The following is a 72,089-nucleotide window of genomic DNA, read 5'->3' as shown; positions in this document are numbered from 1 at the left end:
TACTCACATGTTTTGGCAGTCAAAACTACTTTTTCCAGTTTTATTGAGATACAATTGACATAAACACTGTATAAGTTTAAGGTGTACAACATGACTTGATATTTGTATATATTGTGAAATAATTATCACAATAAATTCAGTTAAGATTCAAGTCAAAATTATTTATTAATATATATCTTAGACTGTAAAACACAGTATGATATAGGTGAACAAAAATGCTAAATTTAGTCCATTATTCATATTTTGTCCATATACTTCCATATAAGGTACTCGGAAATGTCTAGCTATTCATATATAATACTGATAAAATATTCAAATGATAAACATAATTTTTCACTTTTATTTAAATCTTTGACATCCCTGATAGTATCTTTGTCTCAAATCTTCACTTTCACTCTGCAGCTATTTTTGTGCAAAAGTAAAATCATATGTATCCAACAGAGGTAAATTTGAATGTCCAGAGATGTGAGTAGGGAATGATTTAGTGATGGGGCTGGGGCACCAGACAGACCTGAGTTCAACCTTCATTTCACTTTTTCTTACTATTTGAAATTGAGAAACTCACTAAAACTCTACAAGCCACAGGTTGTTCTTCTCTAAAATAGTGATATAAATATAAATATTAAATGAAGGTAGAATTAAAGGCACTGTCTATAAAGTACCTACTATCAGAACTATCACATATTAGGTATTCAATACGTGATGCTAGTGTTTTCCATCTTGAAGTTATCTTCTCCTGTCAATTTCCATTCAACATCCTACAATGAATCACAAGATGCTCACAGATTAGGTTCATCTTAAACTAAGCCACATCTAGCAAGCTAGGAGCCTTAACCCATAAGAGTTAAATTTCCATTTTCAAACATAGCAGCCTGGGCAATCTCCTTCAACTCATGAACCTTTATTTATTGAAGTCCCACTCATAAGGTAATAGGTGTAGGAGTGCCCATAAACATAGAAACTCTTTAATGGATACCAAATGGCTGATAGAAAAAGGGACTTAATTTCCCCTTGAGCCAATAACGTCATCTCACATTTACTCTGAAACAAAATGGACTCGATTTCTGAATAGCATTTTGTGATGATAACATTTAGCAATTTTTAAAATGCCTAAAATGTACCTTTTCCTCCCCTAAATGCATACACTAAACTTTTTATACATTTTTATTGCAGAATTTAAGCTCATTATATTAGCTGCACGCTTAGTACTATAATACCATTTTGTCACTTGGATTAACTGATACAGTCCTTACACATAGCAATATCCAGTGTTTCATTCTGTGCCTGTAATTTTTTCCAGAGTTCTAGGCAGCAAGCTTTCACATGAACTTAATTTTAATTGTTCAATGTAATATTCTACTACTATACTCTAATTTATTGAAAGGACATTCTGACCTTTAAAATGTTTCGTATTTAAGCAAAATAGAACCAGTAAGGCCTGAGCTTCTAAATCTGGCATATATCTAAGATTTGAGATTCCAAAAGCTTTAACAGTGAAGAACAAGTTGTGAATACATACTCTCCACTGGTTGACTCCATCAAGGGATATCTGGTTTGAATGAGAACAATTAGATTGGTGATAAAAAAAAATAGCAAAGCTAACATGTACCCTCTTGGGTGTAATATTTTTAAGTAAAATATTAAATTTCACACACTATTCGCCCAAAAGTATATATAATCCTCTTAATTGATTGGTTGATTTTTTCTTTTGAATTTCAAGTTCAAAAAGTTGAGTTCATATATTTCTTAGGTCAAGTAACGTTTTCCTGTTGGGTCCATGTAAGACCCCACTTCTGTTTCACTTTGTCTTTCATTCCTATTTTTCACTCACATCCCCTTCCTCACCTGAGTCATCCACTGTAACATGTTGAGTATATCATTTCTTGTAAAGTATGTAACTCTATTTTGTATGTGGCTGTGGTTTTAATTACATAAAATATATGCTAGCGGGTATATATATTGCATGATATATTGCAAATATGTTAGTTTTGAGCAGAGGAGGGACAGTGTCAAGCTGGCTGCTGTGAGGATAAAGGATAGACTCCAGGGCACCAAGAGTGAAATCAGGGAAGCTATTGCTGGAGAAGGAGACGTATTGCCCTAAGTCAGGTAAGAGATGATGGTGGCTTCAACAAGGTTGGCAATAATAGAGATGCTAAGTCTCAGCGTCAATTTCAATGGAAAAACCAACGGATAACAGATCTACTGACAGATTTGACGTAGAGTGTGAGGAAAAAGAGAGATCAAAGATGACTCCTCATTTTGAGGCTAGGCTAAATCAGGAGAAAGACTGTAAATGAGCAGCTTCATTTTGACAGGAGGAGAAAGAAATTAAAGTTATTTTGTATATGTTAATTTTTAAATACTTATTTGATATCCAGGTGGAGCTAACGTAGACATTTAGATCATTTGGATACACACATTGAGTTTGATAGAAACAACAGGGCAGCAATATGGATGGTATTTTTCAGCCATGGGCTTGAATGAGATCACCTCAGGGAGAGAAAATAGGAGATTCAAGTACAGAGCCATGGAGTGTTCTAAAAACTTAGAGACAAGGAAGAGGACTATGAGCAAAGATACCAAGAAGGAACAGCCTGTGTGTTAGAAGTCCCAAGTTATGAACACCAAAAGACTGATTTTTGTTTACAGTTCTTCATATACTAATTAATTGCCCTCCCACTAGAGACTTTAGTTAATTTATACACATCTACAACACATTGTTTATACTAAATTATTTTAAATGATCATGCAGACAATAAAGACACGATTGTAAACTTCCAAGCACCCAGACCTAATGCTGGACCCTCCAATATTCTACCCTTTTCCACTCCTCTTTTTTTATTCCATGACTACAGTGAGCTCCCAGCACACTAAACTAGGTAGAATTTTGCAAGGATAGGTTCAAGAAGTGCCCTGGATCTGTTGTCCTCAGCAAATATAAGGTGTTCACAGAGATATGCTCTATCCTACATTGCCACAAAGCTGTGCACCTTAGAGCAAATTGCCTGCCATTCACTTGTTTGTAATCCCTACTGAAGTCAGTGGCAATAGTGGTTTAAAGTGATAAGGATGGAATCTTATTAGAAAATAGGAGATTCCACAGAAAAAAAAAACTGCAGAAGTCTCTCCTATCTTATAACTGACTTTGTTTCAATGAATCCATTTTAATTTATAAGCAAATGAAAGTAAAAAGTTGGTTACCATTTAATTAACATTCATTCAGTTTAAGAACATTCTAAGAATATTTTATTCTGAATTAAATTTTATTTATTTTTAGAATAAAGGAGTTATTTTTGTGTGTGTGTGTGAAGATCGGCCCTGAGCTAACATCTGCCAATCCTCCTCTTTTTTTGCTGAGGAAGACTGGCCCTGTGCTAACATCCAAGCCCATCTTCCTCCACTTTATGTGGGACGCTGCCACAGCATGGCTTGACAAGTGGTGCATTGGTGCATGCCTGGGATCCGAACTGATGAACCCCAGGCTGCTGCAGCAGAGCGCGTGCACTTAACCGCTTGCGCCACCGGGCCAGCCCTAAAGGAGTTATTTTAATAATAATAACTCCTTTATTTAAAGGAGTTAAATTTAAAATTCCTCCAAATTATACCATATACAAATTTATCCTAGCACAGGTAATTTCTAATATCCAGTTTGAATAATTTCTAAAATATTTTTTGTAGAACTTAATTGTTTTTAAAAGTATTAACACTGATATTTGATGCCTTTAGTTTTTTCCACAAATTTTTTTTCTAGCCCAGCGACTGTACTAGATGTCAAGGTTTTCTCTTCTTTTGGCTAAAACTATGCCTATTTCCCTAATCTTCTGTCATGGTTTCCAATGAATAAGAACCATAAATACTTGTGTTAGTCTTTCACGATATTTCCCAAAATCACGCAGCTCTTCTCCTTCTGGACACGTAGAAAGATTGCACTTCTTTGTCTCTTTGAGACAGAATGAGGTCATATGACTAGGTCTGGCCAGTGTATTGTAAGCAAAGGTGACATGTGTCCCTCTCAGGTCAGATCATATAATTATGTATGTGAAACCATCTAACGCTATCTTTTCATCTGCCATGATGACTGGACAGATTCAAGATGGTGGCTACTCCGTCTGCCTGGGTCTCTGAGTGACTACTAAGAGCAGAGCCCTTCCTCTGACCTATGATGAACATGTAGCTTGAGGAAGAAATCTTCCTTGTTTCAGCTCCTCATGATTGGGCTGTTTATTACTTCAGTATAATCTAGCCTATCCCGATTGAGACAACGCTCCAACAAGAGGACTTTTGATTCCTTCCAAGGGCCTCTGCCGCAAATCCTAATCTAGTAAGCTAGGCTTCACATAATAAGTCTCATAATCACCTCTTTGCCCATCTCCTTTGAAATTAAGACTAGGACCAGGTCCTAGCAGTCTTCTATTATATTATTTTTCTAAGTGTAATCCTTTCCTAGCATTGATCCTTGGACTGAAGTCACTTCCTAAAAAGACAATGCAACTCAGTCCTATTTTAATTACTCTGCCAGAAGACAATTTTTAAAAAGTATGTATAAGAAAAAAATAAACCTGATGCCACAAGCCTTCCTTGCATCTGTTAATTTTAGGACCTTTTAAGAATGGCTCCTCCACCAACTCTAGCAGATTCTAGCTGTCAATCACATGACCCCCAACTTTCTACATTACAGGAATACATGTGTGACCCAGGCTGGCAAGTCAGAGTACATTACTGTGTAAGGAACAGGACATGCCCAGGGAAAAGCACAACACCTAAACAAGACTGACTAGAGTTCTTCTGGGGGATTGACATGGATTCTGATCCAAGGAGGGTTGTGCTCTTTTATCTAGGATCACTACACCTAGTGAGGATGATGTATACACTGACTGGCCAGTGACCATCCTATTGCCACGTAGATAGGGCCTGCTGGAAAAGGAAAACAGCATGGAAAGAACAGAGCGGAGACAAAGAGCAAGCTTCATGGGTGACAGAGAGGTCTGGTGACATCAGTTGACTTTCACTGTGTCACAGCTAATCTTTGGAGTTCCCAGCTTTTTTGTTGTTTGTTTTGTTTTGTTTTGCTGGATCTAGTTTCAGCTGACTTACAGCAAAAGTGTCTTTTTCCCAGACTCCTCTTCCCCCATATACTAGGGCTCTCTCCCACATCTCCTTTAGATTTCTGAGTAAAAATAGGCACCAACTCAGAGAGGTCTTACCTGGCCACCCCTGATGTGCCTTCTTCTCTTTGGCACTTCCTCTATAAGTCTGTGCTTGTTGATTGTCCTGTTGATTGTCCTGACCTCCTAGAAAGTAAGTTCTTTGAGAGTGTAATTCACTGCTACATCTCCCATGTCTAGTGTAAGTGTTGGTGTATATTTCACAAATGTATGAATGGATCAATAAATGTATTATTTTTCCTCACTATGGCTACATTGTTTGTCTTACCTAATTCTACTTTTTCCCTAGATCCACAAGGCCCTTATCTATATATTTAATATGAAAACACTTTTATAACCAGACTTAAATAGATACTGATCTTCATTTTCTAATTTTTTCTGCCTAAATACAGTTTCTTGGTAGTAGACACACCATGCTGTCTGACTACATTTCTAAGAAGCTACATTAAATTTCAAAATCACTTGAGTATTATTTAGTAAATTACTCCTTCAGTAAATTTTTATAGGTCCAGTACTTAAATTATTTAAGAGACTAATTTGCCAAAGTGTACCATTGTGGCAATAAAAAAAAAAAAAAAACTTCTTCTAAAAGTGCCTAAACCCCTAAAAGAGAGTAGCTAAGACAAGGAGTAGATACATTTCCTTTTGTTCCCTAATTTTTACTTCATTATCACTACTCAGCATCACAAACTCTTCTCCCCAAACTACTTCCCCTATATATATTCATTTGCATTCATATATGAAATGATGTATTGTCTCAAGAATCATATTAGTATAAATTAAATCAAATTTATTATGCAGTATTGAGGTCATACATCTATTTTTCCTCTTTCCCAAATCCCTACAAAAAGGAAATTGTTTTAAAAGACAGATTCACAAGGTAGGAGAGAATATGTGAGGGGACAAGCAGCAACAAATTTTTGGAAATTAAAAAGCAGATGTACTTAAGAAAGTAACATTTTAAACTGCAATGAGGAAATTTAAGAAGCAACCCAATTTACCACGCAGAATCACCAAAGTATCTGGAAATGACAGCCTCCAGCCCTTCTGGAAGTTGAGGGGAAAAGAAGTGGTTAATAAGGAGGATTAACTGAAAGTCTGCTTAAGAAACAGTCAAATCTCCAGGTACTTGCCTTCTCAGTGGCAAAAACGAGTTTTACTCTTTGCAATAGTAAAAGAGAGAATTCCTGCATAACTAGAGAATACACAGCATCTTTCAGGCCAGGGGCACTGTTGTTAATCCCCCTATTTCAGAATGTATCCAAGATATGGGGATTCTGACCTGCTTGTTTCTCTCATATCCTAGAATGCTGACATCTAGACCTTCGCCCTCTAAGAGGGAAATAGGTAGCTTCTGCTTTGAGGACGATGCACAGTATGGACAATGGGCCCTGCCAGAGCATCCTATGCTGTAGTGAAGCTCACAGTGGAGAAACCCAACCATACTCTCAGAGTTTCCGATAAGTTCCTCACTGTTACTTATGAGCAGCCACCAAAGATAATCAGACACTTCAGGAAAGCATCTACTAAAAGATCAAGGCCAAGTCAAACAGCAGAAAAAAAGCAATTTATAGAAGACAGACTATAAACAGATAGTAAGTATATAATAAAGAGAAGAGAAAAACATAATAATAAAATTAGAACAGGATGCTATCAAAATGGAACATTAAGATAATTCAAAAGTGCTCTTGAAATTTAACCAAAAAATAGCAAAAAAAAAATTAAATCTTAATACATAAGTTAAAACGTAAAATTTAGGGCATCTCCTATAAAAAAGAGTTTAAAAAGAAGATGGAAAATAAGAGAGAAAAAATAAAATTAGACGTCCAGTCCCAAAAGTTCAGTAACCAAAAAATAGCAGTTCCAAAGTAAAAGAACAGAGGAAACTGGGAAAGGAAATAATCACTGAAGCAAATAGGAGATTTTTCAGCGAATAAGGATCTGCGTTTCCACACTGAAAGGACCCGCCTAGAACACAGCGTGATGGATGAAAATAGAGCAAATAGGGCACATGCTGCATTTTCAGAACTCTGGGCACAAAGAATAGTTCCCCTTAGCTTCCAAAGAAGGAGGGGAAAAGTCACACACAATGGATCAGGGACTAAGATGCCTTCAAATTTCACAACAGAAACATCTAGAAATGTAAGCAAATATTATTTCAAATTTAGAATTCTATATCTAACCGAGCTAGCACATATAAGATTTATCATTCATGGTTCAGTGCAGGAAGAGAATCCACCATAGTTAGTTTTAAGCAATATTGCAAGGTGTTAAATGATGAAGAAACAGACTTTAGTTGGGGCTTTCAGGAACGACAGAGATTTGCTGCCAATCCAGGCCACCAAGGGTCTACTGCCTCCTCTGGTGCCCAGAAGCCACCACACTCAGGGAGCCCCCATGATCAAAAGATAAACCTGTCCACACTGGTGCTTGTCAGCAAAGCTTGGCATCTTCCAAACTCACACCTTCAAAACTTGTGTGACTGTATCTCACTGGCACAAAATACAGCTCTTCTGGGATCCTACTGTGAGGAAGTCTCAATTCACTATATCCACCCCACAAAACCTCAAAAATATATTTCCCATGCACTGTTTCTCTGGAAGTTCCAGGGGGTATGGTTCATCAAAATATGAGTAAATCAAGAGAGAGGAAAAATATGGTACAGGAAACAGGAGATCCAGCATTGGGGAAAAGGGGATAGGGCTTCACAGGATAACGATTAACGTAGATCTGAATATCAGCCATATCCTAGGCAAGGAGGAAAAACCAAACCAGGTTGGAGCAGGTCAGAGGCCCCGCGAAAGGCTTTTTCAGGAAGATAGAATAAATAGAATTCACGGTATGTCCACAGCCTTGATTTTTAATGGGCAACAAATCTGAGGCTGAATTAGTGACAAATACATAGAAAACCAAGCAAATAATAAAACATGACAACTTCTGGGGAAAAACAAGGTGAACAGGAAAGGAAAGTTATCCAAGTACATATGTCTCAGCATTTATTATCTGTCTCAGCATATATGATATTTCTTTGGAAAGGAAAGAAGGTTAACTCCTCTTCTTCTCTAATACCTAAAGTAGAAAAAAAAAAAAAATCAAGGAGTAGGGATAAATCTGTTAGTTAAGACATAGAGGTCAATATTAAAACAATCGACTAAAATTAGGTAACTATAATTGCCTGTAAGGAAAGAAAAGAGCATCAGATTTGTTTTCTGTGTCTAATCTTATACAATATATGACTACTTAAATTATATGCATTTACATATTTGGTAAAAATAAAAACCAGAGGGGGAGTGGATTTGAGAAATAGATTGCAACTCTTCATATTCCTCCCCTCTTAAAATGAATCTGTTCCACAGAGGCATTCAAACATTTCCCAAACTAATCTCACGATAAATTCTTCTCTCAACAGTGTCTAGATCTGAAATAGCAAAAGCTTCAAGCCTGGAAACAAGATGACGTGTGATTCAACAGTAGCTTTAAAAAGGTCCACATGCCCCTGGCTCTTAAGAATTCATTAATCATTCACTAGATGGGGCTATCACACTGCAGAGTGGTGACAACCAGCTGAAATATTCCATTCAGCTAGTTGTAATTCCACGTTTGAATTAAGCTCTGTAGATTTGGTAAACTGAAATTTGCAATTAGACAACATATTACTTCAATTCTATTATTTTGTAATATATACAGAAATTTTTCACATATAATGAAAAAGCAAAGTATTATTATAGAATCTTAGGTTAAAAAAAACTTTAGTGATTATCTAGTTGAACTTTCTGATTGTATGCACAGTAGTCCCTCCTTACCCACGAGGATACATTCCAAGACCCCCAGCAGATGCTTGAAACCACAGATAGCACCAAACCCTATACATACTATGTTCCTTCCTATACCTAGATACCTATGATAAACTTTAATTTAGATTATTATTATTTTTTTTTTTTGGTGAGGAAGATTGGCCTTGAGCTAACATCTGTTGCCAATCTTCCTCTTTTTGCTTGAGGAAGATTGACCCGGACCTAACATCTGTGCCCATCTTCCTCTATTTTGTATGGGATGCCGCCACAGCATGGCCCGATGAGCTGTGCACAGGTCTGTGCCCAGGATCCAAAACTGTGAACTCTGGGCCACCGAAGCAGAGCATGCAAACTCAACCACTATGCCACCAGCTGGCCTCTAAACTTTAATTTATAAATTAGGCACAGTAAGAGATTAACAACAATAAGTAATAATAAAATAGGACAATTATAACAATATACAGTAGTAAAAGTTATGTGAATGTGGTTTCTATCTCTCAAAATATCTCATTGTACTGTATATACTCACCCTTCTTCTCATGATGATGTGAGATGGTACAATGCCTACGTGATGAGATGAAGTGAGGTGAATGACTTAGACACCGTGATGTAGCTTTATTTTCGCACCCTGTTTGACCATAGGTAACTGAAACTGCAGACAGCAAAACCTCCAATAAGGGGGCTGCTGTATAGGAAAACTATGGTCTAGAGAAAAAGCACTTGACTGCCATAAAGCTGGGTAGAGTGGCCAGGCTAAAGACCCAGATCTCCTGAAAGCCCATCAGCTTGAGGAATATAGCAATCATTTTACATAACAAATATATTTTTGACATTATGCTAGGCACTGGGCTTAAGAAAGTTATAAAGATGAATGAAATACAATTTCTATCTTAAAAGGAGTGAACAATTTAATGAGAAAGATAGATATCCAAGAAAATAAGGGAGTTATGAAGGCTGGGGGTGAGGATGAGCAGTGAAAGAAGAGAGACTGATTGTGTATTGAGTGTGTAAGCATCCAAACCAGGAATTAGTCATGGTTTCCTTGGAAATTCAGTCTTAAGAAGGGTAGGCTGATTCCACTGGGATCTGAAAGCAGGAGAGCTGAATAGATGGAGGGGCTGCCTTTAAACACTTTTATATTGAAAGATTCTATTTCAGCACTGCAATACATAAATTTCATAATGTTTAATAGCTAATAAAATTTTATTAAAACAAGATACATTTTGAGCATCAGGGCAGAGTGACCTTCCCCCATTGCACTCTCCCCCTCTAAGGTACAACAAAAAGGACATTCATATTCCAACAGAAGTTATTCACACAACACAGGGGATGTCTGAGGCACCCAGGCAGCCATACACCCAAGGACTGAGGTGCTGGAATCCCTAGAGTAAGTGGAAGGAGCTGCTTCGGCTTGGCCTGCACTCAGGCTCCAGCTGACTTGGCACCAGCAACTTCGGCCCACCGCACTCCAGCTCCAGCTTCTTTGGCCCAGCAGTGCTCCAGCTCCTCCTTGTTCAGCCCAGCGCGCTCCAGCTCCTCCTTCTTCAGCCCAGCACACTCTAGTTCCAGCTTCTTCAGCCCAGCGGTGCTCCAGCTCCTGCTTCTTCGGTCCAGCAGCACTTCAGCTGCAGCTGCTTCAACCAACCCACAGCTGAGCCCCAGTTGCTTTGGCTTAGCTGCGCTCCAGTCCCAGCTGTTCCCATGCTCCAGCTCCAGCTGTTTCCACGCTTCCCCCTCAGCAGCCTCCACTCAGCTACACCTCAGATCAACCAGGGGCTGATGAGAGTGCCCATGGATTGAGGCAGGCCAGAATACACAGCCCTTGGCCCCCACCCAGTTGCAGCAAGAGGAAACTGCGACCACATATTTTCACCATGAGTAAAAGTAAGCTAACACTGACAGGCATTATGCAAAAATATATTAAATCTCCAGACCAAAAGGAAAATGACAAGCACCCAGAAGTCAACCCAGAAAGCACAGAAATGTATAACCTTAATGTCAGAGAATTCAAAGTAGCCATCATAAAAAAAGCTTAATTAGGGGCCGGCCCGGTGGCGCAAGCGGTTAAGTGCGCGCACTCCGCTGCGGCGGCCCGGGGTTCGCTGGTTCGGATCCCGGGCGTGCACCGAAGTACTGCTTGGTAAGCCATGCTGTGGCAGCGTCCCATATAAAGTGGAGGAAGATAGGCACCGATGTTAGCCCAGGGCCGTCTTCCTCAGCAAAGAAAGAGGAGGATTGGCGGATGTTAGCTCAGGGCTGATCTCCTCACAAAAAAAAAAAAAAAAAAAAAAAAGCTTAATTAAATACAAGAAAACACAGACAGACAATTCAATGAAATAAGCAGGTTCTTCACAAAAGAGACTGAAACTATTAAAAAAAAAATCAGAAGACTTAGAGATGAAAAACATAATAGAGGAGATAAAGACAAAACTGGAAGCCTTAAGCATCAGAGCTGACAATATGGAGGAAAGAATTAGTGATATTGAAGACAGCAATACAGAAATGTTCCAGATGGAGGAGGAAAGAGACCTAAGACTAAAAAAAAATGAAGAAACTCTCCAAGAAATATCTGACTCAATTAGGAAATCCAACATAAGGGTTATAGGTATTCCAGAGGGAGAAGAGAGGGAAAAAGGAGCAGAGAACTTGTTCAAAGAAATAATAGCTGAGAACTTCCCAAACCTGGGGAAGGAGCTGGAAATACCAGTGAATGAAATCAATAGATCTCCTAAATATATCAACATAAAAAGACCCTCTCCAAGGCATATAGTAGTTAAGCTGGCAAAAGTCAATGACAAAGAAAAAGTATTAAGGTCAGCTAGACAAAAATAAATAACATACAAAGGATTTCCTATCAGGATCTCAGCCAATTTCTCGACAGAAACTTTACAGGCTAGGAGAAAGTGGAACAATATATTCAAAATTCTGAAGGACAAAAACTTTCAGCCAAGAATACTCTATCCAGCGAAAATATCCTTCAGATATGATGGAGAAATAATAACTATCCCAGGTAAACAAAAGCTAAGGGAGTTCATTGCCACAAGACCCCCACTACAAGAAGTGCTCAAGAAGGCCCTCGTGGCTGAGAAAAAAAAGAGAAAGGAGATTCAAAGTTTTGAACAAGGAGGAAAATAGGTCAACAAAACCAGAAAAATTGCAGTCTTCTATCAAAACAGATTAACAAACACTTAATTATAAAACCAAAGATCAAGGGAAGGTAAGCATCAAGCATAAATATAACCTCATCATGTTAAACACAAACTCACAACACAAGAAGGAATAAGATGTGACAACAATAACTTAGAAGGGGAGGAAGAAAGGGATCCAATCGACTTAGCCTAAAGGAATAAGAGGCCATCAAAAAATAGACTATCACATCCAGGAGATTTTTTTATGCAAACCTCACAGTAACCACTAACCAAATAATCAGAACAGAATCACACATGATAAAGAAAGAGAAAACTAAGAGAACTCCCATATAGAACTACCAAACTGAATCGGTAGTCTTAAACACACAGGACGAGAAACAAAAGAAATGCAAAAGAACCAAAAAAAGAGCAATAAAATAACAACAACAAGTCCCCATATATCTATAATTACCCTAAATGTAAATGGACTGAACTCTCCAATCAAAAGACATGGAGTGGTGGGATGGATTAAAAAACAAGATCCAACAAGATGCTGCCTCCGGGAAACACATCTCAGCTCTAAAGACAAACACAGGATCAGAGTGAAAGAATGGAAGACAATAGTCCAAGCTAACGGCAAACAAAAGAAAGCAGGTGTTGCCAAACCTATATCTGACAAAGTTGACTTCATGATAAAACAGGTAATGAGAGACAAAGAGAGGCAATATATAATGATAAAAAGGATACCCCACCAAGAAGACATATAACTTTTAAGTATATATGCACTCAATACAGGAGCACCAAAGTACATAAAGCAACTATTAACAAACCTAAAAGGAGATATTAACAACAACATAATAGTAGGGGATCTTAACACCCCACTCTCATCAATGGACAGATCATCCAGACAGAAAATCAATAAGGTAATACTGGACTTAAATGAAAAACTTGATGAGATGGATTTAACAGATATATATAGAGCACTCCATCTAAACACAGGAGATTACACATTCTTCTCAAGCGTGCATGGAATATTCTCAAGAATAGGCCATATGTTGGGAAACAAGGCATGCTTATATAAATTTAAGAAAATTGAAATTATAACAAACATCTTTTCTGACCATAATGCCATGAATCTAGAAATAAACTACAAGGAAAAAACTGGGAGAGTGACAAAGCTGTGGAGACTCAACCACATGCTACTAAACAACCAATGGATCATTGATGAAATTAAAGGAGAAATCGAATCATATCTGGCGACAAATGAAAATGAAAATACACCATACCAACTCATATGAGATGCAGAAAATGCAGTCCTGAGAGGGAAACTCATAGCAATACAGGCCCACCTCAACAAACAAGAAAAAGCCCAAATAAGCAACCTCAAACTACTCATAACAGAATTAGAAAAAAGAAGAACAAACAAAGCCTAAAGTCAGCAGAAGGAGGGCAATAATAAAAATCAGAGAAGAAATAAATGAAATTTAAATTTAAAAAAACAGTAGAAAGGATCAATGAAACAAAGAGCTGGTTCTTTGAGAAGATAAACAAAATTGACAAACCCTTAGCCAGACTCAACAAGGAAAAAAGAGAGAAGGCTCAAATAAATAAAATTGGAAATGAAAAAGAAATTACAACAGATACCACAGAAATACAAAAGATTATAAGAGAATACTATGAAAATCTATACACCAACAAATTGGACAATCTAGAAGAAATGGGTAAATTCTTAGACTCATAAAACCTCCCAAAACTGAATGAAGAAGAAATAGAGAACCTGAATAGACCAATCACAAGTAAAGAGATTGAAACAGTAATCAAAAACCTCCCAAAAAATAAAAGTCCAGGACCAGATGGCTTCTCTGGAGAATTTTATCAAACACTCAAAGAAAACTTAATACCTATCCTTCTCAAACTATTCCAAAAAATAGAGGAAGATGGAACACTTCTCAACAGATTCTATGAGACCAACATCACCCTGATACCAAAGCCAGACAAAGACAGTACTAAGAAGGAAAACTACAGACCAGTATCCCTAATGAACATAGGTGCAAAAATCTTCAACAAAGTATTGGTAAACCGAATACAGCAATACATTAAAAAGATCATACACCATGATCAAGTGGCATTTATACCAGGGCCACAGGGATGGTTCAACATCTGCAAATCAATCAATGTGATACACCACATTAACAAAACAAAGAATAAAAACCATGTGATCATCTCAATAGATGCAGAGAAGGCTTTTGACAAGATCCAACGTCCATTTATGATAAAAACTCTCAACAAAATGGGTATAGAAGGAAAGTACCTTAACATAATAAAGGCCATGTATGACAAACCACAGCCAATATCATACTCAATGGAGAAAAACTGAAAGCCATCCCTCTGAAAACAGCAACAAGACAAGGCTTCCCACTCTCACCACTCTTATTCAACACAGTACTGGAGGTTCTGGCCAAAACAATTAGGCAAGAGAAAGGAATCCAAATAGGCAATGAAGAAGTGAAACTCTCACTGCAGATGACATGATCTTATATATAGAAAACCCTAAAGAATCCACTGGAAAACTATTAGAAATAGTCAACAACTACAGCCAAGTGGCAGGGTACAAAATCAACTTACAGAAATCAGTTGCATTTCTATATACCAACAACAAACTAACAGAAAGAGAACTCAAGAAGATAACCCCATTTACAATTGCAACAAAAAGAATAAAATATCTAGGAGTAAATTTAACCAAGGAAGTGAAAGACCTACACAATGAAAACAATAAGACATTATTGAATGAAATCAATGATGACATAACGAAATGGAAAAATATTCCATGCACTTGGATTTGAAGAATAAACATAGTTAAAATGTCTGTACTATTTAAAGATATCTACAGATTTAATGCAATCCCAATCAGAATCCCAAGGACATTCTTCACAGAAATAGAACAAATAATACTAACATTCATATGGGGCAAAAAAAGACCCCAAATAGCTAAAGCAACCCTGAAAAAGAACAAGGCTGGAGGCATCACAATCCCTAACTTCAAAACATACTACAAAGCGATAGTAATTAAAACAGCATGGTACTGGTACAAAAACAGACACCCAGATCAATGGAACAGAATTGAAAGTCCAGAAATAAAACCTCATATCTACGAGCAGCTAATCTTTGACAAAGGAGCTAAGGACAAACAGCGGAGAAAGGAAGGTCTCTTCAATAAATGGTGCTGGGAAAACTGGACAGCCAATTGCAAAAGAATGAAAGTGGACCATCTTCTTTCACCATACACAAAAATTAACTCAAAATGGATCAAAGACCTGAAGGTGAGACATGAAACTACAAAACTCCTGGAGGAAAATATAGGTAGTACACTACTCGTCATCAGCCATAAAGGGATCTTTTTGAATTCCGCGTCTACTCAGACAAGGGAAACAAAAGAAAAAATAAACAAGTGGGACTTCATCAGATTAAAGAGCTTCTACAAGGCAAATGAAACCAGGATCAAAATGAATAGGGAACCCACCAGCTGAGAAAAAATATTTGCAAACCATATATCTGACAAGGGATTAATCTCCATAATGTATAAAGAACTCACACGACTGAATAACAAAAAAACAAACAACCCGATCAAAAGATGAGCAGAGGAAATGAACAGACACTTCTCCAAAGACATACAGATGGCCAATAGGCACATGAAAAGATGCTCAACATCACTAATCATCAGGGAAATGCAAATCGAAACCGCACTAAGATATCATCTTACACCCATTAGAATGGCTATAATCACCAAGACAAAAAACAACAAACGCTGGAGAGGCTGTGGAGAAAAGGGAACTCTAATCCACTGCTGGTGGGAATGCAAACTGGTGCAGCCTCTATGGAAAACAGTATGGAGACTCCTCAAAAAATTAAAAATAGAAATACCTTATGATCCAGCTATCCTACTACTGGGTATCTACCAACGAACCTGAAATCTACAATCCAAAGAGGCTTATGCACCCCTATGTTCATCGCAACATTATTCACTATGGCCAAGATATGGAAGCAACCCAAGTGTCCCTCAACTGATGATTGGATAAAGAAGATGTGGTATATATATACCAAGGAATACTACTTAACCATTAAAAAAAAGACAAAATCGTCCCATTTGCAGCAACATGGATGGACCTGGAGGGTATTATAAGTGAAATAAGCCAGACAGAGAAAGACAGACAGTGCATGATTTCACTCATATGTGGAGGATAAACCAACACACGGACAGATAGAACTGTTTGGTGGTTACCAGGGGCTGGGGGATGGGAGGTGGGCACAAGGGGTGGAGGGATGCACTTATATGGTGACTGACAAACAATAACGTACAACAAAAATTTCACCAAAAAAAAAAAAGGCCATTCTGAAGTTCCAAAGGAAAAAAAAAAACTGATCAAAAAAAATATATATATATATTTTACCCTTACCAAGATATCTTTACTAGTGAAATAGGCAAAGACTTAAAAAAAAATTGATAATGGTGGATGTTGATGAGTTTGCAGAGAAACACCTCATTCATACTCATTTACCACCGATGGGAATCCAAATCTGTCTAAACTTTGTCACTATAAAATTGTAAAATATGCATTCCATTGACATTACTTCAATTTTTGAAATTTATCCTAAATATCCATTTACATAAATGTGCAAAGTTATATTTACAAAGATATTTATTGTTGCATTATTTATAATAAAAAAAGATTTGAACCTAAATGCCTAACAATTGTGAATTGGACAAATACATGTTGTTTATATTAATCTCTCACTGGGCTGTTTGTCCATCCTTTTATTTCCTAGGAACCATTCTTTGCTCTTATCTACCTGTTAATAGCAAGAGAATTCCAGCAGCCACTTTATAAAATGACGCTACCCTCCTTCACCTAAGTTGATTGGACCAGGGATGGACTTACTTGGCCCAAACTGGAGATTTCCCTGGGAATTTAGAGTTAGAACTGAGAGTAAAAAGTCAATGTCTGTGCAGCTGAAATTATAATGTACCTATTTGAGATCTGTTATTGCATATACTGTCTGCCTTGTGAATTACATCATTAATGGTTGTGAATTACAACCATTCTGCAGGGGTGGGGGGTGGATTGTAAAGAAGATGCATGGATAGAAGCCATGAGTGTGGTATTGCTCAAGTCCTTGGATCCAGCTTGCTTTTTTTTTTTTTTTATATAATTTTATTTATTTTTTCCCCCAAAGCCCCAGCAGATAGTTGTATATCACAGCTGCACTTCCTTCTAGTTGCTGCATGTGGGACGCGGCCCCAGCACGGCCGGAGAAGCAGCGCATCGGTGCACGCCCGGGATCCGAACCCGGGCCGCCAGCAGCGGAGCGCGCGCACCTAACCGCTAAGCCACGGGGCCGGCCCAGATCCAGCTTGCTTTTAAGACCACAGTTCCATTCCCTTGTTCTTGATTACATGAGACACCATTGCTTTGTTATGAAATACTGATATTTGTGCATGTTAGCTCAAAATATGTTTTTCTAACTTGCAGTAAAAGAAGCTCTAATTTAAGAAGTGTATATCCCTGCAATGCAATACTATGCATCTATCAGAGAATATTATAAACACACATGCATTGAAATGTAAATATGTCCAAAATATGTTCTTGACAAAAGCAAATAGACGAACACTGCATGCATGCGTGATTGTTTATCTACAGAGCAAAGTCTAGAAGGAACATACCAACCTGCTAATGATGGCTAATTCTAGGGAATTGAAGAATGGCAAACATTGTGAGCCAAACAGAAATATGTAGCAAAAATAATCTGGAAATGCCTAGGAAAACATCTAATGGGTTAGCAGATTTGAATAATCAGGGCTTGCCAATGATCTAAATTTTGTTAGGCACATGCACGTGCAATAGAAGATGCCTGTGGCTTACTCGTTGCGTCAGCAGTGCTCACCCTCCTGAGTTTCCACTCCAAGTGGGCCTATTGTTTATACCAGTTTTAGTAACTCCTACCCATGGGCCAGTGTCTTGTAGCCCAGAGAGTGGATTATTACCAATGACTAGAGAAATAGGACCATCACAGGCCAAATTCCAACATGTGATTATCCAGTGCTGCTTCAAAGAATCCTCCAGTATGTTTGACAAGTCAAATATTCGAATGAGCATTACGTTTGATGATGCAATTGCCCATTATATATGAAGCATTAGTCTTTCATAAAGAATGTTACTACTGAAGATGAAAGCTTGCAAGTCGAGTTGACAACTGGCCGTGCTGATTTCTTTTGAGAGCTCTCAAATATACAGGCATCTAAATGCCACATCCAATCACATTCACCAGAAGAACTTCAGTGGGTCCATGAGAGACAACTGTTACCCTGAAGCCACTTGAAATATGAAAATCCAATCTCCTCTAACACCCATAGCCCACCTGTGAAGGACTGACTTCTACCCTTCATCACTCAGGCTCACTTTAAGTAAATAAATGCTGACATCTCCTCCTGCAGAGAATGTCATTTGCAATGTCACACTGGAGAAGACAGAGATCGAGGATCTTGTTCATAGAAAGAGTGGCAAAGAATTGAAGAGAGAGAAAGACATCTATAGATAGATCTTGTTCAGAGAAAGGGCGGCAAGGCATTGAATATTTTCATCAGATCTGATGAAGCTGTGCTTACATTGCACATTATCCAGGTTGCCTGGAAACAAATCTGAAAATATCCAAAGTGTACTTCTCCCGGATGTCATATCTCCATCCCTTAGTATTGAATTTACTATGAGAATTCTGACTTATTCTTCCCACAAAATCCCTATACTTCTAAGAGGACTATGATGTATGATATTATTATAGAAGATAGTATCTTTGTTATTAATTGAGGTTTCGTTCGCTCATGTTTCCTTGCTTCATTCTCCTAAGATTCAGACAGCAATGACAGTTTTCTATTCACATTACTTTCAAAGATAGTCAGTTCTTGGCCTATTTAATTCTCTCCTTCAGTCAAGCCTGTAGAATACTAAGAAAAATAATTTTCCTGGATATGTGGCCTCTTGTAGAAGGAGAAATATTTGTTTCAAGAGAAAGTATTAAGATGCAGAATCTGGATGAATCATCACCACTATGGGTTCAAGAATCCCAGTAACCAAGTCTTCTGGGTTTCTCATATGCTTCTAAATTGGTCAAAGTATGCAGCAAACACGAGCCCTGCAGGTAGAGCACGTAAAATAAGCTGTCATTGGTTTCCATCTTTGCATCACATGATTTAAATCTTATATAAAGACATTAAGTCATTTCAACTATTCTTAGCATAGTAGACATTTCTCTCTATGAGCAGCATTTTCCATAAAATATTCCATACTTTTAACCATTATGGAACATCTTTTTTGGGTCAGAAAAAGGGTAATGCTAAAGACTAATTCATCTACTTCTATGTTCTCCTCTCACTATACTATATGTAGTAAATACCACCATAAGATAACAATGATGAATTATCTTGTGAGATTTTGGAAATAATGCAGATTTTGAGTCAGTGAATTTGGGTTTAAAACACGTTTTAACCAAGTACTAACAAGGTGACAAGTCATTTCACCTATCTGTGACACAATGTATTCATTGGTTAATTAATAAGTAATAATAATAATAAACAGATAAGTTGGCTGAGTACTTCATGCCAGGCACTGTCCTAAGCACTTCATGTATTAACTTATTTATTCTCATTAAAACTTTGTAAGTTATAGCTATTAAAATCTCACAGATGAAGAATCAGAGGCACAGAAAGATGAGTAACTTGGATAAGGTCACAAGGCTCAGCTCGAAGTGGCAGATCCAGGATTTGAACTCAGGAAGTATGGCTGTTGGAGGAGGTCATCAAGAGAATGTGACTTCCAGTTGACTGGTGAACTGGACCCGGGCAGTGGGAAGTGCCTCATCCCCTCCTCTGTCGTTGGAATGTGCATTCCGCTTGCCTTCCCCATACTAGAAGCTGTCTCAAGGAAACAGCCTTGAGATAGTAATGTGTTGTTGAGACCATCCAGATGGTATACGTGACTGAACCCCGTTAAGGCCTCTATGTAAACTTTTAAGATTCTAGCAGGTGGGAGCAAAAATCTACTCGTCTTATGGCCACCCAAGACAAGACTCATATGTAATTTCCCTGCTTATTAAAACCACCACCTACTAATCTAAAGTGATCAGCCTCTTTCTTCAGTCTCTCCCTATCCTCTGTGTATGGAGGCCAGTTTCAGATTTCACCCAGGGAACACCCAAGGTTTCAAACCAACAATGATTCCAAAGTCTACATGCTCAACACTATTCTATACCACCTCTCTCAGAGTTCAAAATAAAGTTAACAATATTTTTTCAAAAAGTTTTTCTAGGGTATAAATGAGAGAGCATATGTAAAACACTCAAGCCAAAAGGGATTGGCAGGGTAGAAAATCAATATTATTAATTGTCCTAATAATTTGCAGTTTGATGATATACAAAAATCCTCCCATCATCAGTATTGGTTAAATTATAGTTCCATCAGTTTCATGCTTGTTAAAAAAACAAGAGAGGACTGCTTCTAGTATCTAAATTAGTGGCAGCCCTTTATAGTTCTCATGTCTGTGTTGTCTGCTCCTAATCTTGACTCCAGTGAAAGAATAGAAAAGACAATGTTCCTAGTCAACGGCCATGACACTAGGCTAAGAGACGTTAAATAATTTGCCTCCTTCCAAGAGCAAGGAAATGGCAGCGCCAAGACTTTTTCCCCAGTTCTTCTGGCCTGAAGTGTCCACTGCAACATTCTGCAAAACTTCAATAGATGGCACTGAGACACTGAAGCTCGGGTGAGATGCAGCTTCTAAATGCAGTAAAAGGCACTATCACACTACACTGTACAAATGTTAAGTAGTAAGACCTAAGTTGTATTTTACTGGAAATTTTAGTGCATCAAGAACCTCTGACTCAAATATTTAGTAACAGTTCATAAAATCGTCATTGTCATAAGAGTTACAATTTTTTATCATCTTGTTGGATTAAGGAGCAAAACATGATTGAAAATAGGGTCAGTGTAAATGACATTTCTACCACCATGATTGCTGTATTTCTGTAAGTTCATTTGTACAAAATATAATAAAGAAAGAAAGAGGATGGAGTAACTTTTTGTGTGTGTGTGTGTGAGGAAGATCTGCCCTGAGCTAACATCTGCCAATCCTCCTCTTTTTACTGAGGAAGACTGGCCCTGGGCTAACATCCATGCCCATCCTCCTCCACTTTACATGGGACGCCACCACAGCAGGGCTTGCCAAGCGGTGTGTCAGTGCGCGCCCGGGATCCCAACCGGCGAACCCCGGGCGACCGTGGTGGAGTGCGCACGCTTAACCACTTGTGCCACCAGGCCAGCCCTGAGGATGAATAACTTTAGATCAAGAACTTGGTTTAATAGTTTATTTTTACCCTTCAATGAAAAAAATCTGTTGCCATGGAAAAGTGATAAACCCATCCTTTGGAGAATAATTTTTTTCACTGGAAAAAGACATTCTACAATTGGAAAATATTAAAAGTTTTGTATTTCTCGGGTTGAATAATTCAGCTGAATTTAAATAAAACCATGATAGTAACTATGTTAAAGATACTTGAAGATAGTAAAAGAGTAGGATTGGAATTCCAGGAAAGGTGAAGAGAGGCAGTACAGCATAGCGGTCAAACATCTGGGTGCTGGTATGGAACTATCAGAGTTTAAATCTAACCTTCCTTGGTTCTTTTCTGGGTGACTTTACGAGGTTGCTTAAAAATTTCAGGTCTTAAACTTCTCGCTGATAAAGTGGCAATGAATGACAGAAGTACATTTGGGTTATTGCGAGGACATAGTGAGTTAATGCCGTAATCTCCTGTAAAACTCATAGGAGAGAACATGGAACATAAAAATTCTCAGTAAGAGTCCATTATTGTGAAGGATGACTTCATTTGAGTTTGAGAGTAGTCAACTTCAGTATATTAAAGAAGGGATGAGATCATGCAGGGAAAGTGCCTAGAGTAAGAAGATGACCTAAGAGAGATTCTTGAATCATTACATTGAAGGAATGGATGATGGGAATCAGGTCACATGAAGAGGCTACTAATGAGGAATGTTCGTCAGCAGGGGAAAATATTGAAGAAGCGACAATCATGAAAGCCAGCTGTTCTCCAGCTTTATTGGGGTATAGTGTGCATAAAATAAAATTCAGCTACTTTAAGTGTACAATATGATGAGTTTTGGCAATTATATATGGTCGTATAACTGTTGTTAAAGGACAATTTTTAAACAGTAAATTCACGACTTTCACACAGATATAAAATGAACATTTGTCAAAGATTTTCCTTAACTCAGCAATTAATGAGAGAACCAGAAAGATATTACAACCAGTTCAAAGGAGAACCCAAAGACCAGTCCATCAGGAACGTTGACATGAATTTACTCATACGTGCAAAAATGACAAAACTGGTAAATATCTACAGGACAATAATCAATTTATTTCCATCAGATAAAATTTGCATTTCTATGGACAAGAGTTATTTACCTTTTTATTAGTTTTCTACAACTTACAGAGTTGAAAAAATAGCTCAAAGAAAATGAAAGGCACAACGCCATACAATCAAATAACCCAGAAAAGTATACTCTGAGCAATGCAGAGTTTTCCACTGAAAACACCCAGCACTCTTTTTATTTATTTATTTTTTTTGTGAGGAAGATCAGCCCTGAGCTAACATCCAACGCCAATCCTCCTCTTTTTGCTGGGGAAGATTGGCCCTGGGCTAACAGCTGTGCCCATCTTCCTCTACTTTATATGGGACACCATCACAGCATGGCTTGACAAGCAGTGCATCGGTGCGCGCCCGGGATCCACAGCGGCGAACCCTGGGCCACTGAAGCGGAGAGCGTGCACTTAACTGCTGCACCACCGGGCCGGCACCCCCAACACTCTTTTTTTCCCTCCCACTGGAATTTATTTTTTTCCAGCTTCACTAAGACATAATTGACATAAAACATTGTGTACCTTTAAGGTGTACAACATGATGATTTGATATACGTATACATTGCAAAATGATTACCACAATAAGGTTAGTTAATGCCTACATCACCTCACGTAATTACCTTTGTGTATGTGTGGTGAGTACACCAAGCTTAAGATCTACTCTCTTAGCAACTTTCAGGTATATAATATAGTATTGTTAACTACAATCATCATGCTGTGCATTAGATCTCCAAAACTTATTCATCTCAGAACTAGAAGTTTGTACCCTTTGACCAACATGTCCCCATTTTCCCCACCTGCCCCCCAACCCCTGGCAACCACCATTCTACTCTCTGATTTTATGAGTTCAGCTTTTTCGATTTCACACATAAGTGAGACACACAGTATTGTCTTTCTCTGTCTAGGTAAAATGGTAGAAAACAATTTGGCAATTTTCTTTACAAGTTTATTGTACAATTACCATGTGACCTAGTCATTACACTCTTAAGTATTTGCCCAACAGAAATAAAACATATCCACACATAGATTTTGTATACTAATGTCCCTAGCTGTTTTATTTATAATAGCTCAAAACTGGAAAAATCTAAATGTCCATCAACAAGTGAGCGGACAAAACTGATATATCCATAAAATGCCATACTCTTTAGCAATAAAATGAAATGAACTGTGGATATGCACTACAAAATGGACCAATTGCAAAACATTATGCTTATAAAAAGAAGCCAAACAAACAAAAATACACACAGTATGATTCTATCTATATAAAATTCTAGAAAATGGAAAAAAATCTATAATAATAGAAAGTAGATGAGTAGTTGCCTGGGGAGAGAGGAAGGGATAGGGAGGGGCAGAAGGGAAGGATTACAAAGGGACACTTCTTAGAATGATAGATATGTACATTATCTTGATATTGGTCATGGTTTCACAGGTATATATATATAAATGTCAAAAGTCATCAAACCATATGCTTTAAACGTGCAGTTTATTGAAAATGAATTGTACCTCAACAAAGCTATTGACATGCATGCACATGCGCACACACACTATGTGCCAATTTGCTGACTTACCGTAACCAAAAATAAAACCACTGCCCTTGCTCAGCAGTGTGCTCTGATACGAGGCCCGAGGGTGTGGCTACTCAGCTGATTGTTGACCAAGTGAGGAAAAAGCAAAACAGCCGTTTGAGCCGGTTTTTTCTGTTAGAATGTTTCAATTTCTTTTTCATAATGTCTTTTTGAGATGTAGTTCACGTAACTTACAATTCACCCATTTAAAGTATAACTTCGATGGTTTCTAGTATATTCATAGAGTTGCGCAACCATCGCCACAATCAATTTTAGAACATTTCATTATCCCAAAAAGAAACCTCATCCTCATTAGAAGTCATTCTCCATCTCTCTCAACCCCTAGGCAACCACTAATTTACTTTCCCTCTCTAATCTCTGCAGACTTGCCTATTCAGGACATTTCATACAAATAGAAACATACAGTATGTAGTCTTTTGCGACTGATTTCTTTCACTTAGTATGTTTTCAAGGCTTACCCATGTGACAGATTGTGTTAATATTCCATTCCTTATTATTGTTGAATATTCCATTGTAGGGATATATCACATTTTATTTATTCACTCATCAGTTGAAGAACATTTGTGTTGTTTTCACTGACTGTCTATTATAAATAATGCTATGAATATTCATGTAAAAATATTGTGTGGACATATGTTCTCCTTTTTCATCATATATAACTAAGAGTGAAATTGCTGAATTTTAGGGTAACTCTATTTTTAACCTTTTGAGAAACCGCCAGACTGTTTTCCAAAGCAGCATCGCCATTTTACATTCCCACCAGCAGGTGTGAGGTCTCCAGTTTTTCTTTCCCTGGTTCTCTCTGGCCAACTAGCTAGCATAATGTTTAGCTTGTTGCTCTAATGGAGCTGCCAGACTTCTCTTAATCACTTGCTACCAAAATCTCCACTGTTTTTCAGGGCTTGAATTTCCCCACACTCGGTTTCAAGTAAAGTCAGTCTTTTTGGGGAGACTTTTGGAGCTCTCTTATGGAGTGCCTGTCTAAGCCACTGCTCTGGAGCTGGGAAGCAGGGGCAGCAGCCTGCTTCTCTCAGAGTGACACCCCAGCTTTAGGAGCAAGGCACTGGGCAGGGGTGATAGCCTTTGTTCTTTAGGCTTGTATCTCCCAGGATGGAACCTCTGCCCTGCGAGTGAGCTTTGGCCAGGGCCATTGAGGCCCCAGTGTTCTCAGCATGATGCACAGCAGAACCTGGGGTAGAGTCTCCCCTTTATGAGTGGGGACAGGGTGGAGGAAGGGAGCTCCTGAACTCTTGGCCACAGTCACCTGGAATTTGGCCTCTGCAAAACAGAGCTGAGGTTGATGAGAAATACTGGCAGCCTGTCCTCCCTGGAGATACCACAGCCCTCAACTGGGAGCTGGGAGCAGAAGGAGCCCCATCTTCTTGGTCACACCTGCCCAGAGTGGAGCCTCCATCACACCGAGCTGGGGTCAGACAGGGAGGGAGGTGGTTGGCTCAAGTGCCATAGAGTATCACTTTTCTTGCAGAGATTTGGTAGATTTTCTTGAATAAATGTTTCTCCATTTTTCTTCATGCATTAGGACAATCTCCAGAGACTTCAAATTGTTGTTTTTTAAAAATAATCTCACCAGTTATGCTGTTTCCTTGGAAGCAGTCCATGCAGCTCCTCACACTCATTCTGGAAGCAGAACTTACCTTCAGTTTTATTATATGCCAAGAATTACAGCTATAGGTGTGATATTTTTAAATTGTATATTTCATATTGAATTATTTTTTTCCTTTGTAACTCACAAGTAAATTTAAGAAGTATTTTTTATGAGTGATGTTAAACTGACAAAAACTTCACTTTTTAACTGACTACAATTTTTGAAAACATTTAGTACTCTTACACACCAATGTATGGTGTATTCAAAACTGAATTTTGAGAACTCGCACTTATTCCTATACCATACTTAATTATAATTTTTAAAGGGAGATAGGAAATTCAGATACAATTAATCATTCAACTGAAACAATCTTTGTCCCTTACCACTGAAAGATGAGATATAGAAGAGCTGTTTCAAATTTCCTTCTGTCCCTAAGTGTCTTCTAGGTTCTTTCAATTACAAGACTTAAATTAGCAGCAATTTGACACTAATAGCTTACTAATTAATGCATGTCCTCCCAGGCATATTGTCTAGTCTATTCAAATAAACCTCAGCTCTAAAAAACGTACTGGGCCTATTTACCAAATTATCTTATTGTATGGAATTCCTGTCATCAAACAATAATACCATGCAAAACTGGCCCACTTACACAATTCCTTTTTTTGTTTCTTTGGATTAGCATTGAAACTATTCCCTAAGGCTAATCATAGTTAACATTGGTGACGAGTTTAATTTTTTTTTTTGAAGTTCTCCCAATTAACCTCTCTGCATTTCTCTCTCAGCTCCTGACATTCCTTTCTCTAAAGATAATGTCATCAGATAGAATTATCTTCAATGGAAAATGTCTCCGCGTTCCAAAGTGACACCCCACAACTGGCTTCTATCTCTAGGTACCCCAGTTTCCACTGGCTGATGCGCAAATGCACAATGAGTTGTAAGTGGACGGCAATAGTGCAACGCTTTACTCTTCTCAGGGCCATTTTTATTTTATATGTAGACACTTTATCACATGCAGGGTACCAATGCAAAACACTGATGATAGGAATTCCAAGGTGAATGAAGCAAAAATCTGTGACTTCAGCGGACTGATGAACCAGTGAGAGATTTGTTAATAATAATATCTAGTGTTTCTTAAGCCTTCGCTGTGCTTCAGGTAATATGCTAAGCATTTTACTTACATTATCTTTCTCAAACCTCACAGCAACCAGTTAAGGTGGACATTACTATTATTCCCATTTTATATAGGAGAAAACTGACTCTCAAAGAGCAAGGTCACATATCTAATATGAGGCCAAGCCAAGATTTGAATCTACATCTGTCCCCAAAGCCAGAGTTACTAACCCTTGTGCTACAAAAAACAAACAACCAACAGCAACAAAAACCTGATATAAGAAGAAGCACTAACTATGTTCTAAGCACTATGTGAAGTGTTTTATATTTTATCATAAGTACTGCTCACTGCAACCCTATTATATAAGCACCACTATTTTCTAGATTTTAATGAAGACACTAATACTTTGTTTAATGTGCCCAAATACACACAACTAGTAAGTAGGGAAATTGGGATTTGAACTCAAGTTGAGACAGAACAATTAGGGGCTATATCCGTAATCTGATAAATTTTAAGAAAATATTTAAGGTGAATATCAATTATATTTATAATACATATAAAACCCCTTCGTTCATTCGAAAATCAAATACTGAGGGCCTATTAAGTGCTAATCTCTAGAGTAAAGGCAGAGAATAAGATAGTGAACTAGAAACACTCCTCTTTAAAATGGATTTCAGTCTCCTGTGGAAAAGGACAGATGAGTAAATAGGCAACAGCTCTGGTAGGATAAGTCAGAGGGCTTTGAGATGATAAGGGAGGAGCACCTAACCTAGATTCGGCAGAAGAAATACCTAGGCTGAAACCTACAAGACATGTAAGAGTCAGGCAGATGATAATGGAAGAGGGAGGTTGTTCTACATAGAGAGTGTGGAGGCCTAGATGCAAGAAAGAACAGGACTCATTCTCAGAAGTGGGGGTAGTTTAGGATGACTACAGAAAAAGGGTGAGAGATGAGACTAGAGAGAACTCTCGATCCTAAAACACTATATGAGCCTTGGTAAGGATGTGAGAAAGTGTCCTGAGAGGAATGGGGAGCTCTTAAGTTTTTAAGCAGGAGAAGGACATAAGCAAATGTACCATTTAGAAAGACCTCTCTGACTGCTAAGTGCAGAATGTGTTGGAAACTGGCAAAAGAGTGAAACTTGAGGCAGGGAAATCAATTAGGAGATTTTTATAATAATCCATGAGAAACATAGTGGTTGTTTAAACCAAGATGGTGGTAGTAGGCAAAAGATAAAGAGAAATGTATTATACCTTTTATTAATTTGTTGTGGCTGTTGTTAATCTGGTCAGATGTTATACATAATTAATGGATCTTGGCTGGGTATTTTTTATCATTAAAGATGAATATTCAATAGACTAGCTAGCGAGAATTTTTAGTGGAATTTTTGTGCATATTAATCTTCTAAAACTTTTAAATAGCAGATGCCTCATTGATAAATTAAGGAAGTTTTCTAGCAGTAATTTGGGGTCATTTGAACCATAATAATTCATGTATTTAATGCAATTCTTTCATATTCCAAAATGGTTTAAGTCTGGATTACATATACGAAGCATATAATGAAAATCTGTGACTTGTAAAATTGAGGAACAAGAAGTCTTGAATGTTGTATGCAAGCTTTTATTATAGATTAAATTGAAAAGACAATTAACTCACTAATATTTCTTAGAATATCTTATTAGTTACTGTTAATTTCAATAAAACCTATGGAAGTACGAAGCATTCATCATCGTTGACTGAATATAATATAAGGCATAGTTACATAAAAAGTTAGGTATCCTATGGGTGTAGTTTGAGAAAGTAACCCAAGAAAAATGGAAGTTAATTTATGACACAGTCAAGGTTGAAATATGCACCTAGAAGAGAATAACAGTTGGTAACTGCTTACTCTAACAGAGATATACTTTCTAATACTTTCTACTTGATTTCCTATCTATAGATTTGTTTGAGCTTTGTGATATGAGATAACACTCATAAGGAAAAGCAACTTGGTATCTTTTTCATTTCATTATACTCCACATTTTCCCACAATGATGCAAGATTGCTTAAGCAGATAAAGAATAAGACATAAGAAAAATAAAATTTGGGGAGATAAGCTAGTTCCATGCGAGAGGCAGCCTACTTAAGTTAGGCTGTATTCACACTTTGGTTCCAACATTTTCTGGTTGTGTGACTTTGGACAATTTATCCTCTCTGTGCCTCAGTTTCTTCATCTATAAAATAGGAATAATGACAATTCCCATGTCATAGAGTTAATGTGAGAATGAAATGGGATAACTCACATAAAGTACTTATATAGGATAACTAGCTCATAGTAAGCACTTGATAAATATTAATTGTAATGTTTTCAAAAAATATATATGTGAATAAATCCTCTAAACTCCAGTGTCCATAAGCAAAACAAATCAATTCATAACAATTATTCTTCTACCTGAGAAAGAAGAGAATTTTATAGTGGAGATCTTCCTAGAGAAAATGCTGCATAATGGAATGAGGAATATCACCCTCAACAACATCTTTACAGTGAAAACAAAGATGAGTTGCTTTTAGTCTTTTCCTTATAAGATCCATCAACATAGACCAGCAAAGTACACCAAAATGTAACTCAGTTAAAAAAGATTCGACACTAGACCAATTTGGCGTGATCCCAATGAATGTCTTGATAATGGTCAGACCAAATCAATGAATAAAATGTAGAACATCTAGAATAATGGACTGGATATTTTTCAGGCAAATCTCCATAATGTTTTTCTCAACATGTCTAAGCATTTGAAGGGTATTTAAGAGCAGTGAACTTGAGCATGCACTCTGTTATAATTGATGAACAATTCTATGTTTAAAGGCTTCTGGAGACTATATAAACCAGGAGAAAAGAAGTATTTCAGGAAGAGGTGACATATCTTTGCAACGTTCTAGGAGAGAACAATAAGCAAATCCTGCAACCAGTCTATCTATAAAAAGGTAATGTTCTCAGCTCTGGCTTGGGAAATTGCAAATTTATATATACAAAATATTTACAAACCTGAGTTTTGAGAACTGCTACATTGCACAGCAGCATATTAACATTTCTTGATAAGTCATTGTCTACACAATCTATATTTACTAGTGCCAACTATGTGACAGGACCTGTATTGAGCCCTGAGAATATAGTGGTGAACAATACAGACATGACCACTACTCTCCTCAAGCTTACACGGCTGTGTTGGAGAGAGACAAGGAGGTATTAGGTATTCGGAATACTCTTTTCTTCCTATGTCTTATAACTGATATTAAATAAGACGTAGGAGACAGGCAACAAAAGATCCAAATGTCCAACCCGTGTGGTTACAAATGAGTGGTTGGAGAGGTCAGAAGCCTTGAAGGTTATGGAAAGGAATTTAAACTTCATTCTATGTGCAATGAAAAGGAATTGAAGGCTTTTAATTAGGGGACCAGCATCATTTAAATTTTATTAAATGACCATATCATTTAAATTTTTTAAATGTTATGATACAGCCTACCTAAGAATTTGGTAGAAATCAAGAATGGAAGCAAGGAAGCATTTAACGGATACCAAGAGTTGATAGCTCAGAGCAGAATAACAGTGAGGAAGTGGAGGAGTGAATGGATTTGAAAAACATTTTGGGGAGAAAACAAAACTCTTTAATTTTTTTTTAATGCAAACACATTTGATAAAAGAGCATATTTTTTACAAAACACCTCTTAACAGTCTGAGAGTGTTCCCGAAAACTTGGGAAATGTTAAAAGTAATGGCTGATCCAAAACTACATCCATTCATATCCTTGATTGTCAAAAACAAGTGGGTAGGGCTGTCCTTGCAAACACACTCCACAGACTCATCACTATTCCTAAAATTAGAAGTTAGGCAGCCCTGATCTAAGTTCAAACCCCACTGGGTTAAAAATATGGAAAAGATGGGTGAGCTAAGGATACCCAGACACCTAAGACCTATGGTGAGCTAATGCAGAGCCATCAAAAGGCAAAGCAAGAAAAAAGAGCAAATATTGCTAAGGGTGCACTGAAGCACAGTTTCAAGCAATAAATAAGGTTCGCTGGATGCTTAGATGGAACAGCGACTGAGTGTGCCAGGTGTGCGGTAATCGGAGATCCACTGGCTCTCTTCAGGTCTAAAAATTGATCTTAAAGGAAGACAGACTCTGTAATAGCGGCTGAAATCACGAGGGAAACAACTGCCTTTTGTGTCTCCAATGTGCTCCAGGGGGAAAGGACCATTGAAAATTTACTTCTTCATTTGCTTTTGTCAGTCGAACATACAAATAGCAGTCGTTGAATATTAGTAACATCTTCGTGTTTTATGCCTAGGAAAGAAAAATAATGATAAATCTTTATAACTTTTAAATATGTCACATATGATCTCACTTAATCCTCAAATATTCCAATCCCCATAAACGTATCAAGCTTCGCCACCGGAAAAACGGTTGGATGTCCCAACTGACAGGGCTCATTGCCCTGCTTTTTCCTCTTTAACCGTCTTAAGGAAAATGCTCCTATCCTGTCTGTTTCATAGACGGATAGTTAGTTGAACTCTGCAAATGTTGTTTCTTAGTCACCTAATCGTGCCATTCCTTCTAGGATTCCATCTTTTAACCATTTCAGCTGCCCATTTAGTGCAGTTGTGGTCCTCCAGTGAATACACAAAAACCTTGCCAGATAATCATTGCAGTTTTCTGGTCAATTTTTAAAGACTTTTCTGATTCAACTATCCAAGCGTGCCTCATTGCAGCTTACTGGACAAGTGCTGGGGAATAAAATGTGCTAAGAGTTTGCAGCTCTGCATCACCAATGAAAAATTTTAACTGTATATTACTATTCCAGACTACACTAAAAACCAATCATTCTATATGGTTATCAGTATCTTTGAACCACAAAATGCACCTCCACTTAAATTCTCCTAAGTCAATATTAAGGAGAAAGCAAATGAGCACCAACAGTCACCAAAATTGTGAATAATGAAAATTTAAAATATATATATAGTTAACTCAAAACAAACAACATTGCTATCTCTTAGAAGCTTCAAAAATAAGTTAATCTCTGACAAAGATTATTTTTATTTACAATTTGATACTTTACAAAAGAACCAGATAGAGAAGATCAATCAAACATAAAAATTCTGAAAGATGACCTGGATTACTCTCATAATGTTAGTGTCAATAAAACAGTTAATTCACTTCAGGCTGGTTGTGAGTTAGGAGAACGCATCTAGAATACTTACAACGTACTGGATATTGTTATGGATTTTGTAACTTGTGTGCTAACTCACACATCATTGTCATCTTCCTAAATTGAAACATCTCCAAAGCTTCCACTGACTCTGAATCACTCCAAATTAATTCACAACTCAAGAAAATATCCATCATGCATGTCTTTTAATGTTCTGTACAAAAAAATCAATTTAAATGTGTTGCTTTCATCAGGCATAACATATGCCCATTAATGAATGTATCTGGAGGAAAAAAAATATGGCAAAATTAAATAAAGTGACACTGTAAGATAGTTATAGAGAAGGCCTACCATTGTAAATATATCACATGCCAATGAAAAATATTCAGTCTGAATTATTTTAATCTTGTGCATTGACTTAAAGAATAAAAATTATATGAATAAGTTGTAGAGAATTCTGATTTCAAAATTCAGTGTTTGCCAATAAACTTATAGGAATTTTGCATGATTAGTATGCATATAATAAGTATTTTATTAAACAAAGACCAAAGTTTGGAATATTCTGAGTGGACTGTATCAAAAATATCTAAGGGACATTTAGTTAATTATTTGCACTCCATTTAGTTTTTTTCTATGTGCAAACTTTTTTCTCACATGGGAAGGAGTCAGTTGATAAACTGAGTTAATAAAGGAAAAACCAAACTGATGAAGTATAGGGAAGTGCATTTGTTTAGGAAAAAAATGCAAAGACATTCTGGAAACAGCAAATCTTGCTTGCAGTTTTGGAGGTAAAATGATCAGCTGGAAGGTAGCAAGATCATTTAGGGTATTCTGTCCATGAGAAGGCTGACCAACAGTATTAAAGAAAATAATTTCAGCTTTTTATGGATTCTTCTGGAAACTTTGCAAGGCTGCTTTGGAGTGTACACGACAGGCTCTTTCTATAATGTACGCCAAGTCCATGCATAAGGACCTGCACCATCTCAACAGTTATCTTGTGAAAGCAATGTTATTTTACAGTACATTTCAAATATATGCATAGGTATTTATATATTTAGAGTCTCTGCTTAATGTGTTCTCCCTATGCTTGTAGTATAAAAAATGATCACAAAAAAATTCAAAAGTCTAATGTATGTACATATTTCATATAATAGCAATAGTATTTTTTGTATTTCTGGTCTATGACATTTTTTGTAGTCAGCCCAAGGCATCCATCTGGTGGACTGTGGGAAGACTTAGATAATTAGTATCACCTCTGTTATGGAGACCATGGCCAAGCTGTGAAGCTTCCTTCCCTAGGATCTGAGAAATCTGTATCCTAGAGCAGTGTTTCTCATGAGAGCATTACTAGCATTTTTGGAATGGCAATTCTTTATTGACCTTAGTTAAAAGATATTTAGCATGTCTGGCTTATAGGTAGTAATTGTCAATAACATTTTCCAATCATTGTGACGGGTAAAAACAACCACACACCACCATGACCACATTTCCAAATGTCTCTTTAAGGAGGTAGTACTAACACTGATTGAGGACCAATGATGTAGAAGTAGGAGGAAAAATATGAATAATTATAAAGAAAAAATAGGGCGAGAGAGGAAAATCTAGTGTATCGGCATTAGGGATCCTATATCCCCCATAAACACAAACACACATTAATGACAAACCTCAGCAGATCTAGGAAGGGCATTTAGAAACTTCCAAGAGGTATGGGAGAGCCCAGGAATGTGTGCATTAACATTTCACCATTCATTTTCTTGAAAAGCTTCACGCTCTAGGAGGTGCCCCATACCCGGCCACTGCTACCTTGGGGCAGGATGATTATGTGGAAGTAACAGTAGGAGATTATGGATAGATAAACCCAGGATAGATAAACCCAGGATAGATAAACCAGAAGTGGCTCCGTGCACTGCTGAAGAGAGACAGAGATGAGAGGCTTCAGAGGGCTGATTAAACACTTATAATCTGAGGGCAAAAGGAAAGAGAAAAATGAGGAGGAACTTAGACACCAGAAGCAAATGACCCCACAATGGCCTCTAGCCATTCACATCCACGTGCACCCCTGTAGCCATTAGTCCAGGAAGCCCTCCTACTAGACAGTGATGATCCAATTGGTATCAGTTAAACTAGACAGGAGAATCTCATCTTCCTGTGCTGTACCTTGCCCATCTGGAGTGAGGCATAAAGCACATCAAAAACCTGAGAGACTCGGCATTTTCACCTGAAAAGACTATGCCTAAAAAAAATTTTAGTTATTGCATTATATTAAATTTACTTCATTGAACTAAAAAGTAGGGTTTACCTGATATCCAGTGTGAAGGAATTTATAAGAAACAGCTGATCAATTGGAGCCAAAATTAATTATATTTTTTCTACATATCTGAAAATATGTATACATTTGTATGATCATGTTTCTGTGTGAGTGTATGTGCATAAGATCTATGTTTAGGGTATGTGTGTGCTTATAAAGATAGTAAATACTAGGTTCAGGAAATTTTTTGATGAAAATAAAATATAAAAGTCCTATTTCTTTCTCTAGTTCTTGAATAATGTAAACATAAATCATGTTTAAGTTGTCAAAATACATATATTTCTTAGAACAATAGTTTTCAAAATGTCGTCTATATGCCCCTGGGATTTTATGAGACTTTTTTTTTTTTTTGGTGAAGAAGATTGGCCCTGAGCTGACATCTGTGTCCATCCTCTTCCATTTTGTGTATGGGACACCACCACAGCGTGGCTTGATGAGTGGTGTGTAAATCCGCTCCTGGGATCCGAACCCCAGGCCCCCGAGCAGAGCGTGTGAACCTAACCACTATGCCACCAGGCCAGCCCCTACGAGACCTTTGTAGGAGTCCTTGATTTATTTTTGTAATTTATTTTTGTAATACAAGACACTATTTGTGTTTTCCACTGCATTTACATTTGACCTAATGGTATGAAAACAATGGTGGATAAAACTGCTTGTGTTTTTAGCACACCTCAAAGCAGTGGCACCAAACTGTACTAGCTGTCATTGTACTCTTCACACATTTGCAGGGCGGAAAAAGGCCAGTTTCGCTTAACGACGTCCTTGATGAACAATAATAAAAGTTATTAATTTTATTAAATCTCATCACGTGGGTATATGTCTTTTTAATGTTTTATTTGACTCAATGGAATGTGTGTGAAGCTCTTTGGCAGCATACTTCAGTACTATGGTTGCCTCAACGGCAAGCACTTGTCTGATCATTTTGAGGTACAAGCTGAACTAGCCACTTTTTTTCCATGGATCACATTTTTACTTGAAAACGTGACTGACAGACAAACTATGGTTATTCAGATGTTTATGAATAAGTTCTTAAAAAGGAATGAATGGATCCTATTACTGTCAAGGAAAGCTGACAATATTTGTTGCAAATGATACAATTTGTTTCCAAGGGAAAATTAGAATTTTGGAACCTTATTTCTACGACCATAAGTTTGATCACTTCTCAACAATCAAAAACTTTTCTGATCAAATTGGTGGCGACATTAACAAAAGGGATTTTTTACATTGTTTAATTAAATGTGTCACTTTTTGGAGATCTGCATAACTAAAGAACCAACACTTTCCAAGTGAACAATGCATGACATAAAAAAATCATGCATGGATAAAAAAAAAAAATCCATTCCAAGGGCAAGATAGACCAATGGTTTTTAACATAACTGAATACGGAAAGCTCACTGATACAATTTCAGATTCCACTTTGTAACCAATCTGTCAAGTTCTAGGGTAGCACAGAAGAATTCACAAAATTTATGCAAAAGTATTAAAATGCCCCTCTTTTTTCAAACTACCTATCTGTTTTTGACACTGACATTGGATTTTCTTCATAAACTTCAACAAAAATATCAAATTGCAACAGTTTGAATGCAGAAGCAGATATGAAAATATGGCTGTCTTCTATTAAGCCAGATATGAAAGCAATATGAAAAACTATAAAACAATGTTATTATTCTCACTAATTATGTTGTTTTGGAAACTATTCTTATTTTCAAAAAAATAAGTTATTCTGTTAACATGTATTGGGCTCGTAACTGTTATTTTCAAACGATTCAATAAATATTTTTAAATTTTTGTTTTAATTTTTAATATGATAAATATTATTTGATATTTCCTATATCAGCAAGAGCTGTCTGGGGTCCTCAATAATTTTTAAGAGTGTAAAGAGGTCCCAAGACTGCTGTCTTGAAGCATGGGTCAGCCACCTTCCACCATAACCATATCTGAAAACCTGGAACCTTGAAAACAAATATTTCAATATCGCCCCTTATCCAGTACTTATTATTTAAGAAAGTGATCGTTACCAATTCATGGAAAGAGCCCTACTCACTTTGTGACTCTTATTTCCCTGGGGACAGACTCTCATTCAAACGGGAGATGTAACTAGATCACCATTTCTCCAGCGAACGTGGCTCCAACTACAGGCAATGTTTGCCCATGTTCATAACATTGAAAGAGGCCACATGCTCTTCTGTCATGGTCTTATTCAGGCATCTATCTGCACAAAGGCAAGGTACATCATAACTTGCCTTTTATTTTACATTTAGTCATTCAATAAATATTTTACAAAGAACTTGGTTGCCAGTTGCTAATGCTATTAACAGAATAAAAGTGAAGGAATCCAAAAATTAACTGTATATAGAGTCTTTTTTTTTAATTTGAATTTATGCTGAAAACTATTTGTGATACTTTCCTATTTATTGAGCAATATCAAATGATGAAATAATTCTAGTATGTTTTTGGCTTAATTTTTTAAAAACTCAAAATACTTGTTGTAGTATATTTTTGGTTGAATTTTTTTAAAACTCAAATTGAAATACTTATTCTACACACTTACAAACACATATTCATCCATAGAACTGCTGGCTATTCTCAAAACTTTCATAGAGTCAGTAATTATGTGCTGTTCTTGATTTTTCATAAGCTTCTGCTGCAAAAGTAAAACATATGTGGCCTAGAGTCATTGTAAATACCAAATCTATTACTAAGTTAATGATTTCTTAAATTTATTTAAAATCCTCATTTGTTTTATTTCTCTTCTTTCACAAATTGAGACTTATTTTCATTTAAAATATCATAAGCTGTACTGAACTGGATATTTCTCACTGCTACCATGAAAACAAAACATTCCCGGTTATTAAAATGGATAGATTGGACCTTATAGAAATTTTTTTAAAAAGCAGGCCTAGGACAAATTTGCTATGCTTTGACTTCCCTCTGGATTCCCATTTGGTTTAGATTTCCGGGAAATCTGTTTGTGGGAGAGCTGAGAGGCCAGGTCTATAACGGAGGCTTCAATCAGACACGATGGTGTAAAGGAGCAGCCATATGGCTCACTGCTATTTTTCATGTTGAAAAAATGACAAATTTTTATATTCCATTTCCACCAATATAATTGCACTGTGTAGAGAAAATATACTCTGGAACACATGCCCTGATCCAGGGTTTTTTTTTTCAAATCAACCAAATTAACGTATACTGACTGAAAACCATTTTTTTATTCTTTTGAACCAGTGAAAAAAGTATAAGTGGAACATATAATTAAGGGTAAAAAGCAGTGATTTTTTTTTTGAGCTCAAACAGAATTGGGTTTGTTCCATTTGTGTGCAATGGATTTAATACATAAAACAGGTATTTAAATTAGTGTTGTTCAATGTGTTTAAACTGAGATTAGAATAATAGGTGTTCTGTACAGGTTTACAATCCAGTTAACAAAAATACTTTGGCATGGATTTCAGCATATGTGTCCTAAAAAATCATTTCATATTTTTCTTTAATTGGATCATGTTTAAAATGCCATGAGGGTGCTATTTAAAGGAACTACACTGTATAACTAAGAAGAATTTTGTAAAGAAAAATTGCCTTTCCGTTTACTTATCTCTATTATTTTCCCTATATTTCTCCTGATTGTTCACTACTTTTTTTTGCATAGAGCAATAATAATGTGATCCACTGACATAGTACTCATCATTACCTTTATTATATCGTTAGTTTTTTGTATGTATATTGTCAACTTAAAAAGCAAATTCGCCTATTTTATCCTCAAAACGAGTTTACTCAGGAATAGCCAAAAGAATTGCAACTCGGGATATGCATGCTATGGCAAACCACAGGCAAATCTGGAAAACAGAGGAGGGGAGCTTGCTTTTATAGGAAAAAAAAGGGGGGAATAGGCAGGGGCTGTTCTAAATGAAAGTCCACTGGGGGAAAGCAACAGTTCAGGGCAGCAAAGGCTTCTCATTGGCTGAGCTGCAGGAGTCCTCATGGGCTGGGTTATTGTCAGGTGGTGAGAGAAATTTTCCTTCAGTAGTAAAGTAGTTTTTTTTTTTATTTTATTTTATTGAGATCATATTGGTTTATAACATTGTGTAATTTCAGGTGTACATTATTAAATATCAATTTCTGTATACACCACATCATGCTCACCACCAATAGTCTGGATTTTGCATACGTGCCCTTTTAACTCTTTTGCCCATCCTCCCACCCCCTTTCCCTCTGGTAACCACTGATTTGTTATCTTTATCCATGTGTTTATTTATCTTCCACATATGAGTGAAATCATACGCTGTTTGTCTTTCTCTGTCTGGCTTTTTTCGCTTAACATAATACCCTCCAAGTCCATCCATGTTGTTGCAAATGGGACAATTTTGTCTTTGCTTATGGCTGAGTAGTATTCCATTGTATATATATACCACATCTTCGTTACCCATTTATCAGTTGTTGGGCAGTTGAGTTGCTTCCACATCTTGGTTATTGTGAATAATGCTGCAATGAATGTAGGGGTGCATAGATCTCTTTGTATTGTTGATTTCATGTTCTTTGGATAAATACCCAGTAGTGGGATAGCAGAATCATATGGTATTTTTATTTTTAATTTTCTGAGAAATCTCCATACTGTTTTCCATAGCGGCTGCACCAGTTTGCACTCCCATCAGCAGTGTATGGGGGTTCGCTTTTCACCACATCCTCTCCAACACTTATTATTTCTTGTCTTGTTAATTATTGCCATTCTGGTGGGTGTGAGGTAATATCTCATTGTAGCTTTGATTTTTCCAAAGAAGATATACAGATGGCCAACAGGCACGTGAAAAGATGTTCAACATCACTAATTATTCTAATTATTAGGGAAATGCAAATCAAAACTAAAGTATTTTTACTTCCTGTGAAAAATACAAGGGTAGATCTCTTCCTGTTTGGAGCAATTGACACGTATGATAGGGCATGAGAGCTCTTCCTACAGGCCTTCCAGATTCCAGTTTAGTTACCATTTCTCTTATTAATTTCCACAGTATGTTGTGTGTGTGTATTCATATATATAAGTGGCGTATATGATATAAAATGTATATACTCTGTATATACTTATAACCACCCCCAAAGCTTCCAAACGTACATTCCTATTAATATTTACTGATTAAAAAACTTCAATTTGAGTTGATTCCAGACAAATCAAAGAAATGCTATATAAAAAACCTTATAACACACATGAAGTGGAAAGATTACCTCTCTTGCAACTTCGGGACAGAATTGAAGTTTATTGAGTGCCTTGATAATGAAAGACAGCACTAAATAGAATAAGTCTAAATGCAATTTTACTTCTAATATTAATAAATCTCACATACTTGATGAGAAGCAGTTTTAAATGGTTCTGTATGACTCAACCTCTCTATCAACATAGGGAAATTCAATAGAACTAGGTAAAAAGGATTTAATTGGAATTTTCCAATTCAACATTGGGTTCATTTCCAGAGCGTGATGAGCAGAGCACCTGCTCTGCTTTTTCTCCACTGCTTCCACATCTTGTTTATTAAAGTTTAATTTCAGTGTAATTATAGGAGTTAATCCACTGAACAATAAGTGCCAAATTCCACAACTTTTCTTGGTAATTCAGGAAAAAGTCAACTATGTCTTTTGTGACTATATCATAGTGGCACAGTGAGAACCATTTAATGACCAATCTAATCAACTATCTCCTTTATGATGGTTAGAAGAAAGATCCAATTTATTAAAATGTGAAATCACAGGCAACGTGTTGGTCATGGTCTATAAAGCACAGCCATCTCTTAATTATTTGAAGCATAGGATAGAAATTTGCTCTTTAGAAAATTATTTTTTAAAAGGAGAAGAGCATTTCTAATAGTGATTTCCCATCATCGCATTATTTTCATATTAATGTCCTTCAAAGGCTTTGAGTCGAACAAATGCATTCAAGTCTATATCGCCAACTCTCAGTAGGACACTTGAGAAATTATTCAAACACTATGATTCTGGTTTCTCATCTGTAAAATAAGAATGATAATATTATCCTTCTGGTAGGATTATGTGAATTATAAAGGAAATGAGATAAACTTTTAACACGGTACCTATCACAGAGTAAGTGCTCAGTAAGGGGGGATTAGAAAAACATTCCTGAAACGTTATAATAATAATAGAAGCGACAAGAAGGATAATGACACTGAACAAAACATTTAAATGAATTATCTTATTTAATTTTAAAACAATAACAGAAAGTAAATACTATTGTTATCCCTATTCTACAGATGAGGAAAATGAGATTTAGAGGGCTTAAGAAATTTGTTAATGTCACATAGGTAATAAAAGACAGAGCAGAGGTTGAATAAGTAAAGGTAGTAGCTAATATTATCATATTATTATCCTCATCATCACCATCATCAACCCATCCTGTAGCAGACTAGGCTATAAAAATGAGTTCTTGGGTACTTCCAAAGATAATTGCCTCCCCTTGGAAGGAATCCAGAACAAGCCCACATTAAGCTAAATTCTGCATTAGAGTGGGCTGTTATACAGTTGGGAGGATTTATTCCAAGCACCTAGAAGATACAGGAAAGATGAATACATAGAGTTTGGCAAGTTTTCCTTTACCTTTAAACATATCCCAACTCAAGGAAGGGAAAGAAGACAAAGTCATTTTGTCCATACACAAAGGCATTTTTAAACGTCATTACAATTAGCTCATCTGGTTGTCAGCCCCTAGGAAATCAAATACAGAGTCAAAGATAGGCATACACACCTCACATGAAATATGATGTGCATTGTTAATGAATGATAAAAATTAAAGAGATTTTAGTGCAAATGTATGAGCCTACAATGAGGGGGTTGAAAATGAAAGGATAGTGTTACTCAAGCTGAATTCTACAAAGCTCTTTATGCAAAATTATTCACTCATTACATTTCCTCTATCTAATTATTAAAAATAAATGTAAACGGGCAGTGTTTTGGATATAAATTAATAAAAAATGTACATTCACCTAAAAAAATATTTCAATGACTTACAATCATATATGTTTAATCATTTTTAAACACTCATATAAAAGATGAAAATTAATGATTTCACAGAAATATCATAATATATTATTTAAATAAATCACAAAAAAGAATACACTATTAATATAAATTCATTTTTATTATTCTTTCAAAAACCTAAATAAAATGTTCCAGATTTTTAATAATGGGAATTTCTAATGTACCTCAAATGACTTTTAACTTTTATTTTCATGGTTGTCATCAATAGAGTCAGACATCAAAAGTATGCTTTGGTTTTTCTTTTAATCCAATTTAAAAATACCAATGTTAAGAATGCATGCTGTTCATTAATAAATTTAGAAATAGTCACAAAAATTGGAAGAATTAAAACTCTAGTTGTACCTGGAGATTCAATATTCACATCACTATTTGGAAGACTTCATAGATAAAGCCAAATACCAGTAGAGCATTTCATAACAAGACTGCTAATGGAAAATCACTCAAATGTAACATCTGATGACTAGGGAAATACACCCAAAGCCATCAGATTGTCGAGTTTTCACATCTCAATACTGTGCTACCTCCTACATGACAATCACATTCCTCCCATGCTATGTAGGAATGAAATTGAAAGCAAGACCTCACCACCCCCAACTACTTATCAACAATTCTCCTTTCACGTCTTGACATACTTTCAGGGTATATTTCAGATCAAGATCAGGGACCAGGAAGGATATTTTTTGAATGGACTTTTTTCCCCTCTTATTTATCATATCCTCTTCATTGGGCTCTCTGACTCAAACCTGGGCAATCAATGAGCCAGGAGAGAAAATTGATTAAAAGCAACGGGACAGGGAAGAAGGCAGGGATTTTTCATTACCTAAGAGACTCTATATTTTAAAATGGGTCATTTGTGTTTATATATTCCCAGTTAACTAGTCATCATCTCTCTAGTTACTATTGTTTTAACTTGTGGAAATTGTTTTAATCACAATTGAAGTGCAATTGAAAATTTTAGGCCCTTAACTGTTGAGACGATATCTGGAGTCAGAAAGATCCTGGTTTCAATCCCTTGTTATACTCCTTCACATGTGACTGGAAAGTTACATAGTACCTGTGAGCCTCTGAGTTGGGAGCTGTAACTAAGGATGACAATACTTACCTCATGGGACCATTGTGAGAATTCAGATGTTTAGCTTGGGCCTGACACTTAAATGGTTATTATTGTTATAACTACTTCTACGGGACACCACTAACCACAACTGAAGTCCAGGGTCCTGGTGGCTGTGTAAGGGACCTGCAAGCCTCAGTCACATTTTGCTAACCTCTGATTACCTGTCCAAGATCTCCTTCCTCCCCTAAAGCTGTCATTCTCCTCTGAAAGTTTTCCTCCTTCCTCACCACAATCTGTAAAGCTAGGGTAGACCTCCATTGCTAATCATTTGATTCAAGTTATTCACACTAATGATCTATCTGAAGCACCTACAATAATGCCTGGCACATAGCAGATGCTCAATAAACATTTGTGGCAAGATCAGGGAAAATACATCACTAAACTCTTGCCGTTCTTTAGAAACTTGCAGAAATAAACACATAAATAAAAGCAACCACACTTTGATTTATTTAAAAATCACACAAAAATGATATGTCCCAAGCATTGTGTTTATAAGGGCAGCCTCTGACAAGCAGTCCCAGATTTAAATTTGGACTATGTGGCCCTAAGTAAATCACTTAATTGCTCTGCCCCTCAGTTTCCCCTTCTATAAAATGGGTATACTGCTACCTCATAGTATTATTATAATTAAATAAGGTACTGAATGAGTAAAGGACCTACAAAATTCCCTGGCATAAAGTAAGTGCTCAATAAATGTTGGGTGTTTTTATTAACACCTGAAATTTTACTGAGGAAGGCATTGAGGCCCATGAAGTGAATGAAAGCTGGAGGTCCCACAGCCGGTTGGGAGTAACCAGTCACATTTCAAGTCAAATCTATGAAAAAGCTGCTGGGTCGAGCTGCCTGCTCAAATCTTTATTTTTCCTAAAATTCTTACAAGGAAATAAAGGAGACGAGTCTGGTTCACTCCCTCTTGCAAAGACTTTTGAAAAAATGCAGGATTCCCAGATGCTTGCTGGAAATAGTGAGAAAACCTTGAACCACGCCACACACAGCAGTTAATATAATTGCCCTAACTGTGAGCTTAGCAGACTTATGCAACTGGAAAATTTTGTTCTTGAGCATTTGTGAGCACACAGATTCAGGGAAATAGGAATCTAATACTACAGGAATCGTTGAAGTGTCTTCAGGATGAATATAATGTTCAGAGTCACGGAGCGCCTCACTTCCTCCTCCGGTCTCACCTCCCTCCGCTCCCTGCGTTCCCCACAGCTGTGCTGGGAACCGCGAATGGCTCGGAGCGAGCGCGGGCGGGGGCGGCCACTCTCCGCTGCCTCCGAGGGGCCAGAGCCAGGAGGCGGGTGGAGACGAGGCGAGGCTAGGCAACAACCGCCGGCGAAGAGCTTGGCTGCGAGCAGTTTTGCTCCTGGATCTGTCAAGTCAGACCTCACGTGTAGACCAGGAGGATCAGAGGAAGGCTACACACCCAGCGGCGCCCACTGAGCGCAGCCCAGATGTGCCCGGCGCCGCAGGTGAGTCACCCTGCCCTCCTCCCCAGCCCCGCCTCGTGTCCAACAGGTTGGCCAGGGCGCGGCTCCAAGGGGCCCCGTGGGTACACTTCCAGTCTCACCTGGGCAAGGTGCTCGGCTTCTCCCTGTACCGAGTCGTCGTTACTATTTAAACTCCTGCCCCAGCCCACGCCTGTTCCGTTCCTTGTCTTTTTGCCTTCCCTTCTCCTAAAATGAGAGCTCCGCTGGGTGCCAGGGAACGCTTCTGCAACACCTGCTCTCCGGGAAACCTGTAGGACAGAAATGGCTAAACCGAAGGGCGCCAAGTGCCTCCCCACGCGCGGGGGCAGCTGGCAATGGCGACCCCTCGTTCTTAGTGACTCACGGGGACTTCAATTAAAAGTCATTATTAATTATCCTTATTTCTCAACCAGGAGGTCAAAACCTGAGCGAGGAGGGAGAAGAAAATGGAGCGTGAATGACAGACTAGAATGAGAGTGAATGGGAGCAAATGATGCGGCCCCCTCGCCCAGAGCACCGTCCCCCACGTGCTCACACCCCCAGTGAACCCTCCCGGGGAGGCCTGTGAAGCCTGCACAGTAAAAGAGGGAGGAATATACACCCTCGAGTTCAAAGGGACCCAGACTCGGTTACGACTTTCTCTGCTTTCTGAACTTTTCTCTTTGGTCTCCTGCGGGCAGGAGTGAGTCTTGCCATCCTCCTTGCTTGCATTTCACCAAGAGTCATCTTGTCCTCCTCCGCTCTAGACTTCCCTCCTCCCTCCCCTCCCCACCCGGTCCACCCCCCTAGTAGCGAGGCTTTCACCGCGTCCACCTCCGGGGCTGGGGGCCTCCATTACAAAGTTGGGAGGGAGTGCATAAGTCCGGGAAGGGCCTCGGCGACCGGCATCGTGCCCTGGGGCTGCCCTCGGCTTGGACCACACCTGAGCATCTCCCTGGGCGCGACCCCTGCTCTCCTCCCAGACTCTGCGCACTCGCAGCTCCCCAGCGGCGAGAGGGGGAAGGAGTACAAGGGGTGGAGAAAGTAGGGGTGCGCGGGTGGGAAGCATCTCCCTCCCCTCGGGAGCCCGGGGAATCCCGGGCGCCAGCAGGGGCCGTGCCACCGCCCTCGCGGGACCGAGGCTTCCGGCGCGCCCCCAACTTTGTGGCGCCCTCAGGCAGCAGCGGCTGGGATGGAGCTGCCTCCCCGCGGCCGGGCGCCGCCGGACTCGCCGCTGGACAGCTGCTCCCTGACCTCGCTGGAATCCAGCGTCTTCTGCAGCGAGGGCGAAGGGGAGCCCCTGGCGCTCGGGGACTGCTTCACGGTCAACGTGGGCGGCAGCCGCTTTGTGCTCTCGCAGCAGGCGCTGTCCTGCTTCCCGCACACGCGCCTTGGCAAGCTGGCCGTGGTGGTGGCCTCGTGCCGGCGCCGCGGGGCTCTAGCCGCCGTGCCCAGCCCCCTGGAGTTCTGCGACGACGCCAATCCCGTGGACAACGAGTACTTCTTCGACCGCAGCTCGCAAGCATTCCGCTACGTCCTGCACTACTACCGCACCGGCCGCCTGCACGTCATGGAGCAGCTGTGCGCGCTCTCCTTCCTTCAGGAGATCCAGTACTGGGGCATCGATGAGCTCAGCATCGACTCCTGCTGCAGGGACAGGTACCCTCGAGGCGCGCAGTGGCAGGGCGTGGGGGTGGGCGCAGTGGAAGGAGGGCGGCAGAGGTAAAGAGTCGAGGCTTTACGCAAGCCTCGCTGAACCCAGGCCTAAGAATACCAGCGGCCGCTTCTGAGCTGGAAGGTGGGGTGGCAGTGGGGGCTGGAAAGAAAGCATCTAAGCCAGCTTTTAGATTGGAAGTTTTTAACTTTCTTTGTCGAGTGAATGTGTGTCAATTCATTGATCAGGCAAGGGAAGTGAGGCCTGTAATAAATCTTTGGTGATTGAATAGATGAGTCAGAAAAGTTATGCTCCAAAAGACGCATGTATAGGGATGTAGGTTTCAGTATGGAGCTTCATCATTTATCAAACCTAGCACACTAGCTTTAAAAACTTGGATGGGGAACTCCTCTAAATACAAAAGATAGAAATTGTTCCTTCACTGTGAATGATAGTGGGACTTTGATGATGTTTTTGCTATTATCTTGGAATTACTATCATTTTTTCATGAATACCTTTCCATTACACACAAAAAAGTTCCATATGGCAAACTTCTGTTCTTGTTACAAGAAATTACATTAAAAAAATACATTAATCTGAAGTAGCTTTGCTATGTATAGATCCTTTTGTATAAACTTCTACCAAGAAAGTGTCATTTTAAAAATAATAATCGTAAATGAGAAATTTTGAATACTATGGGCAGGAGACAATCTGGATAAAATACAAATGGATATTTTTCTGCATTTTACTGAAATAAAAAGCATGACCTCACTGCTAAGTTTAATTCTCTTTTTACTTCTGTATTTTAAAAAAAGTTAGATTAATCACTAAGTTGTCTTCTCTAAAAGATACTTCAGAAGAAAGGAGCTGAGTGAAACTTTAGACTTTAAGAAGGACACAGAAGACCAGGAAAGTCAACATGAGAGTGAACAGGACTTCTCACAAGGACCTTGTCCCACTGTCCGCCAGAAGCTCTGGAACATCCTGGAGAAACCTGGGTCTTCCACAGCTGCCCGAATCTTTGGGGTCATCTCCATCATCTTCGTGGTGGTGTCCATCATCAACATGGCCCTGATGTCAGCCGAGTTAAGCTGGCTGGACCTGCAGCTGCTGGAGATCCTGGAGTACGTGTGCATTAGCTGGTTCACCGGGGAGTTTGTCCTGCGCTTCCTGTGTGTGCGGGACAGGTGCCGCTTCCTGAGAAAGGTGCCAAACATCATAGACCTCCTTGCCATCTTGCCCTTCTACATCACTCTTCTGGTAGAGAGCCTGAGTGGGAGCCAGACCACCCAGGAGCTGGAAAACGTGGGGCGTATCGTCCAGGTTTTGAGGCTGCTCAGGGCTCTGCGCATGCTAAAGTTGGGCAGGCATTCCACAGGTATTCAGATTTCATTGATGCCTTTCAATCTGCAGTTGTCTGTAAGCATTAGTGCTTTGACCACAGTCCAAGGGAAGCACTCTGAATTGATTCTCAAAATTAGCAACTCCCATACCTTACCCAACCATGATTTCCAAAAAGGCACTGGGAAGCAAAACCTTGAAGCTGTTATCATAGATATGAGAAGATGCCTCTCATACACTTTCCCTCCATAAGGCATTTGAGAAACAATTTGACCATTTGTTAACCTCAATTTACCTTAACCCAGCGCCCAGAAGATACACGAAAATTAAAGACCCTCTGCTTCTAGAAAGTTCCACATAAAATATGCATAAACAGCACATAAAAATATACACATAAATTATATATAACATATAGGGACATAAGCGAGTTTTTTGTCTGTGTCCAAGGAAGTGCTTACCACACAGGTTTCCTGACAGAAGAAAAAGTCAGTCCTCCAGAGCCTTCTCTGGCTTTGCAAAGAGAGATGACCAGGCACTGGTGGCTTTCCCGTAATTTTTGAAGGAACAACGGAAATATTTACTTTGAAAGAAAGCAGAAGACACGAATTAAGTGCTTTATCTAGTATCTGAGAATTTTATTGTCCCTGATCTAGGATGCATGAGATGGTAACAGGAATTCATTTGCTTTTTGTGTGTATCATAAAGACTTGAAAATCTAATGAATATTCTCCCTAGAAAATCTCCACACAACACACACACATAATTATACATGAAAATTATAGTCAGGACCTGCTCCGTGGCTTAGCAGTTAAGTGCTCGCGTTCCCCTGCTAGCGGCCTGGGATCGGATCCCGGGCGCGCACTGACGCACGCTTCTCCGGCCATGCTGAGGCAGCGTCCCACATAGAGCAGCTAGAGGGATGTGCAACTATGACATACAACTATCTACTGGGGCTTTGGGGAGAAAAGAGGGGGAAAAAAGGAGGGGGATTGGCAATAGATGTTAGCTCAGGGCCAGTCTTCCTCAGCAAAAAGAGGAAGATTGGCATGGATGTTAGCTCAGAGCTGATCTTCCTCACAAAAAAAAAAAAGGAAAATTATAGTCAAAGTCAGGGGAAATCACACAAATCCATTAAAGATGATCCTTGCATCCTCGGGACTAATGATTCTCAGTGGCTGGCCCTGCAGCTGTTGAATGTTCTGGAGTACATACGTGTTACCTTATGTTTGACTTTAATGAAAATAAGAATCACTTGAAAAGCTTGTTAAAATGCAAATTCTGAGCCCCAATCCGTAGAGTTAGATTTTAGTATTTGGAGTTGGATCCAGGAGCATACATTTTAACAAGTTCACAAGTGATTTTAATGTAGGTGATTCTTGGGCCACCCTTTGAGAAACGCTGGAGTAGGATGACATATATTTAATACAATTCGTATTAATGCAATACATAGGAATGCAAATAATTTGGCTAGAGAGTCCTATAACCACCTTATTTCCTTAGATATATGCCTGACTGGTCACCTTGAAGAAGCTGATGGTAGTTGTCCTCAGTAGTTAACCTCAGATGGTTTTTTTTTCCACATCTCTAAGGTAATTAGGACTTATCCTAACATAATTTTGGTAGTGTATTTTCCTAGCTCGTCTCACACACCAGGATTTGATAATGGGGTTTCCAACAACTTTTTGAAGTACCACTCTTTGTTTTCTGACACACATAATAGGATGCTTTCTTCCAGTATTTATAAACTCTTCACAGGATTCAATTTAAAAACACCCAGTAAAAGACTACATTTTTTTCCCAAAAGAAAGGAAAAAGAAAATAATAGTAATTTCCACAATGTCACCTCTTCAAAGGTTTTTTTCAGTTCTAAAGCAGTACAAAGCTTTAATAAAGCCTTAGTTTATTGAAAGATATGAACACTTGCATAAATATTTGGCAATTTTATCTTAAGCATTATATTTAGCAAAATATGGACATAGTTGACATATTTCCCCATGTATTAACTATAAAATAAATTGAGGTATTATAGAATAACAGCTCCTTGGGAGGACAATGGCAGGCCAGACAGCCTAGGTTTAAATCCTGGCTCTGTAGCTTTGACCTAGATATGCTGCCTCTCTGTGCCTCAGTCTCCTCATCTGTAAAATGGCATAATAATTACAATGTGTATCTCATCTTGTTTTTTAAGGATTATCTGAGTTAATAGATGTAACATGCAAAAATTCAGACCACTTTGTGTTTCTTTACAAAATTGTTGAGAACACTTCATCTTGAAATGAAAGCAGTCTCCCCAAACCCCATGCTTTTCCTCATATGCTGTCAATTTATTTCAGAAATGCAATTCAATACAGGGACACCAAGGCCAGTTTTCTAAAAGATATTCTAAAGATATTCTAAAAAATTTTCTGTTGAAGTGAAAGATCAAAATTAATATTCATTGATCTTTAAAAATAGCTGGTAAATAATTCAAGAATATCTCAAAATTTCAAGAACAAAATTCAAAATAATAAGAGCACAAATAGTGTATTAATGCATTTCAAGTAGTCTCTAGTGAGTGAATAAAAACTTTTAAATGATTCTAAGAGGTATTGCTCCGGACTTTGGAGACAATATCATTGTGACACCAGGTTGATATGACTTTACAATGTGGATACGCTTTTAGCAGTATCTCTCTAGTGTTCAGGAAGATAGCTTATTCAGATCATAGTCTCGTTGTGGGCTCATCTTACTCTCCTTAGGGCTTAGTCTTTTCAGAGATGGGAGCGGACTCTCTTGGGTCTGTCTCCCAAGGGCTCAGTGAATCAACAGTGGGGAATCCACCAATGCCTCATAGTGAGTGAGTTCCCTAGTATCTCCAGTCCCCCATGCCTTTTTGCAATGGAGGAATATTCTGTATTCAGGTCTGTCTCCTTACAGGAAAGCAGAAATTCTTGTATTCAAGGGAGATATTCCCCTATAGCTTTGGGATTAAGGAAGAGAATTTCAATGGGTGTCATGGGAGTTCAGGAAGCCCTCCTGATAGACCTCTAAGAGTGTCCTCTGAGTGTGCATATGATGGTCTCAGGTCCATTTTGCACTGATACGTGTCTTGCTTCTGCTGCTTCACTTCATTCTCATGGTGTACATCCTTTACTGCCTCCGGCTTTCAGATAATGATACCCTGATTGTATTAAACTTTAATGGATGATGAGAAAAACAGACACATAAAATATAAGGAGACAACATAAAACTGGCATTGAAAAATGTGCCTAAGTGATGCGTTGAAATGCAAATCTGACCAAGTAAGTCCTCCACATGCAATGCTGCAGACGCCTTTCATTGTGTAGACTAAAGTACAAATTCCTATATACATCCTCTGCCTGCCTTTTAGTGTCATCTCTCACCATTTTTTAATAAATAGCAGTGTTTAATAAATACATAAGTGAATGAATGAGTCTAATTATGTTTCTTTCTGTCCTTCTCAATCTGGCCCCATCAACTAGACTACAAGCTTCCTGAAGACAAAGATTACAATTTATCATTTATCCTCTATCATCCCCAGAACACTGCCCAATGCTGGAGACATATTAAATGTGAAATGCATGTTTCTGGGTGGATAGCAGGGAAGAAGAGGGAAAGAGAGGGAAGGAGTGGGAAGGGAAGGAGAGGTGCCAATGACTGACCACAGTTGCTCTATTACAGGATTACGCTCTCTTGGAATGACAATCACCCAGTGTTATGAAGAAGTCGGCCTACTGCTCCTGTTTCTGTCTGTGGGAATTTCTATATTTTCAACTGTGGAATATTTTGCTGAGCAAAGCATTCCTGACACAACCTTCACAAGTGTCCCTTGTGCGTGGTGGTGGGCCACAACATCCATGACCACCGTGGGATATGGGGACATTAGACCAGACACCACCACGGGCAAAATCGTGGCCTTCATGTGTATCTTATCGGGAATCCTCGTCTTGGCCTTGCCTATTGCTATTATTAACGACCGCTTCTCTGCTTGCTACTTCACCTTAAAGCTCAAGGAAGCAGCTGTTAGACAGCGCGAAGCTCTGAAGAAGCTTACCAAGAATATAGCCACTGACTCATATATCAGCGTGAACCTGAGAGATGTCTATGCCCGGAGTATCATGGAGATGCTTCGATTAAAAGGCAGAGAAAGAGCAAGTACTAGGAGCAGTGCAGGAGATGATTTCTGGTTTTGAATTCACTTTCAACTTATTTACAAAAGCTTGTGTAAAACTAACTCGATTGAGAAAGCCTTGATATGGATGTCTGTATACTGCTGAGGAGTCTCTTTTGAGTACTTCCTGTGTTAATTTTAGCTGATACATTGCTTGGTCTACTAAAATAGTTCGCATCCCCCAAAACAACTATATATTTCTTTGACACATTTGAACCTCAAGAATAGCCATTTAACACAACCCAGTACAACTAAGCCAATATACACATCTGAATTGTCAAATATAAAATAATATTGCAATTCCTACAACAAAGTTAAAAGTTTTATGTATCACTAATTTTAAAAGTTTTTTGCACCACTAATTTAAAAAAATGGAAGTTAAACTGCATAGCCCAGAGAAAAGATAAGTGAATATTTAAGAACACACTGAATAACTTTGCAATTTAAAGATATTCTCCAAGTAAACAAATCAGTCCTTTCTCCATCAGTTAAAGCCATTGAATATAAAAATTGGCTTTTCAAGAGAAAATCTTGATTTGATGGTCATAGATGTTGTCCCTATCTTCCCTCTGGTGCAAACCACTGGTCACAAGTGGACTGGGCTCTTTACTCCATCTTTACTATCGGAAGTGGGATTCTGCAACTGCTTAAACTGCAGTAGAAGAGTGATGCACAAAGGCTTCAACAATTGCACGTCTTCATCCTCCCCACTGAGTGCAATTTGTGGAGTATAAAGTAGGTATCTCTTAGTACTCCATGGAAATTAGATGGTCTTAAAAAAATCTCATTATTGATGTAGTGTGCAAGTTATGTCTTCAAAATCATGAATATGTAAAGGTGAGGTAGTGAACATCCTAAATTTATACACTGAAATTATAAGTCTTATTTCACAAAATGAGAATGATATGTTGAATGATTTCACTGGGTGAACTTGAAGATCTTTTATTTGTTAACAAAATATATTATGGATAGCTCTTGGACTGTTGGGGTAAATAGCAAATGTTCAAAGTTTGCACGCATTTGGACAAGTGTTTTAACAGTAATTCATGATAATAATAAAATTCCTAGACATTCTGTTATGTAATTAAAGCCAAAAGCTCTAAACCTAAGAATTAGTTTATGATTCCCAAATCATAGTAATCTAGTAAATGAGATTTTTAAAACTAGGCATAATAAGGAGTATCATTTTAATATCTGCATTCTCAATGGGTGTAATAGTGCCCCCAAGAGAATGAAAATTGGTTCTTGGGAAGCAAAAATATCTTACTCTTTTTATTCATAAAACACATATATACATGCAATACATAAACAGTTATAGAGTATATCTATGGTATTAGAATTTCATGGGGTGGGAAATTAGAAAAAAATGCCTAAGAGGCTCCTTGCCGGGGTTGAGGGGTGATAAGAAAGAAGTATTGAGAAATACTGCTTTAATATATGGCTATACCATATTTCATCAATTCTATTTGACACCCTATTATATCATGAACTAGAAGGAAAGGAAGGGAGGGAGGAAGGAAGGAAGAAAGGAAGGAAGGAAGGAAGAAAAAAGAGAGCCGGCTATCAATTTTAAGATGCCATTGATTGTAAAATGCATCCAGATTTTGGATATGTAAAAATTTAAAATACGCACCTTAAAATCAATGAAGTATTATTTTTACTACCTCCGGTGTTCTGGTATGCATGCTTAAGCTGTAAAAACACTTTCATTGATGGCATGAGTTTTAGATTGTACGCTAAAATACTTTCATCCACATGGCTTGTTTCCACTTCTCCCAAATATTGTGAAAGACTTAGGAGATATGAGTAGAAATATAACAAATATTTTCCCTCTTACACAGTTCACAGGTTCTAGAGCATGGCATAGTGCCACTAGTCCTAGTATAAATCCCTCCACAGTCTAAAGGGGAAATAGAGGTTAGACACAGGACCCTGACTTTCTAGAACTCTCTCCAATAAGAATGGTTACTGTGATCCAGGACTCTGCTCTGTATTTATCATGTATTTTGCCACTTTATCCTCAAAATATCGGTATTATACAATTACTATTCTTATATTCTTCTAAGTATATAGTTTATATATTTATTCATTCAACAAATATTTGTTCAGGACCCATCTGTGTGCGGAGCACTAGAGATTCTTTGTTAAACCAGATCAAGTCCTAATCTCTTGTATTTAATATTCTATTTGAGGGTGTGAGGGGAGCACAGATGACAAAACTGAGGCATAAAAAGATGAAGTTTTTGTTGTTAGTGCTATTGAGTCCATTCTGACACCTAGCAACCCTATGTACAGCAGAGCAGAACCCTGCCCCGTCCTTTTCTGCCATCCTCTCACTTTCTGGCGCTGTATCAGACAATGCTCTGCTGCTATTCATAGGGTTTTCATCGCCAATTTTTTCAGAAGGGAATAGCCAGGTCCTTCTTCCTAGTTTGTCTTATTCTGGAAGCTCTACTGAAATCTCTCCACCATGGGTGACCCTGCTGGTATTTGAAATACCAGTGGCATAGCTTTCAGCATCACACAACACACAGCCGCCACAGTAAGACAACCGACAGACGGATGGTGTGGTTCCCTGACTAGGAAATGAACTAGGCCACCAGGGCTGGCTAAAAAGATGAAGTTTGGCTGAATTCGCACAGCTCATAAATGGGTGACAGAGCCGGGAATAACTCCCCATCTGCTGGACCCTGAAAACGATACTCCTAAAAGTCACGTTACCGATTTCGTTATTCTCACACAACCTGTGTAAGGGATTCACTTCGTCGGCAGGCATGCTAATTTCTGTGGATGGAGAGGATTAATATGCCTTAAGAAAAATATCAGCTTATTCTCAGAGGCGGAATGGTGCTTTTAAGGAATGGTTGTTGTCACGCCTTACAGTCATTATTAGACAAGGAAAATATAATCTTTAGAATAATTAATAGTTAGAAAGTGAAAAATGAAAAAAGCTATTTGTTACATATTTTTTTTCCTACCACAGAGGATTCTAAACATGTTCTCCACAAATGTGGTATGTTAGGTGTATAACTTTTGTTGAGATATGGACATTTCAAAAGAAATTTTTAAATACCACCGCTTGGTCAACTTTGCTATTATGTAGAATAGCAGTGCCCTTATTCAACAAATGTACATATAAACAAAACAAATTTAATTTAACTAACAAATCAAAGCAGGAACTCTGTTAATTTTATAGCCTATCATTTAAAAAACATTTAACAATTTTCAAAAATCTAAAAATTATTGCTATAAAACAATATTTAATTTATTTGGAAATATAAATAATGGAATTATTGGCTTTATTTAAGCTATTTAGAGAACACTAATTAAAAATATTTGAGTGCACAGGGTGCACGGAGGTAATGCTTGAGTACCTAAAAGCAATTTTAAGAAAGTACCTAAGTATGCCTAGTAGAAGTGGCATCATGATCATGTTTTCCTGTTTGTCTTCTATATATGCAAGGAATTGTTGCATTTATCATTTTAATGCAAATTAGTATTAAATATAATGTATTCAATGCACAAAGAAGTTAACTGAGGTAGAAATCTCAGTGCTGTGTTTCGTTGTGGAATTCATACTCTCATTAAAATCTTTTGACTAGCTCTTGTAGAAAATATATATCCTGGCCCAAGTTGTCTAAGCAAAGCATTATCATTGGGTAAGCTTACTGCTGTGACAAATATTTCCACTGATAGATTTTGTTAACGTGAAAAACCTGCTCTTTTGAAATATTAGCCATTAATATCTCTGTCTTATCCATCCTTCAGTTCAGGTCCAAGAAGACATTGCTTGGCAAATGATGTGGGTGATTTTCCTTTGCAACTCACTCCCACCCCCAAATCTCTCTCCAAGCCATATTGATATACGGGAGAAAAACGTCACGTAAAGAGAGCTTTCCTCATAAACTCCACTGGCACTTGCTTACATAGTATGTCTTTAGAGGTAAGGGGGTAACCTGGATACTCACCATCTTCATGTCCTCACTCGCCTTATATTAAAGTCATTCCCTTGCTTACCCCCTCAACTCCACTGCCCGTCTCTTCCTTCCTGGTATTCAGTTGGTAAAACCCAAACACTAATTACATCCCATCCACTGCCTACTTGTGCCTGCCCCTGCAAAGCTGATCATGATTACAGAAAAAAACAATGTATGCTGATGGCTCTCCTTTCATATTTATGCCTACAAGCCCAAATGGGTTCTTACTGCTGCTAAGCAATCATACAGCAATTGCTGAATCTATTCCCTCTCTCTAGATAAATATAAACCTCTAACACCTCCTTTTATTCTACTTTTGCTCGGAAAATAGAATCAGAAGAGATTTTCCAAGGGCCAGCACCCACATTTATCCACCTACCTCCATCTGTGCCACTCGGCCTTTCCTCCTTTTATAAGGGTTGAACTGTCCATTCTATCCCTTCTCTCCAACTCCAGGACATCACTTCAGAAAGCCTTTCCCCTCTCCCTCCTGTACCATCACATTTCCCCTCCCTACTGGATCATTCCTTTCAGCAGAAAAACATGATTTAATTTTTCCTGTCCTAAAAACAAAAGCAAGCAAACAAACAAACAACTCCTTGAATCTACTTCCTCCTCTAGGAAACACCCCGTTCCCTGCTCCTCTTTATGGCAAAACTCCTTGGCAGCATTTTCTATTCTTATTCTCTCCATTTCTATGTTCACTTTTTTCTTCCTATTGTTTCTTGAAAATCCACTCCATTCAGTCTCTCACTCCTACATGTCCTCTAAAACTGTTCTTCTCCAGGTCAGCAATTACCCCATCATTGCTAAATCCAGTTGTCAATTCTCAGACTTCACATTGCTTGATCCATCAGCAACATTTTACAAGGTCAGTTATAGACTTCCTTGAAATACATTCTTCACTTCACTTCCAGCCCACTCTCCTGATTCCCCGCTACCCCACTGCTCAGTCATCTTTTCTGATTGAGGTGGTCAATCAGGGCTTAACCTTCAGTTCTCTTCTCCTCTCTATTTTATTGCTCCTTTGATAAACTCATGGCTTAAATACCACTGACACTTAGTCAATTCCCAAATTTCTATCTCCAGACTAGACCTCTCCTCTCACTTCCTGCATCTTCAGATTTGTGTACATAACTGCTTATTCAATATCTGCACCTGGATGTCCAACAAATATCTCATGATTAGCACATCAATACCAAATTATTGCTATTTCCCCCAAACTCTATCTTAGTTCAAGTCCTCTGAGAAGCAAATGCCGAAACAGATGATGATTGTAATATTGATTATGTGCAAGACATTTAGTGCAGGAAAAAAGGCATGTGAAGGATAAAGAGGAGGAATCTAAAGAAGGTAGAAGAACCTTTAGACCATGATACAGATCTGACACCTGTGAAGAAGAGGGAGAGAGGAGGATTGAGTAAAGAGGAAATCTGATTGCAGCCCAGTTCTAAGAAAATTTCAGGCGGATTGATGGAGAGTCCTAAGCAAATGTAACCCATTAAGAGTCTCACCTCTTTTAGAAATGGGACTGCATTAATACTTCAGAGGGCAACAGCTTGGGCTGCCAGTCAATCCTGCTCCCTTCAGGAGGAGATCCAAGCAGTGCATTTTCATGGCCACCACAGTCAAGCCCTGGAACTGCACAAGTGTGCTTCTGCGTGAATGTTCAGAAGTATCCGCTCCATGAATCTCATGGGTCTCTCTTTCTGAGGGAAAACTTACAAAAAGGAGTTGGTGGATGAACTAGAGCATTCATGCTACAGTTGGTCTTGAAATAGAAGCTAGCAGTCATCCTCTCCCTCCTTCACTATCCACAGCACCCCATCACAGCGCATTACCCTAGCATCCTAAAGCAGTTAGAGAATTCTAGTCTGCTTATGTTAACGTCAGAGAAAAATCTTACATCCTAGAAAACGCTTTTATCATTATTGTGTACTGAAGTGCACCACAATTAGTTATGCTGCACAGAATCCTCTTTGCCATGCTACATACTTTTATTCTTGAATAACAAAAAAAAAGGGCATTCATGAAATGGTATTCCAGGGGGGTATTTCAAAACAATTTAAATCCCATTTTATTCATTTCTGAACTGGTAATATCACATTCGGTATGATTCTGTTTTAATGGGCTCTATTAATAATCCAATGATTCTGAAAAACTCTTTCATGTTTACATATTAACTTATGTAAAATCATTGAGGTAGATAAATACATTTAGCTTTCAACAACATGATGCAACTAAACCTGAAATAACAAATAATAAATAAGTTGACTTTTGAATTTCCCTTTCATGTTCTAAATTGAGCTACATTCCTTCCAATTATGTGAAACCTCACTTTGCCTTCTTTAGAAGGTCTATAGTCTAAGATATTTTATAAGTAAAAGAAGGTAAGGGTAACGTGTGTATTTTCTACATTATTCTATTGTTCAATATCCAAATTATTTCCAAAGAAATAATAATTGAACTAAAGAAGTTTTGACAAGTTTGGTGCACCCACGTGCATGCACACACACACACACACACACACACACACACAGAAATAAAAATGGTAACAAATTATGGTACTAATGGTAACAAAAAGGGTAACAAATGTGATTTTGAAGTTATAGGAGGGGAAATGTTCCTTGACATATATCAACAATCACCTCAATGCTTGGCACTGGATAGGTAGATAGAATTTCAATCATCTATCTAAGTAAGAAAATCAAATCTTCTTTAAAAAGTAATTTCAGTTTCTCTAAACCAAGACAATTTTCCCAAAACCATGTCTTTATACATGTCTTTGCTGTACAGCTAATGTTTTATCTTAAAGTAGTCTATAATTATTATTGTCAACTAATTCTAAATGGTACATGTGAAAATAAAAGACAGTTACAGTTGCTATGGAAACTATACTTTGTAGGAAATCCATTTCAAGAGACCTTGCTCCTAAAGTTAAAAAAAAAATACCTTCACATGCAATAGTGCCACCTTGACCACAGGCCATCAGGAAAAGAAAGAAAAAAGAGTAAATGAATAAAAATGTAAAAATAAAAACCATTCTTCCACCTTTAGCTGTACTCGTAGCTTCTTTCCTCATGTGAGCTAATTATCTCTAAGATTTCAGACAAAGGAAAATTACTACTCCCTGCAAAAATCTCTATGCATAACAGTGGAATTTCTTTTTTAACTTTAAAAATAGAATATCTAACCTTATAATAATAATTTTAAGAAATATACTATCAACAGACATTTGAAAAATTCTCTTAGTATTCTTCTACTCTCCCTTTTTAACTAATATTCTATATGTACTGTTTTTCACACAGTCTAATAAAATATGCTAATGAAATAACTCAAAGCAACCCATTTGTTTGATTCCAAAATCCTCAATGCATGGACAAATAGATCCAATCTCTCCACTTGGCATTCATCATATTATCTTGTGAATGAATCTTATTTATTTTAGCAGAGAAACTTTAGCAGATACATTGGATAATTCAATTAGCAAAATCATCTTTCTCACCCACTGCTAACATCTATTTTCTAGAACTGTTTTTCAGAGCACAGAGGAAGAGTCACCCCAAGCTAACATCTGCTGCCAATCTCTCTGTTTGGTTTTTTTTTTTTTTTTTTTGTATGTGAGCCACCACCACAGCATGGCCACTAACAGACAAATGACATAGGTTGGTGCCTGAAAAGCGAACCCGGGCAGCCGAAGCAGAGCATGCTGAACTTAACCACTAGGCCACCAGAGCTGGCCCCAAGATTTTTTTTTTACTTAATTTCATATGACACGCTTTCAAGAACATTGTACATCTGCAGAGAGAGGGGCTAGTTAACTGGTATTTACATGAGCAGAATAATTTATGATCTAGAAACAAAAAAGGATTGTGGAACGTTTTGTCCAATTTGTATCAGAATTGGCCAGGACAGTATAATAATAGCCTTTTGCCACCTTCTTTCAAATTTCAAAGAAGAGTAAATTTGTGGATCACAAAATGGGTTATAAAACAAAACACACATCTTGCAGTCAAATAAAAGTAATTTTTATAAAACAAATACTGGAGCCATTTTTGATACCAGTGTAGTATTCCTCTGTGTTATTGTTTTAACACCAAAACAAGATCTCTATTAGAAGTAATTACATGGCTCTTACTCCTCAATTTGGAAACTACTTGAATTATTTTAGCATACAGGTTTGTTATTTTTATACACTGCAGATCAAAAACCATTAATGGATGATGAAATAAATTGATTGAGTTCTGACCACTATTTTTTTAATGGAGTGGATAGAATAGAATGGAATGGAGGACTAGAAGAGAATAGAATGAAATGGGATAGGATGGAATATAATAAGATAGCATAGCATAGCATAGCATATAATATATTAAAATACACCTCTCAAGTCCTGAGCAAGAAATTGCAAAAAAGCACTGCATTTAATTATGAGAGCAGCAGGAAAAGGTCATGGAGAGGATATGCTGGAGGCATGCATTGGCTAAAACAGGATTACTTGGTCTTATTTCTTGATTTTGTAATATATGATTTTGTCTGTCATTAGTTAAGATTTCACAATTCAATTTTATATCAACATAATTTGCAGTTGGTTGTGAGCCAAGATAAGTACATTTTGCCTGCTATTGGCAAAATCGTGTATTCCAAGGAGGTTTTTGTTACAAACTTTCTGTGTATTTTTTGAAAGTTTATCAGTGGTATGACAGTCTCCTAGTGGATGGTAATAGTAATATTTTAATTGAATTGAAACAAATTACTCACAAAATGGATTATGTTATTATATTAAAAAGAATAATGTGAAAATTATTGGACATGTTTAAGATCTATAGCTGGAACTTAAATTGTAAATAGTGAGAATATTTGAAACAAATGATCTCTGTAAACAGCAAACTTCTACTTCATTTGAACCAAATACTGAAAAAAAACAAAAAACTTGATGATACATTTACAATATAATTTTATTAAATGGACAAACCTCAATAAAAATAACAGATTTAATTATATTAATTTTAGTGATATCCCTGCAAAGGAAAGATTTAAAACTTCAAAATTGAAAAAATAATTGGAAATACAACAAACTGCCTTGTTGATGTCCCCAAAATATTTTCAAAGAAAAAAATTAATTTATCAATATAATTCCCTAATTTTCTATACCTGCTAATGAAAAAGGTATTTTTATTTATTTGGTTTATAATTTGGGACAAAAGAGAAAATAAAATGGCTCACAAAACCTTCCAAAGAGTTATTCCTACAGTAGATATGGAAATGGAACATATAATTTTTTAAATGATATATCAGCTGACAAATTCAAAACTGTACATCCTAGTGATAACACAATATCTAGTATTTTTGCCTAAAATTAATTAAACTTATGTCATCCTGAAATTTATTGGTTGTCACAGGAAAAGTCTCAGAGAGCTTCTGTTGGGAGACAATCTGCCACGCATCTCTTGCATATCTGCATATCTTGCAAACAGAAGCACTGATAGCTTTGTTCCAGAATATCTTTTCAAGGATATCTGTATAGCACAAAATGTTGGAAAATAGAGATAGTGTCTCCCCTGAGACAGAGGTAGATTTGTGTGATGCCGAGGATAATAAAGATACTATCTCCCTTTGAGTCAAAGATTGGACACATTTACTTAAAGTTTTTTAAAAGATTAGGGTTTTCTAAACTTGAGTTTCTCAACTGTGAAACACATCCACTGCATGTGCATCAGTGACCAAAGCCACCTCCATGTCACCCCCATGGGACTTGGGAAGCAAGAGAAATATGAAGCTCATGCTGCTTCATTTGTCATGAGTAATAAAGTCCTTCATCTCTGTCCCATGAGTCTCATGTCTTTTGCCAGGATCTTTGAACCTACAGCAGGCTAACTTGTTAGTTTACTAAAAGGGCAAAATTGCAGACACTTCACAGTTCTTGACAGATTGTGAACTCAAAAGCGAATTTCACGTTTTTCTAAATGTAAAGTAACCACAGTTAGCATATATATTCTATGTGATATTTTGGTAATAAAAATGATGATTTAACTGGCATTTTAAGCATTCGTTAGGGGCTAAACTTTTGGAGGGAATATTAAGAATATTGTCAACATGCCAAACATATGTGAAGGCTTCCAAAAGTATTATTGTTATGGCAAACAGGATTCAAAGTCATCACCCTATTTCTCACATGTTCTCAAAATATGTGGCATCACATTGAAGAGGGCATTAAAAACTGAGTTTGAATGAAACAAAATTAGCAATATATTTACATTTTATTTTTCTGCTTCAAACTTTTAATCATTACTTTATTGAAGAAAATAGAAAAACTTTTAGAGGACAGATCCACTTGCTATTCAAAGATCTGCATCAACAATTGAGTTAAACTTCACACCTAAAGAAAATAAAGTATTATGATTCATTCGTTATTATAATTATTACAATTTGGTTGTAATGGAACTATACCATTGTAGTTCCAGTGTGAATGCCAGCAAGCTCAAAACCTAAGAAGAACCAATGTTTCAGTTTGGTTTCAAAGGCAGGATAAAACCAATGTCCCAGTTCAAAAGCAGTTAGACAGGAGGAGTTCCCTCTCACTCAGTCTTTTTGTTCTATTCAGGATTTCAACTGATTTGATGAGGCCCACCTCATCAATCCAGCTTGTTCAGTCTACCAATTCGAAGGTTAATCTCATCCAGAAACACTCTCACAGACACACTCAGAATAACATTTGACCAAATATCTGGATACCTGGCAGCCCAGTCAAGTTGACGCATAAAATTAACCATCACACCATGTAAACAAGTGAAGAAACTGGAGTACCAGATACACGGAAATTTATCTAAGGCTACACAGTCAGGGAGAGACCCAGGAGGCATCCTTTGGTTTACTTCATCTTAAAACATTCTATCATTCTGCCTTAGAGCCAAATAGAATTAGTGGTTTTTCTATATTATAGTATTAGAGGCATAAGGTAATGTCACAGAGAAAACATTTATCCTAAAAAAAAAATGTTCTTGAATCTCAGAGTAATTACTTCTAGGGTCACTAAAGAAAACTACAGCTCACGTAATTTATAAGCCACCAAAGATGTTCTTTCTCTAGAGCTACAATAATAGTCTGGAAATAGAATTAGACATAGCCCACCTATCTGCCTACCCCTTCATACCATAAAATCAGTATTATTTTCCCTAATCCACATCTGACACTAAGCTAAGCTGAGCACGGACATGAGCTACTCAAGCTCACTATCAAAAACAAAGATAGCACAAGAGCTATTGACACTGAAAAGAAAAATTATACTATAATGAGTGTCTAAGTGGCATGGTTACTCTGATTTATGAATAAATTATTAAATTATTTTCCATGTTCAACACTAGGACATATAGATAGTTTTATAGTATTAGTCAGGGTTCTTCAGAGATACAAAACCAATAGGGTGTGTGTGTGTGTGTGTGTGTGTGTGTGTGTGTATGTGTGTACAGAGAGAGAGATTTTAAGTAGTTGGCTCATGCTGTTGTGGAGACTGGCAAGTACAAAATCTGCAGGTAGGTCATCATGCTAGGGACCTAGGGAAGAGTGCAGTTCAAGTCTGAAGGCAATTTTCTGGAAGAATTCTCTCTTCCTTGGGGGAAGTCAGTCTCAAGGCTTTCAGCTGATTGCATGAGGTCCATCCACATGATGGAGGACAATCTGTTTTAGTCAAAATGTACTGGTTTAAATGCTAATCTTATCAAAAAAAAAGAAAAAATCTTTACAGAAACATCTAGAATAGTTTTTGACCAAATATCTGCATATCATGACCTAGCCAAATTGACACATATAATTAACCACCACACATATCCATGAAAAAACGTTCAACATTATTTGTCATTAAGGAATTTCAAATTAAAATTAAAACAACAATGAGATACCACTATACATCTAAAACCAGACAATACCAAATGCTGGCAAGGATGTATAGCAATAGGAACTCTCACCCTACACTGGTGGGAACGCAAAATAAAACATCTACTTTGAAAAACAATTTGCAGTTTCTTAACTAAAAAGCTAAATATGGCTTTACCATCTGATCCAACAATGACACTCCTAGGTATTTAACCGATAGATTTGAAAACTTATGTCCGTATTAAAACCCACCTGTGAATATTTATAGCAGCTTTGTTCATAATCACCAAAAACTGGAAGTACCCAATATGTCCTTCATTAGGTGAACAGATAGACAAATTATGGTATATCCATATGATGGAATGTTATTCAGAAATATAAAAAAATTAGTTATTGAGCCATGAAAAGATATGGAAGAACCTGAAATGCAAGTTGCTAAGTGAAAGAATAAAGTCGGAAAAGCCTATATACTGTATGATTCCAATATATGATATTCTGGAAAAGGCAAAATTATAGAGACAGTAATAAGATCATGGGTTGTCCAGGGCTCGTGGTCCATGGGAGGTGATAAATAGGCATAGCACAGGGGATTTTTAGCCCAGTGAAATTATTCTGTATAGTATTGTAATTATAGATACATGACATTATGCATTTGTCAAACCCATAAAAATTTAGAGCATAAAAAGGAAACAATGTATGCAAAATTTTAATAAATAATAATTTAGCAGGTTGGGGGATTCCAGGAATGAATGCAGACTGTGACAAGAGAATGTAACTATATTATTAATATATGAAACAATCTCACTGAAGAAGATGGGGAAAATGTGCTGACCTAAGTAACTTTGGAAATGAATGGGTTCTGTAAGATTGAGGGTGAAAGGAACTGCACATAAAGGCTGTACTCTAGTGGATAAAGTTGTTCTTCATGGGGATAGGCATTCACAGTTTTAATACTACTGTATATCTATACTGGAACAGAAAAATTAAGTGAATAGATGGCAGAAGGCAGAAGCCACGTTTCTCATTGTTAGAGTGAAAATTTTTAGATTAGTGAGGGGAAGAGGCTGGAATGATCCATGTGGTAATTGATTAGAGTAGGATATATCAGTTTGAACTCATGTTTATCTGAATATAAAGATAGTAACATATAGTAATATTTACACATTTGTGTATATAAATGAGTTAGTGTACACACACATACTTCTTTGCTCTGTCAGCTGACAGGGTTAAAAGAAACACCCTGGTAAGAGCACACTTAGTACTCAGATCCTGGTTTCTAATACCATTCTCCAATAAAAACAACCAGGGATCCTTGGAGAAATAGTTGATTCTAAGCCTGAGGCAGGAAATACACAAGATGAACCTGGAGCATTTTATAGTGCCAGAAAGTAAGAAAGTGAAACAAACAAACAAACACATGTTGTGGACCTATGTCAAAGGGCATAGGAGCCAACTGCGAGAGCTCCCAGTGGTCAAAGCTAGAACAATCTGAGCAACAAAATATATCAAGTTATATTGTATTATAACCTATAGTATAAAATAAATATCCATGGCTCCATACTGATATAAATAAATGATTGAATAAATTAATCAAGGAGGGAGAAGAGACAAATCTTCCATGAAGAAAAATTCCAAATAATTAATGTAGCTACTACATCCTAAGGAACAGGGACTATAACTCCACACTCATTAAGTATTGGCTGTGCATAGACACTTTGTTGGAAAGATTGCAGCATAGACAGGAGGAAACAAAAGATTTACAGTGGAGACGCTTGACAAACGCTGCTGTGTAATCAAGGTCAACATCAACAGTCATAAATCATGTTGATAGTATGTAACCTTGATATGATATGATGAAAATGAACTTGACCTCTGTGATCTTCCTCCCCCAAACCCACAACCACAGTCTAATCATGAGAAAAATATCAGACAAATATCAAGAAATGGGCATCCCACAATATGCCTGACCAGTCCTCAAAACTTTCAAAGACATCGAAAACAAGAAAAAGTATGAGAAACTCTCACAGCCCAGCAGAGCCTAAAGAGACATAATGACTAAATGTAACGTGATATTCTGGATGGGATCCTGGAACAGAAAAGCATAGTAGGTAAAAATTAAGGACATATGAATAAACTATGAACTCTGGTTAACAATATTGCATTAATATTGGTTCATTAATTTGAACAATGTACCATACTAACACAAGATGTTAAAAATAGGAGAAACTTTGTGAGGTTGTATATGGGAACCCTCTCAATTTTTCTGTAAATCAAAAACTGCTCATATTTTTAAGATAAAGTGATTTGAAATATATACTAATTTGTTTCTGCCTTTAACAATAAGTCTTGTATCAAAATATGTATTACTTCTAATCCATGGAGAAAAGAAATTAAGTCATAAAAAGGAGACATACGTAATTCACTGCAAGACTCAGACCACTTCTCTAAATAATTCACTTGACAGTTAAGGTAACCAAGATATGACTGCAATGTCTAATAATGCAGCCTTTTAAAATGCAGAGATGGGAAAGTTACAATTTCAATGAAATATTGGGGTTATCTAAATTTTCCTTTCAAATTATATTATTTTATTAAAAATAAACATGTTCCTTAGAATTTTTAATCAAATTCTACATCCAAACTGCATGTAGTCATTTGATTCTAGATGGATTGTTTTCTCTCTCAGGCTTACTTGATCTGCTTTATACCAGCTATTTCTTTGCTTGTACTAAAAGAGATGTATCTCCTCCAAAAAAGCTCACAAAATATTTACATGGATAAACATAAATCAGTTTAGTTTGGCCTTTATATCTAAGAAGATAACCTTATTGTGTTGCTTATTCAACACCATTGCAATCTCCCTGATCACGATCAATAAAGATTCTCATTTATTTTCCTTCAAAGGAAGGTTGGAGTTTTGTCATCTCATTGGCCTGGCAAGATTTGGAAGACTGGAGAAGTCAATTGTATCCATAGCTTAAGTAGAAGAAGATAAGCCTTCAGGTGACCTTTCTTAATCATCTCACATTAAGACTTCTATATTAGAGAGTGGAAGCTTGGATTCTAACTGACTAATGCTAAATTATTTCAACTTAACTGTTGAAAGATTGATGGGCTAAGCAGAGAGACCAGGAAATAAAGAAGAGATTCTCCAGTCTTGCTAACTATAACCAGACAAGATCATTGGCTTTTTCCTACTTTTTCACATAACTGACAAGAACCAAATAGACTTGATGTTCTAAGTTTTTAAAGAAATTGGATTGTAAACAAACTCACAAACTGGGATGGCAAAAGCATGTAATTACTCAACTTTAAAGCAACCCCAGATTCTAAACCAGCCTAACAGAAAGAAATTTCTAATAAAGAAGTTTATAATATTTTTCCAAATTTTCTAATGAGTATGTTATAATTCTATTGTCAAGGAATAAAATTAAAAGAAAATGATTTGTTTGTGTTTACTCGAGTAAATATAAAAACTCAAAAATCACTGATATTTGGAAGTATTATTTATAGTAAACAGTAATTCCTTAAGGCTTGGCTTCAATAAAGCCAGGGGGCAGATATTCTCCAAGAAGCAGTCTATGAGAAGTAATACATATTAACAACCAAGTATATAAAATGTAATGTAATAATTGCTCCAAGAGACGTATGTGGAAAATGGTATGAGAATTTTCTAAGTGAAGAAGTTGAAGGGAAGAGCTTCTTTTTAGAAGAAGTGACATAAAGGAAATCAGGAAAAATGTGTATATAATAGAGAAAAACTAAAGATAGGATCAGAAACTAGCTGGGATGAGATTATAAAGAATCTAATATGTCTTGGAATCTGGGAGTCTGGGCTTTATATTTTCAACCAGTGTATTCCATGCAATCAACATACCACTGATGGTACCCAGAAAATTTTATGTGGAATATGACAATTTTGTAATTTTAATGATTATTCATTTTAATGTGTATTATAAAAACATAACCAGCACATACATGCTATAATTTCATGAATATTATTACTTAAGATGACATTAAATTGGCTGTTGCTATTGTAATCCACCTGACGCAGAAATAAAGGCTGTGTTCACACACACTTAGAAATGTTCCACACTTTCAGTAATTAAACCATCCATCATAACCATTTGGAAGCCACTATTAGATAACCAGTTACTAGACTGTGAAGCGCTAGCTTCTATATAAACTGATCTACTCAAAATTTTCAGATACTGATCACAATTTGGACAAGGAAATTTTAAGCTCTGACAAGGGTAATGGAAATTAAATAGGTGATATGGAAAAAGAAAACAAAACAAAAATTATTTACCATCTGTCAAAATAAATGAGTACTATGTATAGATTAATCCAAGCATCCAGAATCATAAAGAGAAACAAAGATAATCAATCATTCGGTTGGATACGGATGGCACATTCAAATGATCTAGCTCTCAAAAGCAATGCAAGGAAATTACAAGACAGTGGCAAAGAAAGGGAAGGTACTAAACTGACAGGAGCCTTGGATTTTAAATACCATAAAGTTTCAATTGTCAGTAAGAAGGTTCTACATCAAATATCCACACGGAATGGATATAGGAAGTAGGTCCGTATGAGGATGAAAGCTTGACATCATGCAGGGAAACATTATTCCTCCAAATGACTGAACATTTCATACCGAGAGGAGACCAGGATCTTACCCATAACTCATTTAACTCAATGTTTTGCTCATCGTTTTGTGTTGACTGCCTTTCTGAGATCTTACCTTCCCAATAAATTTCTTTATATTTGAACTGTAGTAAAAATTTAAACTAAGAAGTTCCTGAGTGCAACTGCGGTCTCAGATCTGTCAAAGCTTACAAATCTTCCAGCTTTAAGAGAGTAAAGCCATATCATTTTAGGAATATGCAAAGCCCAGTGAATATCAGGGGGAAAACAGAATTCTGTCTTCCAAATCTAAATCTTTGAAGGCTACAGATTTAAATACATCTTTTAGTTTACTACTCCAATAATGTGATATAATAGAATTATACATAATTGAATGTTCTCTGTGTTCGTGAAAATTAAGTGATATCTTAAAATAAAATGTTTAATTTGGAATTTATTTATACTGTTAGAAAATCTCTGCTGGGTTTCTGGATGAAGATGAACATATGAGACCATCACCACAGCAACCAAACCTGTAAATAATACTGTGTTAGTCACAGGGAACACAATGTATGCTGTTTTTAATATTTCTGCCTTTACCCTTTGTCACTGCTAATTTATGTGCAATCTAATTCTAGATTTAACATGCGAAAATTGTCCTCTTTAAATTAAAAATTATGTATGACTTAATTCTTTTTCAAATATATGTCCAAGTTTATTCCACAAGAAGCTACCTAGTGACCTTTGCTGATTATGATAGTTACTAACGCTGTTATTTGAGCTAGCAAATCTTCTATTGAGATGCAACTTGATTCATTGAAAAGCAACAGTCTTTGGAGTCAAAATAAATCTGGACCCTAATCACAATTTTGCCATGACATTTTTCCTTCTCTTAAAACAGGGATTAAAACCGAACCATTTAGGTTTGTTGTGAAAAGTAGGGATAACATGTATAAAAAGCGGGGGTACATAGGGGCTGGCCCCTTGGCGCAAGTGGTTAAGTGCACACGCTCCACTGTGGTGGCCTGGGGTTCGCCGGCCCGGATCCCGGGGCGCACCCACAGGCCATGCTGTGGCGGCCTCCCGTATAAAGTGGAGGAAGATGGGCACAGATGTTAGCCCAGGGCCAGTCTTCCTCAGCAAAAAAAGAGGAGGATTGGCAGATGTTAGCACAGGGTTGATCTTCCTCACAAAAAAAAAAAAAAAAGCAGGGCACATATTAGATGGCTCAGTACACACTACATTTCATTCTATTGATGGAAAAATAAGTATGCAGTATTTTAAAAAATTACACTAAACATTTTATTGACAGATATGATTCTGTTACATTATTCTATATATAATTTATAAGTTTGGGACTGAAATTTTATTTTCGCTATTTTCTTCTTAAACTTGAATAGTCGGCATTGCCTCCTAGAAAAAAAGAACCACTGGCCCACTTTAGGTCGTCCTTGTGGAGCAGTCAATCGCAAATCCGTCTGATGACAGGAACATCGCTTAGGCTGAGCCTGTCGAGCCCCCCCCCCCCCGGTGGACATTGTGCCGACTGCACCATGGATGCGTGAAGCAAGCCCTGCAGTCAGCATCCGAGAAGACCGTCTCTCCTCAGCGGCGCTGCCAACGTCAGAGGATACGAGTCTGGCACTGCCGGAGGCCCGCTTGTTCCCCTGGAGGAGAAAGCCTGTTCACAAAATGAAACCAAGCATGAGCAGTGATGGAGAGAAACATAGCGCTTAGGATATTGGAGGCCCGTAATCCAGATATTCCCATTACATTAACCAAAACAGGTCTTTTTGCTTATGTTCATTTGAGTTGAATTTCTGTCACTCACGATAGGGCATGATGTTTTTTTCCAGAAGTTTCATTAATTTTCTTTTGACACAGATTTACAGTCAACTCGGAGTTAACGTTTACAGATAGTGTGAAGTAGGGCGGTTGTGGGGTGGCTTATTTTTTTAAAAATATACAATAGTTCAAAATGATTATTAAAAAGATCCCATTGCTCTGACATTTGTTGAACTTCCATTGTTCATATAAGCATGAGTTTGCTTCTCCACTTCCTTCTCCAGTCTGTGGGTCTAATTTGCCCACCTTGTGAATGCCACACTTTCTTAATTATGGTAAGTTTATAACTCTTGATATCAGCTAGAGCAAGTCCTCCCATTTTGTTCTTCCTCAAGATTATCTAGGCTATTCTTGGCATTTTTCATATTCATATATGTTTTGGAATTGGCTTGTCAATTTTATTTTTTAAACTTCTGGAATTTAATGAGTATTACATTGAATTAATTTATCAATTTGGAGGGATATCCTTAAAATATTGAGTTTTTCAGTCCACACGCAAGTTCTCTAATTACTCAGATCTTTTTTATTTCTATCAATTTTGTTTTCTATGGAGAAGTCTTATATTAGATTTACTCTTAGCTATTTTATGTTCTTGATGCATTTAAATACAATTGACTTTTAGATGTTGATCTTCTGTCCAGAAACCTTGCTAAAACTCACTTGGTAATTACGCAATTTACTTTTTACTTTCTGTATACACAATCATAGTACCTGTAAATAACAACAGTTTCATTCTTCCTCTTCAATCCTTATATCTTTTATATCTTCTTTCTCTTCTGCCGCTCTGGATAGAAACTCTTGTTCAACACTAAATGGCATTGGTGATAGTGCATATCCTTGTCTTATTCTTTTCTCAAAATGGAAGGCTAATTCTTTTTCAAGTGTTCGTCCAGGGAGATACTACCTATGACATTCAAAATAAAAGGGAAATAATTTAAGGAAAAATATGTTGGGGAGAGTGTGAAGGGATAAGGGTGGAACACATTTTTTTAAAAAAAAAAGAAGGAAGAAAGAACATAGAACCAAATTAGATTTGATATAATTGGAAGGCAACAATTTAAAAAGTCATTGCCAGTTCTCTTGAACATTTTAATACTGATAACTTTACAGTTGCCAGGCACTGTGATTTAGAAAACATAACATCTCTCTATGCAGCTTTCAGTCAATTGTTTCTAAGCAAAGATTTTTGGTCGTTTCAATTACTCTATTCCAGAGTATGTAGAAGTATCCATATAATCAATCCAAATAGAGTTAGTAAAATAACTAAAGTTACAATATCAGTTATTTGTCCTAATTTTTTTCATCTTCTGTGACCTGAATCTTATTTTCAAGACTAAATTTTTAAACCTCTCTCTCTCCATCCGAATTAGGCTGGTATCTGTGGTAGCCAGCTTCCCAGATGGCCACCAATGATTTTTGCCTCCTGAGTATTTTCACGTTTGAATAAGGCTGACCCACCCACCCACCCACATTGAATAAGACTGACCTATGTAACTAATAAGATATTTCAGGAATTGATGGTGTGTGACTTAAAGCGTAAATCGTAAAAGGCAGTGATGCTTCCTCTTTGTTCTCTTTTAAATCACTCACTCTGAGGGAAGCCAACCACCATAGTGAAAGGGTAGTCAAGTAGCCCATGGAGAGGCCAATGCCTCTGAGGTCTCCTGCCAAGAGCCACCACTAATTTGCCAGCCATGTGAGTAAACCATCTTGGATGCGGATCCTCCAGACCCACGTAAGCTTTCAGCTGACTCAAGCCCTGTCCAACATTTTGACTGCAATTTTGTGAGACACCTTGAGGCAGAACCACGCAGCTAAGCTGCTCTCTTATTTCTGTCACATGGAAACTGAGATAATAAATGCTTATTGTTTTTGTAAGTCACTAAATTTTGAGGCCATTTGTTACAGAGCCACAGATAACTAATACACTATCCTTGATATATCCTCCTATATTTACCAGTATTTCCTTTACCATAACACTTTATTATATCTCCATTTTCAGTTGTATGTCTTCCCCCAAACTTAAAGCTATGTGAGAACAGACATTCTCTTTTGTTTATAATTATAAACCCAGGCTTAGCATAGTGGCTGTCACTTAGTAGATGCTAAATAAATACATGTTGTAAGAAAGAAGAGAAGCAAGATTAGAAGGTGGGAGGGTAGGAAGCTGAGAGAAAAACATTTCTGTTTGACCAAAAGCTGTCAAGTTTTGCATCAATGAACATGGATAGCCCTCATATCTTTCCCACAAAATGCATCAACCACTTTTTAAAGCAAATCTAACAGAAACTAAATATGATTACCATGAAGTTAATTCTAAATTTCTTCTAAATTTAAGCCATGATATTTTTACTTGTATTTTAAGGAACAATGATCTTTGTAGTTTAGTATAGAAACAAGCATGGCTTGCAAAAGGACCAACTGCCTAGACTAGACCAAGTGGTTCATCTTTCTTGCAAGGCAGTCCTGTTGTTAAGTTCCTCAGTATCCCTTTATAGAGAACTATATTGTCGATTTATAGGGAGGTTTTGAATTTCACTTATTGGAAGCCAGAGTTGTAATAGCAGCAGGTAGATCAAAGATCTAAGGTATAGAGAGAGATAAAATTTGGAATTCAGGCCCCAAATCACCTGAAAGTTTCCTATATATGT

General features: G+C 37.4%; 1 protein-coding gene across 1 annotated transcript; it reads left to right on the top strand.

Annotated features, from left to right (window-relative positions):
- The first annotated feature begins 43,837 nt into the window (after window positions 1-43,837).
- Window positions 43,838-51,230, top strand: KCNV1 (potassium voltage-gated channel modifier subfamily V member 1). Its single transcript, XM_058564809.1, has 4 exons — window positions 43,838-43,982; window positions 44,393-45,617; window positions 46,461-46,990; window positions 50,635-51,230. The coding sequence occupies exons 2-4, from the start codon at window positions 45,151-45,153 to the stop codon at window positions 51,144-51,146; spliced, it is 1,509 nt and encodes a 502-aa protein (XP_058420792.1). The 5' UTR covers window positions 43,838-43,982; window positions 44,393-45,150; the 3' UTR covers window positions 51,147-51,230.
- The last annotated feature ends 20,859 nt before the right edge of the window (window positions 51,231-72,089 follow it).

The sequence above is a fragment of the Diceros bicornis genome, chromosome 21 (assembly GCF_020826845.1).
Source record: "Diceros bicornis minor isolate mBicDic1 chromosome 21, mDicBic1.mat.cur, whole genome shotgun sequence".
Taxonomy (NCBI): domain Eukaryota; kingdom Metazoa; phylum Chordata; class Mammalia; order Perissodactyla; family Rhinocerotidae; genus Diceros; species Diceros bicornis.
This window is presented reverse-complemented; position numbering and strand designations above follow the sequence as displayed.

Bases quoted from the DNA above. Each gene is read 5' to 3' on its own strand.
- KCNV1 (XM_058564809.1), top strand. From the start codon at position 45,151: ATGGAGCTGCCTCCCCGCGGCCGGGCGCCGCCGGACTCGCCGCTGGAC. The intron at 45,618-46,460 runs GTACCCTCGAGG...CTTCTCTAAAAG, and splicing joins GACTCCTGCTGCAGGGACAG to ATACTTCAGAAGAAAGGAGC. The intron at 46,991-50,634 runs GTATTCAGATTT...GCTCTATTACAG, and splicing joins GTTGGGCAGGCATTCCACAG to GATTACGCTCTCTTGGAATG.